This window comes from Metopolophium dirhodum, chromosome 4 (assembly GCF_019925205.1).
Source record: "Metopolophium dirhodum isolate CAU chromosome 4, ASM1992520v1, whole genome shotgun sequence".
Classification (NCBI taxonomy): domain Eukaryota; kingdom Metazoa; phylum Arthropoda; class Insecta; order Hemiptera; family Aphididae; genus Metopolophium; species Metopolophium dirhodum.
The window spans coordinates 25,977,251-26,049,339 of record NC_083563.1 but is presented as its reverse complement, the minus strand read 5'-3'; the positions used below and the strand labels follow the sequence as shown (position 1 = coordinate 26,049,339).

General features: G+C 29.5%; 5 protein-coding genes across 12 annotated transcripts in view; 3 read left to right on the top strand and 2 right to left on the bottom strand.

Moving 5' to 3' along the window:
• Window positions 1–17,714: 17,714 nt before the first annotated feature.
• On the top strand, window positions 17,715–22,188 carry LOC132943797 (mitochondrial chaperone BCS1-like). 2 transcript variants are annotated; one of them, XM_061012901.1, is made up of 9 exons: window positions 17,715–17,907; window positions 18,113–18,212; window positions 18,570–18,782; window positions 19,257–19,586; window positions 20,744–20,883; window positions 21,013–21,207; window positions 21,273–21,509; window positions 21,591–21,693; window positions 21,748–22,188. In XM_061012901.1, exons 4-9 carry the CDS (start codon window positions 19,270–19,272, stop codon window positions 22,028–22,030), a joined length of 1,275 nt encoding a protein of 424 aa, XP_060868884.1. In that variant the 5' UTR covers window positions 17,715–17,907; window positions 18,113–18,212; window positions 18,570–18,782; window positions 19,257–19,269; the 3' UTR covers window positions 22,031–22,188. The 2 variants fall into 2 exon arrangements, with proteins under 2 accessions (XP_060868884.1, XP_060868883.1); XM_061012900.1 differs by lacking the exon at window positions 18,570–18,782.
• LOC132943795 (regulatory-associated protein of mTOR) lies at window positions 21,967–32,303 on the bottom strand. 2 transcript variants are annotated; one of them, XM_061012897.1, is made up of 25 exons: window positions 31,852–32,303; window positions 31,671–31,773; window positions 31,322–31,563; window positions 31,096–31,242; window positions 30,036–30,205; window positions 28,691–28,750; window positions 28,512–28,612; window positions 28,285–28,433; window positions 27,983–28,165; window positions 27,712–27,906; window positions 27,556–27,630; window positions 27,133–27,390; window positions 25,561–25,704; window positions 25,379–25,484; window positions 25,100–25,300; window positions 24,903–25,036; window positions 24,758–24,828; window positions 24,559–24,670; window positions 24,283–24,488; window positions 24,010–24,186; window positions 23,642–23,904; window positions 23,407–23,559; window positions 22,685–22,838; window positions 22,511–22,624; window positions 21,967–22,442 (listed from the first exon to the last, which is right to left on the bottom strand). In XM_061012897.1, exons 1-25 carry the CDS (start codon window positions 32,002–32,004, stop codon window positions 22,250–22,252), a joined length of 3,864 nt encoding a protein of 1,287 aa, XP_060868880.1. In that variant the 5' UTR covers window positions 32,005–32,303; the 3' UTR covers window positions 21,967–22,249. The 2 variants fall into 2 exon arrangements, with proteins under 2 accessions (XP_060868880.1, XP_060868879.1); XM_061012896.1 differs by having other exon boundaries at window positions 21,967–22,445; window positions 31,852–32,302.
• Window positions 32,304–32,453: 150 nt separating this feature from the next.
• LOC132943796 (E3 ubiquitin-protein ligase ZNF598) lies at window positions 32,454–42,245 on the top strand. Of its 2 annotated transcripts, none has more exons than XM_061012898.1 (8): window positions 32,454–32,957; window positions 33,017–33,219; window positions 35,057–35,305; window positions 36,186–36,397; window positions 37,315–37,427; window positions 37,523–37,691; window positions 37,945–39,553; window positions 41,217–42,245. In XM_061012898.1, exons 1-8 carry the CDS (start codon window positions 32,933–32,935, stop codon window positions 41,349–41,351), a joined length of 2,715 nt encoding a protein of 904 aa, XP_060868881.1. In that variant the 5' UTR covers window positions 32,454–32,932; the 3' UTR covers window positions 41,352–42,245. The 2 variants fall into 2 exon arrangements, with proteins under 2 accessions (XP_060868881.1, XP_060868882.1); XM_061012899.1 differs by having other exon boundaries at window positions 32,457–32,909; window positions 41,217–42,244.
• A 1,913-nt stretch (window positions 42,246–44,158) lies between these two features.
• On the bottom strand, window positions 44,159–49,698 carry LOC132943513 (transmembrane protein 104 homolog). Its single transcript, XM_061012540.1, has 13 exons — window positions 49,298–49,698; window positions 49,107–49,233; window positions 48,822–48,951; window positions 48,627–48,748; window positions 48,450–48,555; window positions 48,196–48,319; window positions 47,325–47,389; window positions 47,127–47,257; window positions 46,966–47,059; window positions 46,798–46,891; window positions 46,290–46,705; window positions 45,544–45,657; window positions 44,159–44,830 (listed from the first exon to the last, which is right to left on the bottom strand). Exons 3-13 carry the CDS (start codon window positions 48,843–48,845, stop codon window positions 44,609–44,611), a joined length of 1,512 nt encoding a protein of 503 aa, XP_060868523.1. The 5' UTR covers window positions 48,846–48,951; window positions 49,107–49,233; window positions 49,298–49,698; the 3' UTR covers window positions 44,159–44,608.
• A 10,471-nt stretch (window positions 49,699–60,169) lies between these two features.
• The window catches only part of LOC132943691 (synaptic vesicle glycoprotein 2B-like), a 12,562-nt gene continuing 642 nt past the window's right edge, over window positions 60,170–72,089 (top strand). The window contains exons 1-12 of one of the 5 annotated variants that reach the window (XM_061012737.1): window positions 60,170–60,450; window positions 60,580–60,777; window positions 61,135–61,220; window positions 64,206–64,274; window positions 68,113–68,274; window positions 68,464–68,626; window positions 69,198–69,319; window positions 69,402–69,646; window positions 69,747–69,919; window positions 70,279–70,402; window positions 70,474–70,594; window positions 71,326–71,482. In XM_061012737.1, the coding sequence (XP_060868720.1) occupies window positions 60,761–60,777; window positions 61,135–61,220; window positions 64,206–64,274; window positions 68,113–68,274; window positions 68,464–68,626; window positions 69,198–69,319; window positions 69,402–69,646; window positions 69,747–69,919; window positions 70,279–70,402; window positions 70,474–70,594; window positions 71,326–71,482 (1,439 nt within the window). In that variant the 5' untranslated portion in view covers window positions 60,170–60,450; window positions 60,580–60,760. Of the gene's footprint in view, window positions 60,782–61,130; window positions 61,221–64,205; window positions 64,275–68,112; window positions 68,275–68,463; window positions 68,627–69,197; window positions 69,320–69,401; window positions 69,647–69,746; window positions 69,920–70,278; window positions 70,403–70,473; window positions 70,595–71,325; window positions 71,483–72,089 lie in introns of all 5 variants that reach the window. The other 4 variants (XM_061012736.1, XM_061012738.1, XM_061012740.1 and 1 more) reach the window with 4 other exon arrangements.

Here is a 72,089-nt window from a genome sequence, read left to right as displayed (position 1 = left end):
GGGCTCGGAAGTTGATGACCTTAAAAACATCAAAAAATGACCTAAAAAAAATGCAAATATGACATAAAAATGACGAAAAATGTCTTTAAAAAATGACCTAAAAAAATATTACAAATATTTATTTTAAATTTATAGATACATTTTTTTTAATATTTTACTCTATTTTACTATAAAATTCTATATACATTTATCAAAGCTTACAAATTGCTTAAAATATGACATAAAGATGACAAATAATGTCTTTAAAAATGAAATAAAAAATATTTGTTCTATAAATTTATCAAACCGTAATCGACAAAATGTAATCGGCGAGATAAAATCGGATAGGTACTAATCTTAGTCCGTGGTAATTTCCAAATTTTAAGTTATCGGCATAGACAAGAAACAATAAGAAGTGAACTAGTGTGAAATTAATAAAAATGACTTAAAATGTCAAAAAAATGACCTAAAAATGTCAAAAAATGACTTAAAAGGAAAAAAAAGCCAAAAAATGCATAAAATTGCAAAATAAAATTTAGTTTTTTAGACTCACATGCTAATGAAACACATTTGTGGCCAGGAGAGCATCGTCTAAAAAGTTCCAAAAAAAAATGCAAAATGCCTCAACTTCCGAGCCCTAGTTATAACTATAATTTGTTGAGCTGGTAAAATATTTCTTTTTTATAAAAGTTTTATTAGCTACATAATAACTTAAAAAAGTACCCAAACAATTTCTTTAGAAAAATTAGACACATTTTAACACCCCCCAGAAAAAAACCATCAAAATACGCTGCTGAATATACAATATTATATGTGAATTGTTGTTCACATCACGGTTATAGTTATCTAGATAATAACCGTGATTTGTATCGAACGATATCATACCTCTATGGCTATATGGCTCTAGGTATATTAGTAAATATTACCTATATGCCTGTAATATACTAATTAATACGTACTTATACCTATACATATATATTTATTAATATAAGTATGAGAGAACGGGACTGTTTGAAAATCGATAACTTTTGAATATTGACATCACAATATAATAATAATAATAATAATAATAATAAGTTATCAATTGGAGATTGAATAACTGTTAAAATAAAATAATATCACACAACGTCGATGTCTTTTTGCCATCTATGGCAAAATCTTTAGCGCGTGGCATTATATTGCATTATATTCGAAGGACTACCGACGATGCTAATTTGTATAATATCGTCTCGGTGGATAGAAAAAAAACGTTGGTACATAATATCTTTCACACGCCGTATACATTATATTATTATATTATAATATGAATTTTATATTCGTCGAGGATTGAGGAATGTATAAGGGGTATAAATGTATAAAAATAATGAGGTAATTGAAGACATCGGAGACGTCCGATGGATGCGTTTGCATTTGAACGGCGCCTCGTCCTCATGGTGTCGGTCATACTGATGAGTTAACATTATTATTATACACTGGTGTACATACGACATACGTGATATTTCTGTGCGTGTAAACTGTTATGGCGATATAGTAATAATATATTATTACTATATACGTACACAGAAATAAGATAATATGATAGACAGCTGTTCCATAGTATAGTTTCGTATATATTCCGAATTATAAATATATATATAAAATAGCCAGTATGTATATTGGATAAGTCAACGTCACGTGTATATTCACACAGACTCGTGAGAAATCGTAATACGAATACGAAAACGAAAAAAAAATCGACAGATAAAGTTATTATGAATCGAATATTCGTTGTGTATAGGTTAGGTTTATCATCACTATACATATATATATATATTATTATAAACTTTATTAGACAGTAATAAAATATATAATATCTATACGTATAAATAAATTTGAGTAAATCAATAAACACGCATTCGGTTGTATACTATTCACTATTCTGTATTCAGTACAATAATATCGTATAGTAAATTGTAACTTATTATCGAATGTGATATGAAAAATATTATACAGAAATGTACAAGTAAATGTACCTAATATTTATACGCGATTTTTGACAAATGTTTGAGTAATTTGTTGTGCATGAATGCATTTGAAATGCATGCAGATGGGTAAATTGTTGTCTAATTTAAAAATTATTCAGAACATATTTTAACATAATTGTTTTTAAAAATAATTTGAACAGTAATTTAAAAAAAATAATGAGAATACTTTTTTATTTGAATAATTACAAAAAATGTATTCGAATAAAATTTTGTTTAGATAGTTATTTAAAAAAAAATATATTCATTACCCTTCATAAATGCATGCATATTATTTTAGTGCATGAACCTTGGCCAATCGTTATAATATATATATTAATATTCCAAATATTAAATATGCTTCAGTAAGAGAAATGTCACAGGAGGTTAAATAACCGAATTGATATGTAATAATACGAGTCGGTTCATAACTATATAATATACCGTTTAGACATTATAGGAGTAACTAATAAGATAGCTATAATAGATAAAAAAAATTGCAGAATTACGTAGTTATTACACAGAATAATATTCTGTGTTTATTATTAGTGACGGGGGGGCACCTAATATAATTTTGTTATTTATTATACAAATATAATTTCGTGTATAACACAATATTATGTACTTATAATATTGCACCACGCCTCTGAGGCGTAGCCAGGGGTTAGGTAAGGGGGCTAAAGCCCACCCTTCCACCCATTGACTGTGTTTATCTTAACCTATGCAGTGAAACCTCGATAACTCGAATGTCTATAAGTCGAATTTTCGATAACTCGAAGGAATATCTTCACCCCTGCATTTCAATAAGTACACACAATTTTTTCTATAACTCGAATTTTTTTTTCGCCCCCAACCGATTCGAGTTATCGAGGTTTTACTGTATTTAGTATATTTAAAAAAAATGATTTTACAAAAACCCTATAGCCCCACCCCCCTACCTTACGAAATTCCTGGCTATGGCACTGTTGTACCATATGTCCATAATATGACCCACGTGACCTTTATAACATGTACCAGGTACCTATTATTATTTACGTAATTACCTATAAAGGTATTCAGATGCAATAATTATGTTCGAATAATACGATGGAATTATTATTTTATTTTAAATAGTTAGGATAAAATCTTCGGGAAGTCTACCAATATTATAATTTACGATTTTATATTAGGCGATATTATATCATATTAAAATAAGGAGTAGCTGAGGCCAGCGATTGTTCACATAATACATAATTATTGATAATACATGCGTATATATTGTATAGGTAGGTACAACAAAATATGCGAAACAATAATATTATTATAATTATATATTGTTTGAAAGTTTAAATCTTGAGAAATATATACACACACGCGCACACAAAACGAGCGATCAAAACGTATTTATACAAACGGTTAATTATATGGAAATAGCGCGCATTCGTATATATTATAATAATATCACTTAAGGTACTATATACATATGTATATTATATTAGTAAAGGTAAATTTAAAATTATATATATTTACTCGACTTCCCACTCGATGTGTGCAGCAGTTCACCGTCCAAATCCGCCACCGGTCGATAAAATTTAAGTAGTTTAAGTAGGAGGATAGGTCGCAATATTAATAATATAGTAATAAAAATAATACAAGAGGTGCAGAATCAACGTGGTTGTAATAATATCGGCGAGACGAAACAATGAAATTGCCACGTGGCGTAGAGGTGCAGAGGTGTTTAATGAATCATTTGTTATATGCGTGCGCGCCGCGTTATGCAAACATTATAATAATATAAAACCATAAAATAATATTAAATAAACCGTAATTTGACGTCCGGCGTGAGAACGGGAAAACAAAAGTTTTTATAAAAAAACATATTATTTTATTATTAATAGCAAAGATGTTCGCAATTGTATCTAAATAATGATTATTCGAATAAAAAATTATTTAAAAACCATGTTTTTTATATTATTATTCTTAAAATATAATCGAATAATGCCGTACTACCCTTCCACTATACTCTGATCGATAGTACTGAGTGACAGAGATATAATTTTAGTTTTTACATTATTGACCATAGGCGGATATTGGGGGGGGGACTTGGGGGGCTTAAGCCCCCCCTGAATGTAACAAACCACACTAGATGTCAAAACAAATTGTGTATTTTAATATACTTGGTGCCTCTATTAGAATAAAGTAGGAGTACTGAGTAGCCACTAGTTAGTAGGTTGAAGCGTTTAAAAATATATGTTTACGCTAATGGATAAGACAAAAATGCTAAGCCCCCCATGGATCAAATATCCACCAATAATTTATTGTAGTTTTGCCTTACATAGATTCAACATCGCTTAAAGCTCTAACTAGTGCGTATATTGTATATTAAATATAATAAAGTATTATTATTACTTACATTATTGTTGTATTATATTAAACAGTGAATGATCGCCTGAAAGTCCGACACACGTGTTGCACTGTTGCAACCATGTTGTCGATCTGTCACCTTCTTAGGCGGTGACCACCCTCACCAAAAAAGATATGATTTTGAAATAGTTATTTTGTAACAATAATAAAAATACTTATTTTAACGAATTCATTCACTTTTTATTTAAAAGTCAAAATAAACATTTAACTATTTAAGTACAAACTGTAATATTTTAGATTCTGAGCGGAGTAGTGATGAATGTATGATTTTACAATAATGTGTGTTATTTTTTTTCTGTCTGTAAAAATTTTTTCTAGTAGAAATAATGCTTCAATTTTCAATTTCGGCATCTCTTCTGATGGGAAAGTGAATAATAAAAAAAAGGTGGATAAGTGGATGTCGCTCTGCTGTACAGTAGATTACAAGTGGGTCACTGTAATGGATGGTGTTAAATTTGAATTCAATGATATAATATCATTGTATAAGAAAAACGATTCTGAGCAAAAACGGTCAGTCAGCCTATGATGTTACCAAGTACACCTATTTGATGATATTATTGTGAATAAAGTAATTTATATATAACCTATTTACGTGGAGCCTTGTTTTAAATTTTCAATCCTTAGCCATAAAAGTTAAACATTTTATACATTTTTAACTACAAAGTAATTAATAAATTATAAATTTGATAAATGTTGTCAAAATTTGAACTTTAAATGCTTATAAAAAAAAATTGTGCCTATGTATTTTTAATATTTTTCAACTGCTATTAGAACGATATATCAGGAGCCTTATATTAAATTTTCACGCTTTTTTACCCAACAAATAAAATTTTATTGATAATTATAGAAAAAAAAAACTAAAAAAATTGAAAACTGACAAAGTCCGTAAACAGCTCAAAAAGAGTCAAAATATTTTCAAAATTATTAGATTTAAAAAGAAAAATCTTTATGAATTCTCAACTCAAAATAATTTGCTAATTTTAATGATTTTTCCGTATTTTGTCAAAATTTGAACTTTAAATGCTTATAAATAAAAACCGTGACTAAGGATTTTTAATTTTTTTCATCTGCCTTTGAAACAATAACCTAGGAGCCTTCTATTAAATTTTCAAGCTTTTTTACTCAACAGATAAAATTGTATTGATATTTATAGAAAAAAAAACTAAAAAAAATGGAAATTGACAATGTCCGTAAACAGCTCAAAATAAGTCAAAATATTTGGAAAATGTTATGGTGTATAGGAAATACAATTATAAACATTCAGTCAAAATTTCATGTCCCTACAGTCATTTGTTTTAGAGTTACACCAAAAACCAAAATCGATTTTCTCAAAAACAGATTTTGCGTAAAAATTCCCGTTTTTCCTTAATTTTTCTTTTGTTTTTCACGTCGCATTTGAAAACTACTGGGAAATTTTTACTTTTGACCCCCCCAAAGTACCAACTAGATTCACTTTCCTATCAGAAAAGTTACTGTTGAAGAAAATCCAAGCACTTTTACTGTCCTAAAAGGTGATGACAGACACAAAAATAAAAAAAATAAAAAAAACCACACATCATTGTAAAATCAATACATTCATCGCTTCGCTCAGAATCTAAAATTAAGGAAAACGATTTCGACGTATTTTTACCATAGAAATGTACGATATATTTTTCGGATGTTTGAGCTATTTATAGGCATACAAAATATTCAACTTTTATTCATTTTTTAACATAGATAAGTCTTAGAGCTGTAACTATATCAATTGTTCTGATTGTCCCTCCGCCCAAAACATATTTATGGTTCATAGATTTTCACTGGTTATTATTTATTCTCAGAAACCATAATAATAAATTAAATAGACATTTAATATAAATACTTTTAAAATTTTATTAGAACCAATAATATTCAAATATTCTTGAAAAATAGTACTCTGTACTTCGCATTTCGGGTCAGAACTAGACAAATTTGTTAATATTTTAGGACGTGTTTTAAAATACCTATTATTACATGACAAACGTTCAGAACAAGATGAAAAATTAAAATAATGTTTTGAGTTTTTTTTCCATTATTATTTTCTGTGGTTGAAATTATATCTACAATTTGTATTAGGTATATTATAATTGTATTTTAACACAAATTTAATGAATATAATATTATAATTAACATGCCGTTAATGGATTTATATCCACAAATTATTAAAAATTGATTATTGGTTAACAATATTCAATACACAGCATGTCAAATATAATATTTACATTTATTTATAGATATATACATTTAACCACTGAAAATTATAATAATAAAAAATGAAAACATTATTATAATCATTTTTTAACTTGTTCTGAATGCTTGTCAAGTAATAATATTTTATAAACACTGCTGTCCTAAAATATAAACAAATTTGTCTAATTCTGACCTGAGTAGTTGATGAGTATATCTACTATTCTTCAGGAGTATTCGGAAATGCCGACACAATCTTACTATTTTAAATTTTTTTTGTCAATATTGGCACTTTCATAATAATCCTACAACAATTTCGGTCGCAGCGACGATTATTCCCGGCCAAAATAAAAACTTCACTCCTATGATCTGGCAGTATTGATGTAACTGATCTGTGTACCATGGACCAAACTCAACTTTCGACTTATAAATTGTTTTTGGTGACGTTTTAACTTTTCTGGGAGCTGGAAACTTGGCTTTATTTTCAGCGATACGTCGATACATTTCATGATTGATATACGGGTTCTTGTTTTTGATCACACAGCTGTACAATTATATTGTAAAAATTAGAAAAAATATAATATATACCTTAGTGTTTATAATTTCAAATAACTTTTTTTACATTTTTACTTTTAATACGGTTTAACAATACATGGTTATTTTAGGTTGGACTCTGCACTGATTCGATCTGTCCGAGTGGATTTCAAACAGAACCTACATGGGGGGGGGGGGGGAAGTTTAGATAATAAACTATCACAAATGTTCATTAGGTATCGTCCAAAAGTTACAGAAGGCGACAAGAAGAGATTTTCGAAAGCCGAAAGGTATAAGAATATAAAACAAACCAGTCGTCCCAGCTCATTTACAAGAATTTTTTTGGGTAGATCAAAATAAAAAACTAAATTATATGTTTGAACATATAAACGATTTAAGGCAGAATGTGCAAGACATTCAATCAACAGAGAATAATAACAATAATATTTAAAGTATTCTTTTCAAAATAGGTTAGGTTATATTATATTATATTATTATATTTTATGTACATATAAATACTAAGTATCTACATAAAAATCCTATTTTCAGTTGATTAGCAATTTTTGAGCACAGTAAAATCAAGTGTTCTGAGTAATATTTAATGTGTATGAAAAAGAAAAAAAAATCACACGGAAATAAAATAAAACAATTACACTGTCATCATTTTTAGAATCAAATGAATCAATTAAAAAATAGGGATCGACTTTTATATGGACTTTTCAACTTTTGGGATCAAATATAAATCGTTTTTGGTAATTTGGTGACGTCTTAACTGCTCTAGGCGCTGGGAACTTGGCTTTATATTTAACGATACCTACGTCGATACATTTCTTGATTGATATACCCTATACCATATACATTATACGTGTTCTTGTTTTTGTTTCACAGCTATATAACTACAACTACAACTTAGAAGAAAAAATATAAAGAGAACATACACTATTTATAATAATTTCAAGTAACTTTTTTGGAAATTATGAGACGGATACACGGACAATTCTAAAAAAGTGTATACGTCTTTATTTTATTTAACATCACCAATTGTGATAGTTGATGAACCCAAATCCTAACTTTTTTAAATAATAATAATATCAATCACGACTAAACCTCACGACCTACGGACTATAAAACATTATATCTAATGGTATTTTAAATATAAAAAGCCTAATCAAAATAACTGACAGTTACCTATATACTTGTATATTTTAGTTAGTACAGTAATAACATAAATATGAAAATTAATTTTAAAATATCTGTGTACACAAATATCACATACTTACACAATATTAGGGTACTAAATGAGTTTATTATGTACTTTAAATGGCTGTATGTAAACTGCATCAAAATTAACCTTTTTCTAAAAGTTGATATGTAAACTGCGGCAAAAAAAATTTTACATTATACAATCTGCAACAAAACCAATAAGATACATTATACAAACTGCGACAACTTATTTTATATACCTTCTATATACCTATACTATATTATAGTACCTAAATCATATATACCTACCCATGTGTACCTATGTACGTTTATCATTTAATTAATTATGTGATATTGCGTCTTGATTTTACGATCACTTTATGATCTTTTAAAATAATTTTTAGTAATAATAAAATTTTTCAATTTTAAAATTGGTTTTTTTTATTTTTACGCCTAATACTCTATGAGTTTCTAGAAACTTCTATGGAGTATACTATTATAGGTAATGTTCATGTTACAAGATAGCGTACAAACTACAGACGTTATCGATCATGAAGTTAGGTCACCGATAAAATATGTATTTCACCTAATTAAACGATAAACGTATAATATATAGGTTATCGTATCGATATGTATTATATATAAAAGGTATATAAAATAAGTTGCCGCAATTTGTATAATGTATCTTATCGGTTTTGTCGCAGATTGTATAATGTAAAATTTTTTTTTGCCGCAGTTTACATATCAACTTTTAGAAAAAGGTTAATTTTGCCGCAGTTTACCATCTCCCCTTTCAATTTATATAAATTAACCATTTAAAACCACCAGGTGCTGAGGTGCGTAGATAGTTACTTCAGTTCTTCCAATTGTATAAAAGAAACACTATGTATGGTGAAAAAAGAAGAGACATTTTTAACCTATCCTTTCTACATTCCTCTAGCCTTCGCGATATCTGGCTGGTCTATGAGGGCAAACTATATTTACAAATTTACAAGTTCATAACACCAACTACAAAAACCTACCCATCACTATAATATTTAATACTACCTCATGGAACGAACGGCTTGATGCAAAACAGCCCCATTGATAACTTTCAAAATCTTTGAACACATCTAATATACATCAATACAGCAAATTAAATTTTTTTTAATATTTTTAAACTTTTTTCATAAAACAAAAATATTTTTAAATGGTTTTCAATTGTTCATTATGTTGTCATACCGTTTTTAGATGTGTTAAAAACATTTTTTGGCCAGCAAAGTAAGTTAACAATATTTAAAAAACATTTGTAGATAATATTTTAAATATATATATTTATTCTTAGAATACATTTTATAATACATAATGCCTATAATTATTTTGGATACCCAAGGTACCATCTATACAGTTAACAGTGCCGGATCTAATAAGTCTCAGGAGGAAAAAATTACATTTATTCACAAGTCAGTTATCAACTAGAACTCGACTACGAGTAAGACAGCGTTTGGATTGTTCGGGACTGGCGTATAATTTATTATTATTATACATTGCGCCTTTGGTAGGTAGTAGTAAACGTATATGCTTCTACGTTACTTAGTTAACAGATTTTCCGCGACAATAAATATTTAATTCAAGTCTAAAAAGTAAATGTAAGCCCCAAAATAATATGAAAACAAACTTACGCATAAACATCGACTCTTCCAGTGAAACCTAGCTGTACTGCAGCACACGCTGTCGTCGAAGAAACAGCTATCTTCATCCGTCTACATCTCGCTCCATCTCCATCTCGCTAATAAAAACTTATCTAGTATACAATACTAGTATCTTTATGATCTGTAATATATTCTAGTTTTCTATTTCAGGGGGGGGGGGGGGGTGTGTTCGATGAAAAAGATTGAAATAAGATAAAAATACATATTTTTTTGGTTTTGAATATGAAAGCTGTGAGATGATTGATATGAATTTTGTGAGAAATCTAGAGGTACTAGAAAACTGAGACGAGTGTGTTGAATGAAATAAATTAAAAAATTGATTAACACAACAATCGCTTAAAAATTAATTTTAATTCAAATAATGAGATGAACCTTATTAGATCATTTAAATTTTCCAGAACAAGCCCCCAGTTGTTGGTCGCATGCCAATTTTAACCATATTTTAACCACAAGTTTATAGACATTCTATAATGCATTCTCCTGCCGGTGGCCCTAGACACTGTTGGGGAAATTATATTTCTTTAGTAATTGAATTACGATACGAATTATAAGTTACGTAGGTAGTTGTCCAATACTCGACTACCAGAATTTAAATTAAAGAATGTGATATACCTAGGTAACCTATCGATCGATTCTAAAACAGAAACTTAACAGGTACAAATAATATCACAATATTAAATAGAGAAATTAAAAAATTGTGCAAATGTATTTTTAATATTTTTCAACTGCTATTAGAACGATTTATCAGGAGCCTTATATTAAAATTTCACGCTTTTTTACCCAACAAATAAAATTTTATTGATATTTATAGAAAAAAAAACTAAAAAAATTTAAAACTGACAATGTCCGTAAACAGCTCAAAAAGAGTCAAAATATTTTCAAAATTGTATGGTGTATAGAAAATGCTAATATAAACATTCAGTGAAATTTTCAAGTATCTACAGTCATTCGTTTTTTAATTACAATAAAATAAGAAAATTGTTACATGAGAAATCGAGTGAATATCAAATGTTGTAAAAGTATAAACTTCAGACGCTCATAAAAATTTAATTTAAGTTTCTTGTAGACATTTTTTTTTTTTTTTGACAATGTCCGTAAACAGCTCAAAATAAGTCAAAATATTTGGAAAATATTATGGTGAATAGGAAATGCAATTATAAACATTCAGTCAAAATTTCATCTTCCTACAGTCATTTGTTTTAGAGTTACACCAAAAACCAAAATCGATTTTCTAGAAAACAGATTTTGCGTAAAAATTCCCGTTTCTTTTGTTTTTCACGTCGCTTTTGAAAACTACTGGGAAATTTCATTATAACACATCTGACAGATACTTACTATTTAATATTTAAAAAAAAAAAAACTTCGATATAGTAATTCCATATTGGCAAGTGTTGTTTTCTATAACTGAAGACTGAAGTTATAGTATCGAACATAATAGGTAGATAAGTAATAAAATAGAAATATAAGTAAAAAAATTTACCTTTATTTAATTGTATTTAATTTTTTTTTTTTTAAGGAATTTTTGCTAAGTTTTTATAAAATTGACTTCAACCCATATAAATGTTCTAATTTCATTTTTAAATTCGTTGATAATAATGAAACGAATTCTTTGCTTGGAAAGAAATGTTTTAGAAAATTCAGAAAATGCAGTTTACATTTAAATCCGCGGTCTAAATATAAATAATAATTTCTGATGCATTGATGCTGAAGAGTGAGGGGGTGGACAATCAGCTGAACCGAAATCTAACATCTTAAACACTTAATATAAACAGTTTTTCACACACGCGTAATGGTATGAAAATAAAAAATATTTATAATTCATATATTCATACCGATTTTCTACCGATTTATACCGATCTTCTATATTAATAATAATTATAAATATATAGCAATAACAAATCATTTTTGAGTAGCGGCCCACCGGGAAAGTTCCCAGTATTCCGCCGGCACAGTCCGCCCCTGGTTCATATTGTAACCAAAAAATCCAAAAAATCTATTTTAAACACAGTTACTTTTTACAGATATTATAAGTTAAAATTTGGACGAAATTACATATTAAAACCAAGAATAACGATTTTAGTTATTTTGTTGTGATTTAAAAATAGTAGGTATTCGTGGATTTATGAAACTTTTAGAGTATATTATTATAATTTATATACACGATGACACTTTCAAATGTAATTTTTTGGGCAAAAATGACTTTAACCTACTATTGTAGGTACCAATGCCTAAAAGTAAAATAAATTACTTTAATCTCAATATTATTTATACGTTAACAATGTCTTTACTCAGAATCATTTTTCGTTTGTTCGTTTTGTATTTTAATAATTTATACATGGATATATTATTATTACTAATAATTATAGTAGGTGTGTTTGTATTATTTCATTAATTTATTTAATACTATACCAATGAATTATATATTAATTAATAATTTTTGAAACATTGTGTTCGAAAAAATAAAAATAAATGTGATTTTAATTAGAGTCTAGTAATGTACCTACCTATACGTAAAAAATAAATAAATATAATAATAACTGTTGAACTTTTAGGGACATAATAGGTAACACATTCGTGGTGTAGTATTACACTATTTATATAGGTATATTTATATACCTATACGAGTATATGAGTAGGTATATTATATTAGGCGCACACGTCAGGATAGGCAGTTGACCATTCCGTGAATATACTTTTATGAGTATACATGGTTATACATCCCTAATCCCTATGATATAGAATATAGATATTAGGTGAAAAGTAGAAGTTAAGCATGTGACACTAAATTAATAGTTACCTATAACTTATAACGTTGTATTTGGAAAAAAAATTACCAGTTATTAATTAAAATTGTATCTTATGACTATTATCAGTTATAAGTCATAACATATATTTCTATAAATTAAACCAAAATATTTATATATTTATATTAAGTACCCTGTATAGGTATGCACCTATTAACTATAATTATTCTACATACAGGGACTGGAAAAACGACGACGACGTTTATATCTCGCGTATTTTATACATTTCTAGTTCGGAACTAAAATTCTTGGATAGCACATTTTTCGTGACATCAAATATTTATTTTAAGTCTTAAAAGTAAATTTAAGCCCCAAAAGAATATAAAAACAAACTTACTTTAATTATCAACTCTTTCGGCGGAATCCGTGACGTGAACTGCGACGCCCATGAGGAAACGCTTCAGAATACAGAACTTAGAATATTGTGATTTATGAAAAATAAAATTATACGAAACGCGGTAAGTTTTTTGCTCGTATCTTCTTTGTTTATTGAAATTTTAGAATTTTTAATCGACTGTGTCTTCTGCAACGGCTTTGAGATTTGCCATAGATAAATAAATAAATGATAGATATTATACTAGGTACGTCAATATGATGAATCCACGGATATAATATAATGCAACTTTTTATATCAAAGAGTTCCGTGTTAAGGAACAATTTGTTCACTTAAATTTGATATGACAATAAACCAAAATAGTTTATAATTTTGAGTTGGAATTATAATAATATGATATAGGTATTATTTAAATTATTATTTTCGTTTATCAATTTAATTATTGATTAAGGTGGTGAATAGATATCTGCAGAAGCACAAGAATATTTTTATAAGAGCATATTGCATTTTATCAATCATTAAATAAAAATGTGATTACCGGATTTTAGAGTTAACATAAATCCATAAACGTATACAGTTAATTAGTAAATTCATCAAATACTATAATACCAACTAGATTTCTAAAACTCGAAAAGAGTTTGTTTTAAGACTGTCTGTCTTGATAACAACTAATTTAATTTAAAGTGTATTGTTATATTATATTATAATGAAATTAATAATTATAGTAAAATATATAATTGCATGACATTTAATACCTATATATGTATATAGCCATCTAGGGTATAAACTACACTAAAAAAGGTGTAAGTATATGCTAATAAAATATATGAGGTGTATAATATATTTATGTGTATAAAAATATAAAATATAAAGAATAATAACATTATATTGCTTTAAATTACTTCGCGCAAACCTAAGGTGATACCCGGCGTATAGTATAACATGCAAAAAGGTGCGTATTAAACTTGGCGTGGTGAAACGAAGACGGTCTCGCGTATTTTATAAATTGGGCTTTTAGGATTAAACTTATAAATGCTTTTACGTCACCTAGTTAACAGATTATCCGTGGCAATAATAATTTAATTTAAGTCCAAAAAGTAAATGTAAAATAGTAGGTAATAATATGAAAACAAACTTACTCGTAAACATCTACTCTTCCGGTGAAACGTAGCTAGAGTGCCGCCATCGCCGAAGAAACAGCCATGTTCATCCATCTTCATTTAATCATCTCACCCCGATGCGCTGAAACTTGGAAGTATCGAAATATTTTATGAAAATAACCTGATCATAACGAAATTGGCTAGTTTGTGTAAAAACTCACATTATAATATAATATACGGTTTAACGAACTTTCTGTTTATATTGGTGGCTTATTATTTTTTTGTTCACTGAAATCAAACATACAATAATTTTATTTATAATACAATAGTATTTGCTGAAATTATTAGGATTGTTAACCGACGCCGACGAATTTCGACAATTGACGATTGCCATAGATATTATAAAATATATTATTTACTATGATATCCATAGAACTTATATAATATTATAGTATTATACTCAGTACCTATACAGTATATTGATAAATCCTTTCTTCTTTTACAGAAATCTTTGTCATCTGCAATGAACCTATTCTGGTTTTCTATTTCAATTATAGTTCGCATGCCAAATTTAAGTAGGTACTTGTCCAAAACTCGACTACCGGGAAATCATTGGTTTTTATGGTATAGCCTTACGAAGTTCACGATTTTCGGTGTTTTACGCACCCGTAAAGTTTACCGAGCGTAAGTATAACAAATTAATTTTTATTTTTAATCTAGGTAAATCAACGTTTTAAAATTGATGATGCAAAAATAATTCTGACACCCACCCATGGTGGTTTTACATAACAAGTCGAGGGATGTTTTTGATTTCAATTGTTCGAGCAAGCGCAGTGTGCGAGTGACTACACCGGGTATATATAAAATACCAACAATTTCAATTAGCTATAATATAACCAAATACTAAAGATTAGAATACGAGAAGCTCTGTTAAAACCTGCTGGCGTCATAGCGCTAGAAAATGTATGTGATTGCCTATTCAGCCCCTTTCTCCTTATCACTTTTATGTACTCGTTAACTAATACAAATAATTTGGCGCCATATTTTACCTATATTGTATTATATTATACACCTAATTATTAATTTAACATATTATATCATAAATATAAAAATATTGTTCATACATATTTTATAATGTTCTCATACCTAAGTTCTATTTCTTTTATTATTTTGTATTTGTACATTGTACATAATATTATGACTTGTAATTATGGTGTACACTGTTGCAAATATTTAGTAGGTACCTACATTTTTTATATTGTTTTAATAATATTTTGTATTAATCTTTATGTCACACATTTCTCACTGTACATATTTTTTAGTTAGTATAATCAATATTTTGTGATAATTATATAATTATTTTTTCACAACTATTGATATCATTAAAATGTTTAAAACTTAAGACCCCTATAACCGTGTAGTACTGTATCAAATTATTGTAAAAACAATAATCTAACCATCAATTATTACTCTATGAAATAAACCTTGATTTATTAATCCAGTGTCCATAATCCATACAGCCATACACTTGATACAGGTCAATGGTAATGATGTATTGCACGTTTTATTATAAACTATGTATATATTTTTATATTTTAACACTAATAACACTATAATATTAAGTACCTAAAGGGTAATGGACTATTGGACTTAATTTAAAAATTAGAAAAAAGCTAAGTAGTTGTTCTTTTGTACTAATGACTTATCAGTTAATAGTTATCAGTGTCTAAAAAAGAAAAATTAAGGGGATTATATAGGCAACCTACTATAATATGTAGCGCTACAGTGTCCCCTAGCAAATCTAAGAGCTTCCCGTTTTCTAATCTATAGTATTTGGTAGGACAAGGTCGTATCGATAACAAAGGGATAATAGCCATCTATTCAATGGATAAATACGATTATTTGAACGTTTTCAAAAAAACCTACACCGTAGTAAAAATGTTGCTACGCAGTAGATATTTCTGATTTATATCAATATACGTTTATTTAGTGAATTTGAACGTTTTCAAAAAAACCTACACCGTAAGGTGTGGAGGGTGTGGAGGGTGTGCGGTCTGAACTGTTAAAATTATACTACTATTAATGTATTCTTCTATGCTAGTATGGTATAAATTAAGAATAAATATAATTAATATGATAATGGCTGTATATTCTCTATATTGTCCTAAAATGAAAGGACACAAATATGAATCAGGTACAATTACCTGAATTGAATACAAAATTATTCATCAATCCTTTATATATTTTTAGTTCATTGTTTTGAACATTTTCTCCGTGTTTTAGATGCACCACTTTCAAATTGTCTGTTAGACATGTTTTTTTTTTTCAAAAGTCAATAAAAGATAGTGTAGGTACCTAATTTATATTTTTTATAAGCAAATGAAAAATTAATATAATAGAGTAGGTACGCAAAAAATAAAACTGACAAAAGTACAAAATAACATATCCGAAACCAATTACACTGCATCAAGGCATGTCCGTAAATCATAATCCGTCTTATTAGTTTGTCCAGAACATTTGTTACTGTGTAACGTTGTTTTTATTTTTTCGATATCAGAACTAAAAAAAAAGTTATTCAAGTTTGAAAACTAAAAAATAATGCACTTTTAAACAATAAAAACTTTTTTGTATTTGTGATATCGAACAATTGCACAGTCAGCAAGGCAGGTTTTCCAAGGCAGGGCCTTTGCTTGTGCTAAATGTAATTTTATAAGGTTTATTATTTCTTGTTCAGGAACATTTTGATGCGTGAATATTTTTCTTACAGCATCTATAAAGAATACAAATTATGTAGGCCAATTGGTTAGACAAACAATAAAATATTTATAGTTTATACATTTTAATTATGAGTATTATACGTATAGATATTTAATATTATCTATCTACTATATTAGATAGGTAGGACGTAGATACCTAGGTTAAACAGTATTATAACTTATATTGTATAGGTACTGTGGTTCATTGGTTGAACTAAATATTTAAATATAAAGGAGTTTTTAAATTATAATAAAATAATATATACAGTAAAATATTTACCAAATATAACACTGTTAGATTTGAATGCTAAAAATGTTTTTTTTTTTTGCCCAGTGTATGAGAAATGAGAATAACATCGATAGGTTTTCTGGTTGACACACTTCGTAGCCTCGCCATTTATAAGTATTTTTCAGTTTATGTATAATAATATTTTTGTTTTTAGTAAAAAATCTTGAAAATTAGAAACTGTTATTATTCAAGGTTTTTTATAAAGTTATAAGTAATAATAAAAACTATCAAAAATGTGTGCCTGACTACGAGGAACAGGCCACACAAACTGCATTGTGGTTAATGCTTATCGTGGCGCGTATAATACGTGGTAACCATGGACGATGTTGTCTATGTACAACAAGTACGAATGGTAGTTGTATACTTGTATATTCTGTTCATGGGCGTTATCACTGCTGAACCAGATCGGACCGGTCTGTATTGATAACATTTTGTTTTTTGTTTTTAAATAATCCACAGTTTTTTGTACTTTTGCCGTAATTAATAGATTTATAGATGTAATAATATTACCGTGCTTTAAGCCTTAAAATATACATAATATTATACGAAATTTCGAACGACGACCATTGGTTAAGGAAAACAAACAATAATAATTACTATGCATAATTATAGGTAATTATATGTGTGGTGAAGCCTGGCTAAGCCATCCGGCATACCGACGCAATTACTCATCTCTCAGACCATATAGTTACTATGTCTCAGACCGACAATTTTCACAAAATATTGCAATATTTTTTGTTTTATTGTTATTCTGAATGACTGAATATCTGTACACGATGATCTTAGGACTATTCACTATTTGAGGTTTATTTTCTAGCCACGTCCAATGATGATAATTTGGTTTTGTTGATTTGGAGTGCCTATTGGACGACCGTTCTGCATCACAAGACACGAAGCTTGCCGCAAGCAGCGATGTCGTAAGTATTAGTGTATTACCCTCTAATTTTATCATAATTTATTTATTAAACATATGGGCATATTAGGGCTTTGAGCCTGTGAATTTGTGGCAAATTAGTTTTTATTTTTTGCTAAAAATATTGATTGTTAGTTATAAAGAATAAACTACCTACTTACCTACCTAATTTCTATTAGTTCATTTTTAACATATTTTATGCAACATAATATTGCTTGGATGTGGAATAATATGAATTGTAGCATTGTACCTATCCATCAGTGGTTTTCAACCTTTTTTTAAACACAGCACACTGTGCTTTTCACAATATTTTGTCTTAGTCATGAATAACGTTTTCTTCATCAAAGACCTTTTTTTTTAGGTCGTTATTTTAATAATGATAATAAATACAGATACGAGTTGTTATCTCATTTCGGCCTCAGAACCAGATGTACTTGAACATGTGTTCGCTTGCGCTCGGCTCGTAGTCGAACTTCGAAGTCGCATGAGCGAACTCAGTGTTTGGACAAACGGTAGTCACGCTGAAGTGCAGTAGCAGTTGGTTGTGCTTGGAAATCCACTGCAGCAGCCAATGGTACAGACATATTTATTATAATCCATTAATTTTTTACACATAATTAGATGAACAAAATCGCACTTAATTATATTATAATATATATTAATATTTTATTATATTATATTATTTGAAGTATAATTATTATAAAAAAAACTTTTAAAAGCTCGCGGCACACCTAGAGGAATGCTCGAGGCACACTAATGTGTCGCGGCACATTGGTTGAAAATCACTGCTATAATGTTATATAGGTATCTACGTAGGTGGTAGGTTTATATTATTTTTATTTTTAATGCTTTTTTTGGGCTTTCGAGGATTTAACATTTAAATCCATTGTATAGGGTCTTGTAGTAATATATATAGTTTACCTATTATAATAACATAATAACACATAGTATGATAGGTATTTAGTATATAGGCGGTAGGTAACTATTATATTTTTATCAAGTTTGACTTAGTATGCTTAATAACTAATGCTTTGTGTTAAATGCGTAGTAAAAGTGCGCAGATGTTGAAGCACTTTACGGTGGCCACTGTTTCCAATAAAACCGTATCCAAGGTTGTGGGACTGGTTGGCCTGAGCTTGGCGTCGATGGTCATCGACGAGGCGATAGGACTGATTAAACGGTACGTTTGGCGCAACTACGTCACTGAGCTTGAAGTTTCCAACACAGACAAGTCTTACAATTGGCTGCTGCAGTGGATTTCCAAGCACAACCAACAACTACTGCACTTCAGCGTGACTACCGTTTGTCGAAACACCGAGTCCGCCCATGCGACTTCGAAGTTCGACTACGAGCCAAACGCCGGCGAACACATATTCAAGTAAATCCGGTTCTGAAACCGAAATGACATAACGCCTCGTATCTGTATTATTTCACAGTGGTATACTGGTATGTAAGTCAGGTTGGCACAGGCACCTTGTGCTATGATTATAAGACCTTAAGTGGTATCAAAAAATAACTACCTGGTAATTTGCTGGTAATCTGATATTTTCAGAATTTTCTTAAATCAGAATACAAATATGCCAATGCTAACTCGACACATCACCGGTACCTACGGTAGCTCGACTCTCAAAAATGCACTACGGAAAGATCCATTGTGTTGTTGATTTAATAATATTATAAAATCAATGATAGTATCAAACAATTTAATGCTAGGTTGTTTTAATATTAACTAGTTGCTACATACGGGTTTTTCCAGAATCACAGAAAATAGAAAACGGCTTAGCAGTTAGCACATCGAATATTATGTTGTCTAATTTTCTCCAAATATTAACCAATGTTTTACATTGCATATAAATTAAAAAATCTCTACTATTGACATAAAAGACAAAAAAACAAGTTAGGAAAGCCTAACCTACAACGCAATAAACTATACAATTCCGTACAGAATTTAACAACCATGTTTGTGTATCTACTTTTATGTAAAGTTCAATATTTCATGTTGTATTATTGTGAGATTATTACAATTTTGTATATTATGTATCAATTGCTGAGTCACTAGGGCCGTGTGGGGCGCAATATATATTATTTTTGTAATATCCTCTAAAACCTATTGGGTTCAAGCTCTGTACAATTTCTGACTTTAATCACTTTTCAACTTAATATTTTCTTTTATATAGATACGTTGCCACTTATACCCTGAAAAAAAATTGCTAATTACTCGGTGACTTTCCCCGAGGTGGTTTCGCATAGCGAATGAAGGGATGATCGCGATTTAAACTGTTCGAGCATGTGACCCCGCCGGTTCTCTATACGTTTTTAAAACACTATTGTAACCAGGGTACCTAATGGGTATGCTACCCTCGATCGGACAATCATGATCGAAATCACACCACAAACGTAGCTTACACATTTATACCTCCGCTCGCGATTAAGTTCAATTTGTCTTGCTACTCTATTACCAATAGCTATTCATTCAGCCTATACTTCAATAGTTTAATGCTTTGCAACGATTAACTAAATATTATAACTCTGCAGGTACAAAGGTCATACGATACGTGTAAAACGTGATCGCAGCACGATACTGTCCAGCGAGTACGGTTCTAGACCGTTCGAGACGCTTAACTTATCTACTTGGGGTCGAAACAGACAAGTGATGAATGAAATTCTGGAAGAGGGTGAGTAACCGCTACACCTGAGGTAGTTTTCAATAACATTATCTGCATTATGTAACTTAAATACTCTTGTGCGCGAGTACTATGTATAAAGTGTATTTTGTAAAATATGTCCCATTGTCATTCCTCCAGCCAGATTGTACGCCATGTCCATCATGGAGACAGGCACCACTCTGATGGTGCCCTCGTATGACACGTGGCACAACTTCGGCGAGCCCCGGGTGCCACGGTCATTGTCGTCCGTTATACTAGACGAGGGCGTGATCGAAAACATACTTAAGGACATACACAACTTTGTGGACGACAAGTCTTGGTACCTAGATAGGGGTATGTAAACTTAACTAGTTCAACTACTATATGGTACGAAATAAAATTTTGTTTCGGCGTTCTAGGAATACCGTACCGTAGGGGTTACCTGCTCTACGGGCCACCGGGTTGTGGCAAAACATCTTTGATCATGGCGCTGGCAGGCGATATCAAGTATAATTTGTGCGTATTAAGCCTGAACGACTCTAAAATGTCCGACGATCAACTCGTTCAATTGATGGGAGAAGTGCCATCCAAGTCGTTCGTGCTCCTGGAAGACATCGACGCGATGTTCGCCAATAGAGACGGAAAGACGGTCGTAGGTATATTATACGCATACTTGCAAAACAGTGTTTTTAGTGTCCGTATGCAATTTTTTAATCACCATTATTAATTTGTGACAGAGGGCAGTACTAAAGTGACGTTGAGCGGGTTGCTAAACGCTCTCGATGGTGTCGTATCATCCGAAGGCAGAATACTATTTATGACTACTAACTACGTCGATAGGTGATTAATAATAATACATTGCTCAACATAAATAATGGTCAAATGGTATTTTAGGTTGGATTCTGCACTGATTCGATCTGGCCGAGTGGATTTTAAACAATACATTGGGACATGTTCAGATCATCAATTATCACAAATGTTCATTAGGTTTCGTCCAGAAGGTACAGAAGGCGACAAGAAGAGATTTGTGGAAGATATAAAAAAATATAACAAACCAGTCATCCCTGCTCATTTGCAAGAATTTTTTTTGGTACACCGTCATAAAGAACTAAATTATGTGTTTGAACATATAAACGATTTATGGCAGAATGTGCAAGACATTCAATTAACAGAGTAACAACAATAATATTCATAGTATTAATTTAAAAATAATAATAATAATAATAAGTTAATTTTTTATGTACAGAAAAATACCAAGTACATAAAAAACCAATGTTCAGTCGAATAGCAATTTTTGAGCACAATAAAAGAAAGTGTCATGAATATTTAAAGTGTTAGAAAAAGAATAACAAAAATTAATTAACATGAAAAAAAAACAAAAAAGTTTATACGTTCATCATCTTTTGGGATCAATTGAGTATAATGCTATAGTTCCGTCCATAGCCCCGGTGGAAAGTAGCACTTTTTGTGGGTGAAACTTGGTGGTCATTAATGGTGAATAACGAGTACTCATGAACCAGTCTGTTAATTTCAAAGAGTTTAACAACTGACCCTCTGTGTTGTAGAATAACAACATCTGATTTATACTACTGCTAAACATAAAATTAAATTATTTAAAAAATATGTATAGTTATTTTTATACACGCTTTATACTTACCATGCTATTATATTGCACATCGAGTGAATGGCTGCAGATTGCATGTTGTTGACATGAAATTCATGCTGTGGTGCATTATGGCCAAACTCAAATGTTTTTATATCTCCATAAGCACTATTATATTAATTAATCGTTTAATACATATTTTTGACAAAGTGAGGAAAATGTACTTACCTAGCAGATACTACTGTAGCATCTTGTAGTCTTAAAGTGAGTATTTTACTATGATGTCCTATGAAAGAAGCTATTTTTGCTTCGTCTGGTGGGAGTCTTTTATCAAATACTTTAATTGACCCATCTTTACAACCAGCAGCAAATATATTATTTTCTGTAAAAATACCATTAGTATACAGAAAAATACAATTATATTAGTTGCATCAAAATAGTGTTATCTAAGATATTTCAATATTTATTTTGCACTATTGAATAACTTTTACTATACTATTTATTAAACAATTTGATTTGTAAGACAAAAAAGGGTAAAACTAATTAGTTATACATGAGTTTTATCCATGGATATAGATTTATCCACATGGTTTTATTTAAGCATACTTCTAAATAATATTATACATGGTCATACACATTTCTCTCGTAATTAGAAGCAGATGGCCGCCAGGGAAGCAAATAAAAAAAAATTTATAAATTGGTTTTTTCTTCTTACTTTTTTAGTCTATCAAATCAAAACAAAGATCCTGAATGTAAATTTTTAAATCTTAAGAGTCTGCTATAAAATATATAAGGATACTTTTGACTTATAAGTTATGACCATATATCACTCCATTCCTAATAATCATATGGATTCGGATTAAATAAATTGATTGTAAATTTATAAAATACACTGTGTTTAGTTGTTGATTGATCATTATTTGGTAAATGATACTTAAGCTCTTAATTACCTTTAGATTGCATGGACATAGTCGTCACAGAAGCATTAACTCCCGTGGATAAAGCAGTCAGTTTAGTTTCAGTCTCAATATCCCAGATTTTAATAACTCTTGAATCGCCTGCACAAATTAAATGGCACGACCTTTGATCCCATTGCATAGCCACTAAAAATTATAAAGTAAAAAATTAACACAATGTATAAAACTTAATGGTACATCAATATTTGTAAAGATTAAATTTGCTAACTCGAAGAACTCTCGAAACTTGGACTCTTGCAAATAGGTAATGCATGCCAACCGGAAACCAATTTGGGTGGACCGTCGATGCATTGAGACCATACTTGAATATTTCCGTCATTGTATCCAGCCAGCACTAAAGGAACATCGTGGCTGTTAATCAGTTCTACAGCAGATAAATGCGGAGTTAATCTATATGACAAATCAAGATTGTGACTTCTGACATCTGGTTTCCATTGGCACAACTTATAGCTACTATGATAATCCCATACTCTATAATTTAAACAATATGTTTTAAAACCAGTTATAACAGATAATAGTATTTGTAACTAGATCTTTTTCTATGGCAATAGACAATTTTAGTTATTTAGTGCTTACGTTAAATAATCTTTTGTAGCTACAATGACATGTGGGTCATATGGAAAAAAGACCAGTGAATTTGGGGATTGTTTACATTTTGATGAGAATATTTGATGTTCTATCTTACAATTTAAATTATTTACTTTGTTTTGTTCTTCTTGTGCTTCTTTACGAAGCATCATGTTTCGTGTATACCTATTAAATAAATTGTAACCATTAAAATATTTAATACTATTATTTATTAGTTATATCAATAGATATCAAAACAATAAATAATCTAATTTTGGTCACCTCCAGTCACGTTCATAGTATATTGCACTCTCAAAGTCACCACCATCGTTCATACCACTCAATGGATGAGCAAAATTTTTAGATACCCATTCGAAAAATTGAGATCTCAATAAGCTTTTAGTTATATTTGTTGTGTCCTTTTCACTATCACTTTCTATGTTTGGTGGTGAAGATGATGATGAAAGCACAGTAGTTTCTTCTACAATCTAATCGCACGATGGAGGTATTAATAGTTATTCTTATAAAACAATTTGTGTACATAATAGTGTTACATACAGTGTTGGGCACAATTTTTTTTGTCCTAGAATTTGATCTTGATGGTGTAATTGATGGTGCTCTTTGTCGAGCACGAATTTCATGTACAGACAATGGAGGAGAATCTCCTTGACTAAAATACATCATAAAGACCATTTACAAATACTGTATGCAAATAAATAATTAATAACACACATTTTGAAATTAATCAATTCAATACCTGAGATAACTTCTAGAAGATGGAGATGCAGGTAATGAATGTGATGCACGACTATCAGGCTTGTTTTTAAGCTAATCAAAATAAATATACATTGTTAATAATTATTATTAAATGAAAATATTGCAAGCACACATTGAGTACTTGCCTTCTGTCTAATGTATTTAGTTAATTTTTGTGCAGTGGCTGAAACATCTGGGAATATATCGTGCTCCAAAGCTGTCAAACCTTTCCATAATGTAGAGTGATTATTGTTATAGGCTGATATTGTTTGATAGGCATCTAAATGACAAAAATAAAGTTAAAGTGGTGTCCGGTTAATGCGAAAATTAAAAATACACATACCCAAGGTAACTATTGACGAGGAAGAATTTGTTCGCCTCAAATTTTCAGATTTTGTTTCTTCTTGCATTTCATCTGAAATGCTAGGTCCAGGCGATATTTGAGGTGATACTACGGTGACTATTAGACAAGTAGGCTGCATCAAGAGCTTCTCTTTGGATCCCTTTCTCGACAGACTAGCTGTTTTTGAACTCCCATTTGGACCTGTAACAGGATTTATAATAATAATTGATTTTTGTTTAGATATCTACCAATAAATGTACAATTTTTTAATGAACATACTTTTATAAATAGATCCATATGACTTTTCAGTTTGTTCCTGCATTGCTATTTCTAAAAAATATCTTTCAAATGTGATAACAGTCCATTGGAGAGCAATTATAACTTCCTAAACGTAACATATAATATTAGAATGACATTAATAAACAGCTATTTAACAAAATGCAATTGCTTTTAACTATTACCTCCCTGACCATAGGACTCATATCTTTAGCGACAGTATTTAATAAGGTCAAAGCAATATTTAGATCAACTTTTATAGCATAGTTAGTACGGTCCTTATCACAGCTCACATAAGTACCAAGAGCAAACACTGCTGCAGCCCGAACCTAAAAATAACAATTTAATTATTACTTTGAGATATTTGTCGATATTAAACATAGTAAGGAACATACATACATGAGTTGTTTCAGTACATTTTTAAATATTACTATTTTACACTCATAGCTTGCTTAAAATTAAAAAAATCCTAAAACAAAACCAACACATCTTACCTTTATGTTTAAAAATAGTTTAATTCACTCTAATATAAACACAAAATTAGAACTACTGAACGTTAATGTTGGTACAGTGAAACTTTCATTTAACAAAATTTTCTGTTTAATGAAATATTTTTAAGAACTATGACCTTCATTGTTAATTACATGTAAATTTATCTCCAAATAACGAATCTGATGTTTCTATATAACGAAATAATTATTCGATAAAAACCAGTTTTTGTAAATGTTGTCACTATCAAATTGATAGTTTATGTCATAGTTCTAAAATTGTACATGAACAATGTACCCGATAAAGATAAGACACCGAAGGTAGGCAAACTGATTAGTTTTACTGTAGTACACTTCAGTTCCAATATTGGTGCAAACGAGTATACATTCTTTCGTTTTCTCTTCGTCCGTACAAAAAAAATGTCAAAACGTAAAAGTTTATCCATCGCCGATAAATTTGAAATTTTGATGTAAAACTTGACGATATAGAAACTTTTTACGAAAGAAGGAATATTTTCAAAAATAATAAGCAAACAAAACTTACTGATTATTTCTTTTAAATTATATTTAAGGTTAAAAATTAAATTAAACTGTAATATGATGTTTGATGTTGTTTTTACATACATACAATATACATAATAAAAAAATAATAAAAAAAAAGTTGAAAAAAATATGTAATTCTATTTAACGAATTCCTCTATATAACGAATTTTTTTTGCTGCTTATTCGACTTCGTTATATGGAAGTTTCACTGTATATTGTGCGTTAGTAAGACAGATAACACACATGTGGGTACAACGAGGTGTATTCTTAATATAAATATTAAATTTTTTTTTTTTTTAATTGGTCATTATGCCCGGCAACTATGGCCATTAGCTGTTTGTTTGTTTATTTGTAGGGGAGGACACTGTTGGTTGGTAAACACGTGTGTGTAGTTTTTGGCAGATTTTCAAGTGGGCACCCGTAGGTATCTGCCATGCCCGGGTGGGGGATGGCGGCACTTGTTCACCGTGACTTGTCCGAAGAAAAATGCCGCCCATGGCCGAGGAATCGAACTTGAGTCGACTGCGTCGCAGCCGACGCCTTAGTCCGCTCGGCCACTCCGTCCCCCTATTAAATTGTTTTCTCATCTGTTATTTAAAAATTGATTTAAATTTTTCAATAAAATATAATACGGTATATTTTACAATCTATACATAGTTAATATACAAAAAGCATAGTGTCCAACAATACATAATTATGGACACAAATAATATTATTTTAACTTACTTCTGGTATTTTATCTTCTAGTAAAATGTAAAGTTTTTCATGAGCTATATCCCGTACACCAACCCAACGAGCTTTATCATAATCAGACCATAGCTGTGCAAGACACAAGGTTAACCACTGTTTATATGGAGCGCTAGCATTGGCTAATTGTTCAAGACATATGCACACTAAATTGTTCTTAAGCCCAAGTTGTTGGCCATTCTTGTAGTTTTGCATTAGTCGAGAGAGCACAACAGTTCCCAACATCCTTTGTTCTTCCTAAGAACCATAGATATAGATGACAATTTTAAATAAACACACCAAAGTATAAATATATTTAGACGATGAAATAATAACAGCTCTTCGATAATATTTGGTTAGTAACTAACTGCTAAGAAAAAAATATAAACTAAATAAATTTGAATTTCACAATTTTATACTCACGGGCAAACGTATGTCTTCAACTAGTTGAAAAAAATACTTAAAACCATTTTCCCTCACAATGTCAGTTTGACAAGTCTAAAAATGGATGCAATTTAGAATTAAATCATTTTTTTTTATTTATTTACTTGTTTAAGATAATTTGTTTTGAACACTTACATGATCAACAGCCATTATTTTAGCCCAAATAAAAGCTAACATTGGTCGAAGTTCAACAGCAAAACTCTGTAGTAGTTTTAATATATAAGGAAATATGCCTACAGATAAAGTTAAATTTACAGCCCAGGGCCCCAAATCTAAAAATCTACCCAACAAATCTAATGCTCGAAGTCTATGTGCTTGACTTAATAGAACCTATACAACACCACATAGTAAAATATTAACAATTTTATAGACCATCAGATAATTAGTGAACTTTTGTTATTATTACTTGGAGTACAATGGGAAGCTGTTCAGGTGCACTACGTTGTTGCGTTGGTAAACAAGCTGTATGGTCAAGCCAAATTTCAAATGCAGTCAATTGTTCTTCAAAAAATGTTGTGCGTACAAAGAAACCATCACCTTGAACACGTTGTAACTGAGATAAACACAAGTCTAAAATATGATCCCATGACTGTAAATAAAATATTTATAAATAAACAATTTGTACAAATAGATTAAAACAAACATGTCAAGTACTCAAGTAACAAATTAATCATTAATAAATCTGTTTTATTTATATCTTCTACAAACCTGCCACATGGGATGATTGTGCATTGCCGGTAATTTAGGTGAAGATACAGGTTCACAGTCATATGTTCTCATAATGCGTTCAGCAAGTAAAAAGTTTCTTAGTAGACTTGCAACTAACAAGTCTTGCCGAAATAACGTTTGAAAAGTATCTTTAATAATAAAAATAATAATAAATCTGTATTTTTCATATTAGATATTGAGTTAATAATATTGTATTCCAATCATACCTCTAGGTAATATGTTCCAAGCTATTGTATCGGTAATAGCAGTAAATACCCAGTTTAATTCTCCTAACATTGTTCGTCGATCATTTAATGTACCAGGAATTCTAATGGAAACAAAATATTATAGATTAATTAATACCTATACAATATTAAATAATAATAATTTTGAATACAATACTCACTTATCAACAAGTTCTAGAAATAATTTTGAACCATGTTTTGACATATTTTGCATTACAAACCTGGAAAAATATTTACTATTAAATCTTACAAACTGTATTTAAATTTTTACTAGGGCCAGTTTTCTGTAAATAATATGTAATATTTCTACAAATTATAATGAGTAACAAATTTTAATTTTATATACAAAAATCTGTTTAGATGAATATATTTTTAAAGAATATAGATAGGCATCTAGTTAAGACTTATATAAGATTTTGAACGCAACATAAATTTATCAAAGATAGATAACATTAAAAAAACATTTTTTTTATCAAAAACAATAACCAAATAATAATTTTATTTGTTGATTGAAATAGTATCTTGTCTCTACAATTAATCATTAAAATATGTTATCGCTTCAAATATATTTTCATATGAAACAGGAAATGTAACTAGTAAATACTATGTGTTCTGTAAATTGTCTTATCTAAGATATGCAATACATGCAAAATATGTGAGATACTAAGACAGAATGTTTAAAATTTAACCTCTGTAAAATTAAAGACATTAAAAGAATTAATACTTCAATTGAATTTAGATAAAAATATAATTATGTGTATGTCCTTATATTTTATATCATAATCCACAACATACTATTTTTTAGCAGTACTTATAGTAGTATTAGTTGTATTCTTTAAAGTTTACAAATCATTACTTCCAAGTACAAGTTTTTTTTTTATCACAAAATTAAAAAATATCAATCCTAATTTAGAGGATAAACAAATGATTCATTTATAAGTGAATATAGAAACATTCAAATTATTTACTAATGACATATTATTTTAGTAGGTATGTATAAAAATAAATGTCTGAATTACTGAGGATATATTTCAAACTGCTATAACACAAAAGTACAATGCATTTTAGTCGATTGAATTATTATTATAGAAATAAATTGAATTTCTATCATGTCTGTTTATCTGATATTTTTATGGGATACTTGAACTTTAAACTCAGACAATGTATAAAATTGCTCCTTTAATTTAGAATACTAACACGATAATTTCCTAATGAATATTGAGACATAGAGCAGTAATATTAAGTCACAATATTTAAACCACTATTTAAAACTACAGGTCATGTGTTGATATAATTATAATTTGAATGTAAAATGATAAATGATAAAAATTATGAACTGCCGTTGTTAAATATATGTACATAATTACATTAATCACAATTGATTATAAATTATAAAAATAAATTGATTTTCATACACTAAAGGCTTATGAATAGTTATGTTTTATTTTAAAATCAATGATAAACATAACATTAAATAATTATTAATACTTTATAGATACAACTTACCACCGAGCAGCCATTTTAATTGGTGTAGTCAAGCAGGAAGTAAACAAATCTGCAGGCAAGTCTGGATGCATTGGAAGTGTTTGATCTATTTGACATGCACCTAGTTGAATGCAATTTTTGAAAGAAGATCCTTCAGCACTAACAAACAATGGGCTTTGGGTAGCATTATGCTGAAAATTTAAGTAACAAATATTAAATAGACACAGATGTGTATTGAGTATTCATTACCATATTATAATGTGAATGAAAAAACATGTTTATGAAATATGATTGTATGATATTATATAACTTGAAGTTGAAAAAAAAAGATATTTTATTTTAAAGTTAGAAATTAACAGTTATTTTATAAGCAAAGTTGAAAATAAAATAACACTATCATAAATATGACAATAGTTCTAAGGTACTATATTATGTACATGTATATTTAGGTACATTACAATACATAAATATTTAAATTATATTATTGAACATTTTAAATGTACCAAGTAGATAGATTATCTTTCGGATTATCTTAATTACCTAATAGAACAATAAATAATAAACATAAGATACTTTTTGTAACATTTTATGGAATTTAATCTATATATTGTTGATGCATTCTAATAATTGAATGAAACCTTTGTACCTATAATTAGAGTTATAATTATTAAGAATTTAATGGAATCAGCATAAATAGTCTTTTATCTCAGTAATAAATATAATATATAATGTTACATACATTCTAAAAGGTGCCATGTTAAATTTGTAATTTTATACTAGTCTAAATTTGTTACAACAGTAATAGTTATAATCATAATTGTTATAATAGTACATAACTATTTAAAAAAAGGAAATGCATTAGTTATATGCCTATCTATTTAGTCAGTTTTCCTTGCCACACTATCAATAATTCAATACGTCATACAAATTTAATTGCCAATTTATTTTTTTCCTATACAAATCAATATTATATAACTATATAGTATATAAATATTTATCATATTATCTTAATTTCAAAGTTTAATTCAAAACTAATGATCAGCTTAAAAAAAAATTATAAACAAAATAAAATAATACATACCAAATCTTCTTTTTCGTGCTGTTCAGCAAATTGGCTAAATAATTTTATAATCATTCCTGCATTTGAACAATCATAGACATAAATTGATGGTGATCCCATCCAAGATTGAAGATCGTATATGGACAATGGAATGTATTGGGTATATGTCTAACAAAATTGTTATAAATAATAAACATTAAAAAAATGGTTCATAAATAATAATAATTGAAAATTAAAATGAACTAACCCTGTTAAACACCCAAATTTCACCATTTACTGTAGGTTTTGGAACTCCATGTCCATTATAGTGGAAAAGTACTCTTTCTTCTTTTGCATTTCGTCTCAAGGAAACGCACAATTTTTTTACTTCCTCTATAGTCGGGTCTAATGATTGTTTGTACCGCGCTCTTGGCTGCCACCTTTCGTACTGTTTTTGCAAATTGACTCCAATTATTTCCAGTGCTTTCTGAGGGACCATCATCAACGGATCTAATTCAGTACAAACACGTTCACAAGACCAAAACATTATATTAATTGATAACATTTCATCATCACTGTTGTTATTGTTGTTATTATGATTGTAATGAAATCTATACCTATCCAACATTCTAGACGGGCGCAAGGCTGCACTTTTAAAACGTCCGGTGGGTCTACACCAACGTTCAGGCACATGACAAGAGCAACACTCACAGTCTTCATCTGAATCCACGAAATAAAAAACACAAAATTGATAAAAATTCAAAACGATATTCTTCTGCTACGGATTACACAACTCACCCGTTCTTTGAGTCGCCATGAGTTTACCACTGCGTCCACGGGCTTGATCTCCTCCGTGTGGCGTTTCTTCGTGAAGCACAGCGGCAACCGCCAGTCGGCGGACTCGGCGGCGTCGGCGCTGCCGGACGATAATTTGGACGACGTTTCTTCCATTCATGCAGACGTCCACAAATGACATTCAGCGGCGGCAAACACGCGTGCTCGCGTCCTCGACGACACAGGGTAGTAGTAGTACGACAGGTGATTGATGCGCAGTGGCGTTTCGTTGTCCGTGTCTAACTGCGATTCTGTTTTGAGTTTTTACCGTATCGTGGGCGTTGGTCGACGCGAAGAATTCGAATACCGTCGAAACCACGCAACGAACAACAACAGACTCGCGGGTAGTCGTAATACGTCTTGCACTACGCCCGACCTCGTGTTTGTTATCAGACACGATTGTCGTCACGTTATCTGCGGAACATCCCCTCCCTCCTCATCGTCAGGTTAGATCCGGTCGTTATTATCTATGGTGAACTGGTGAAAAGCACGGTTGCGGATCGTGGTGAAAATTAGTGATACCGTCGCCGTCGTTGTCACACAGATATTATATAAACAGAATACGTTTATATATATCGATGATTGTTGTTGTTGTTGATGTTTTCTTTTTCTTTTTATCGCGTTACCATTTTTGTGGTTTTAGTGGTAACAACAGTCGTTGAGCGAATCACAACCGACCGACGGGGCACCGTCCTCCACCGCCACATGTGATCCTGTGATTATTATTATAATTTTTTTTTTTTTGCATAATATATATTTTTTTTTCTAATTTTCAAAATATCAATTTGGTTTTTTTAACCATCAATTTTTTTTTAAATCTTCATTCTACTCACTTCGGAATCGTTGAAAATTTGCCATCACACGATAACATTATTTCTCGACAGTTTACTTTCACTCCTTACACATAAACATGTATACATAATTATTAGGTACACGTTTTTGTATTCGTAGGTAGTAGGTACATGCGCAACATATATTTCGTTGAAATATAAATTTTTTTTCTTTGATCAGTGCCAAACACGGTAAGTTGACAGTTCTCATCGTAATGTACCCGGCTCACACATTTAAAGGTTGAGGTCACCTCGTTGTAATAATAATATTATATTCGATTATTGTTTTTGATTTGTAGAAATGGACCGAAGACCATCATCTTACAAATCGCGTCCAGCGTCGTCCAAACCATCAGGTTCTAGTTGCGTTATATGTTTTAAAATTCAATCAATTTATTCAATTGGTACGTGTGATCATCCTGTATGCTATGAGTGTTCAACTACTATGAGAGTGCTTTGCGATCAAAAGGAGTGTCCGATATGCAGACGAATACTGACCAAGGTTTTTAATACAATAATATTTTATCCTTAAATTCTAATATACTGATGATATCTATGGTATCATTCAACTACCTATTCTAACAATTATTACAATATATTAATATGTACTACTTACCATTATGAGTTTAGAGTTAGAAAATCCTTATCAGTTGTAGTAATATGTATACATTTTTTTTTAACACTTAAAATAATTAGTAGATACCTGGTGACATTTCTGACATTGGTGGGAAAATATATATCCAAGACAAATAAGTATATTGAGTCTCGGCGCTATCTACCTAACAGTAATAAGTAATTTACTGGATAAATAATATAAAATAACAGTACTTTTAATATTGGAATATTTTAGAGAAATAATTTGTATACCTACATAAGTTAAGATTAACAATGTTTGGTCGTTTATTTTCAGTATATAACTATTACTACGAGTCAAAAAGGCAATTCTTGAATTATTCAATTTTAATTAAGTATATTTTGACTTATGACCTCTCTGTACAAATTTCAACTGTTATGGTTATTTAAGTTAACTCTACTACAGCATCAATAAACAATCTATAACTTACGTTTCATTGTTTGCCCTATTATAATTGTTTTTCACTTTTTCAGTATATTTCTATTTTTATATTTAAAATTCACTGAATCTATAAAACAATACAGGTTTTCAAATAAAATTAACTTAAATTTTGACAACCAATTGCGTATTATTTCTGTCATCTCCGTTGACTGCGATACCAACGTTTAATGTGTACTAAAACTACTTATACTACCTATACTAACTACCTTTATCATGGTCATACTCTTATACATGTTCAGAAAACATTATTTTAAATCTTGAAAAAAATTTGTTTGTTTGAATCTAGCTTAAAATAGTAATCTGAAATCCATTCTAAAAAAATATGTTGGTGAGTTCATAGAACAATTTTTCTATATGTATGTATATTAAATAAAATTTAATGCAAGTACATAGTAATGTATCGTCCGTAATTTTAAATACTTAGGGGTTGATATAAACTCACCAGCAAATAATCATGAGGAGATACATAGAAGAATCACAGCTAGAAACAAATGCTATTTTTCACTAGTCCAACTATTTAAGTCAAAAAAGTAATCGAGAAGATAAAAGTAAGACTATAAGACTCGTTAGACCGATTGTACTCTATGCCTGTGAAGCATGGGCGTCTACTAAGTTGGATGAAAACAAATTATTGGTTTTCGAAAGGAAAATCTTGTGAAGAATATTGAGGCCAAAGAGAAATGAGGAAGATGGTAACAAAATATGGTCAAATAGAGAATTAATGCTCTATTCAATGATACCAATATAATACTTAGAGGCTAGAGATTAAAGTGGGCCGGAAATATATGGAGGGAAGTAGGCCAACCTATATGGACAGTCACAAAATGGGCCTAAATAGCCATAAATAAACCAAAAAAAAAAATACATAGTACAAAATACAATCTATTCTAATCAGTAATCACTGACTATAAAATTAGGTTTTGTAAAGTTAAACTTATAAGTAGTTGAAATGTGCCATGTAGTGTATGGCAGAGTCATCAAATTCAAATTAGGGAACAGTGGCGTATACAGAATATAGTCATATTTAATAATTTTTTACATTTCCAATCCGGCTTGAAATCTTCATTAATTTTTAAATCTTATTTACAAATAATTGATAAAATATGTCTTATACATTAATTAGTAGTTGGTTTACATTGAAATATAAAAAAACTTTGAACACATTACTTTTTAATAATATACAAAGTTGATTTAAATTGTATCCAAGTATAATACACTTAACTCGACTTATAATTAATTAATTAATTTTTGATTATTCTTTCAGGTTATTTTTACCAAAGATGAGTTGGATTTGTTTAAAAATTTGGAAGAACGTTCATATCCCCGTTATAACAAAAAGTACGGAATTGCATTTGGTGATCTTTCTGTGGAAAATTCATTTGATCAATTACTGCGTTGCTACTGTAAAAAATGTTATGAACGTCCAGAGTTTACAGCATTTGAACAATTAGCTACACATATGGAACGAAACCATCGTCTTTATGCTTGTCGTCTTTGTGTGAATAATTTAAAGGTAATTTAAATTGAATATTAATCATTTTAACAACTACTTATTGCTTTATATTTTTGGAACTTAAATCTATCAATATAAAACAATGATGTGTGTTTTTTATCTGTTTGTTGTCGCCTTTTTGAATAGTAAAAATGCTTTGACTTTCAATTTCGCTGGTAGCTTTTGGTGACAAATTAGATAGATTTAGTTGGTACCTTGGGGTGAGAGGGAGGAACCAAAAGTAAAAAATTACTAATACTTTATCAATGATTTTAGTTATTTTGTTGTAATTCAAAAATATTATTCATGGGGACTTAAAAATTGTACACTATTATTATTTATATACCTACACGATACCGTTTTCAAAATATTTAGATTAAATTTAAGCTATTGTCTGTTTATATCACTAACCTATTAACACTGCTGTGTAGTCAGCCGGTATTGACTGTAAAGTTGGTAATAATAATGTATGATATTAAGATGACGTCACACTCACATGTGTTGTCTCCGTCGTACATTTGTACGTGTGTAAAATGGAGACAATACATGTGGGTATGACGTCCTCTTAATATAATACTATTTTAATAATTAAATATTAATAATAGGTGTAAAAAATGCATTGTTTTTGGAAAAAGTTGATTCAACCTACTGTAAATTACTATAATAGCAGTATAAATATATGATAAAATAAACTTAGCAACATAGGCCACAGACCGTCTTCTTTCAAAATTGTATTTTTGTTTTGTTTTAACATATCCATTACTTACCTAGTGACTCAATGACAAGGTACACTCGAGTCTCGACTCCATCTGTATACAGTGGAACGGTTTCCTACTCTCCCCTTTTTTTTAATGTTTAAATACTAAAAAGTTAACTTGTGTATTTACTTTAATAATTATAGATATTTCCAAGTCAAAGACGTTGGTATAACTATGATGAGTTAACTAGACATGAAGAATGTGGAGACACCGATAATACATCTCACCGGGGCCATCCTGAATGTCAATTTTGTAAAGTTCGTTACTTAGACAAAGACGAGCTCTATAAACATCTAAGGAAAGAGCATTTCTTTTGTCATTTTTGCGATGCTGATGGTATACAAGACTACTACATGTGTGTATTCAATTTTTATGATCTATATAGTATATATTATTATGTTACCGTCAATAATGTAAATTAGTATATAACGTAAATGCCTAACCATTATCATATATTCCTAACATTAGTCGACGATATTGTCAATGCCTAAGCATTAACTGACAACATAGGCAAGGTTGTAAAATTCAAATATATTGTTAACACAATTTACAACTATGACAAGGAAATTACTTAAATTTCTTATACTGATAGACAATGTTGATAATTTTGTTTAGAGAAATATTTAAATTGGGTCAGGAATTAAAAAATGCATATAAGATTTAAACTTAATATTACATAAATAAATTGAATCATTATTTTTACAATTTGAAATACCCTGAAACTTTGAAAGTAGGCACTATAGGTAGATACATATTATTCAATGTGCTAGTAGGAATGCGTGTGTACAAATATTATAATTTAATTAATTTATAATTATTAATCAATTATTATAACAAATAAATAATCGCGATTTATATTGTAAACCTACTATATAGATGATATAATATGTATCCGAATCGGATAGACGGCTATTTTTCACTTAAAATGTACAAAATGTACAGCCATCGACATACTAGAGTCGGAAAATATGTTATTGTTACTTGTTAGTACCAATTATTGATAAATCGACTTTACAACGCAAGGCCTTTTCTAATTATTAAAATTGACAAATATATTATTTCTAAATGCATCATTGCCTGAAAATAATGGACATAAGCGTTATATCGTATACTGTCTATAATTTGATCGGAAATATCGTTTTGACTAATTATTAACGTTAATTCCTTAATTTACGTCTTTGCCGGTACATACTGCATATACATACTGCAAATAGATCGACATAATATATACATATTTGTATTTCCTGAACAAAATGTTTCTATATTTTTCAGGACATATGACTGGTTGAGAAAGCATTATTTTGATAAACACTACCTTTGCGAAGAGGGAAATTGTATCAATGAACAATATACATCAGTTTTTCGTACGTCAATCGATTTACAAGGTATATATTTGCAATATAATTTTTCTTATTAACAATTATTGTTTTCATGGAATATTATTATCACACTCATGTATTCGTTTGTTTTTGTATATTAGCTCATAAAGCGCAAACACACAGCAGAGATTTGGGAAAACAAGGATACAAAGAAGCTCGTACCTTAAAACTTGAATTTACCTTACGACCGCGACACAATCCGACCGTTGAAGCAGGCAGACCAAACCAATACCAACCACCCCGACCCCGCCAACCACCATCTGATTATTCGTGAGTATAATATGTATACAGTAATTAATTGAACTACGTAAGCAATTTTTAAGTGTATACACTTCTACACTTAAGTTTTTAAAAATGTAATTTAACGGAATTTAACCTAACCAGAACTTGTTTCAAAAACCATAAAAACAGCTAGGACATTTTAGCGTAGTCAATGAAATATATCGAATTTATTAAATAAATAAGATAATTACTTATGTTGCGACACTTACATTTAACAAAAATTTTCATAATTTATCTACAGTTACAACAATAGCTACAATAACAACAACAACTATTCCGGCGGGCAAGAGTCATCCGCAGCGACCTCATCGGATCGTGCAATCAACGTGCGCAACACCGCTGACTTTCCGTCGTTGAATGGTCAGCACACGACCGTGTTGCCATGTGCCCGCACCAGGAAACAAAACCAATCGGTCAACACACGAGATTTACATTCGTTCCCGGCCTTGGGACAGGACCCGCAGCCGTCGGTGGCGCCCAAGGCTCAGAAACCACCAGTGAACAGCATCCGAATGGCCGCAGTGCTTAAGAAACCAGCGGAACCCCCTAAACCGGACCGAAACAAAGACGCCAAGGTGCCTTCAGGCCCACGGTTGCCCAACCAGGCCAGGGACTTTCCGTCGCTAGACGGCAACCAAAACCACCAGCCACAGCAGCAGCAACAAAACCTGCAACACCCCAGGCTGGCCGCCAACAAGGAGATGGCGGCGGCCAGTGGTTCGGGCGGTGGCAGTTGGGTGTCTAAAGCCAAGACGGGAAATGAGAGTGAGAAAAAAAAGGTTAAAAAAGAACCAGCGGCCATCAAGAAGAAAATAGCAGAGGCGCCCAAGGTCCCAGGCCCGTCGGACTTTCCAAATTTGAACAAAAAATATGAACCGTCCAAGAGCAACCTGGCAAAGTTGGGCGGCAACAAGAAGAAATCGGAAAACTCGAAGAAAATCGCGTCGGCAGAAATTAACGTCAACGGCAGTGGCAGTGGTACTGTTCAAAACGGGAAAAAAAACCTTCCAACCGTGGACAGCAACAGCAGCAATAAGGAAAACTGCAACAAGCCCAATACGAAAACCGTCAACGCGGTACAGATGTGCAACGGCGAAATCAAGACGGCTACTTCAACGAATAATAAGGCGGTCGCCGGCAAGACTGAAGTGACAAAGCCCGCCGCCGCAGCCCCGGTAGAAGTGCCGAAGAGAGAGCAGTCCAAGAAGAAAGAGTCTGCTGCGGTCGGTCGAACGGCGGCTCAACCCGACGAAGAATCCGTGTCGGACGCCAACAACCCAAAGGACAAGAAAAAGAGGAAGAAGAACGAAAATCGAGGAGAACAACAACAGCAACAACCTACCTCAACCGGGCACCAGCAGCAGGAAAATCATCACCAGCAACAACTGCAGAACAATTATATCAAAACGGCGACGCCGAAAATACCGCCGGGCTTCGAGAACGCGTACCAGCAGCCGCCACAACAACAGGTCAGAGCCCCTCCCGGGCTGTCGGGTAATCGTGGACCGTCGCCCGCAGCGCAGAACCATCACCGGGTCAAAGCGCCGCCCGGTCTGTCGTTGTCGGACAGCGGAGGCGACGGCGGTAAACCGTCCGAGTACTTGCATCCGGTCGGCTCGTCCGTCCGGAACAAAGTGCTCATCAACAACCTAATGGCCGCGCTCATACCTGCCCGTGACGAACGTTTTGACACTTTCGAGAAGTTCAAAGAGATGTCAACGCTGTTCCGCAAACATGTCATCACCGCGTTCGATTTCTACTCGTACTGTGTCGAAGCACTGGCCCCGCACAGCTTTGAGTCCGTATTCCAGGAACTCGTGTTGTTGTTGCCCGACATCCAAAAGCAGCGGGTACGTACCTACATGAATAAATTATAATATGAATTACGATAAAACGACTTACTTTTTTTTTCTTGTGGCATCGACGACGCTGCCGGAACTGCTTAAGCGTTACGTCGACAGCGCCGCCATCGTTTGGTTATTTTTTTTTTAGCAATTAATATTTAATACATACAACAATTTGTTACGATTCGGTTTCCATACAATCCGGAACTCTGAAGCCAGCATCTGCTTTCCATTTCCGTAGCGATTGCTAGTATATGTTCCTGGCAGCCTGAGAGTGTACAATGTTTAGCACTGGTCATGCCACATATGGATAGGCAAGACGTACCCCGCCTTATCCCCTCACAATATTTTTATCATACAGTATTTCGGAAGTCGCGTACTGAGTTTCCTCTTCGTGAGCTGGCATGTGACCGCCACTCATGTAGTCTCGCGTGTTATAGCGGCGGATGGCTGCAGTCAAGACAGATCCCCGTCACCTTCCCTCGGCCGTCTGCCACGTTCTCTCTTCTTCCTCCTTCGTTGTCATTATGTTTTCCATCATCAGATAAAAATCCGAAACGTTTCTTCGGCGCCCTACAGGACATTTGCCTTCTTTGCTGGCATAAAACTACTCGTAACATGCATTTTTTTGTGTACGTTACCATTACTGTTTTAGAACAGTAAAAATGCTTCAATATCTTTTCTGGTTGGAAAGTGATATAGTTAGTATGTTGAGAAGAATGAAAAATTCCAAGCACTTCTTTATCTTTGGAAAAAATAAATAAACAGTTATGGGAGAACGGGAATTTTTGCGCAAAAGCGATTTTCCGACAAATTATAATGTCATAATTGCAGACCGCGCAGTAATATATTACATTTCTCATAATCAAAAATAAATTTTCTGTAAGTATTATATGGTAGGGTATTATATTTTGACTCTTTTTGAGCTAGATATTTGAAGTTTTCTAATATTTTTAGTTTTTTTTTTTTTAAACCGATGTTATGAAATCTGATATGATGTTTTAAGATATAATGATGCCGATAAAAATTTTCAGACTCGGAAATTTATAAAATGTCCAACATTTTTAGCCAAGGCTTGAAAATTGAATACAAAGTTCCTCATAAGTAGTTCTTACTGAACCCCAAAAATATAAAATATATATTCATATATATTTTTTTTTCTAGACATTTGAAGTTCAGATTTTGACTAAATTAGTCATTTAATCAAAGAATAATGATTTTAGTTATTTTGTTGTAATTCAACAATACTATTCGCGGTGACTTAAAAATTGTACGTATATTATTATATTGTATATACATTCACAATGGCATATCATATATTTAGATTAATTTAAAGGTTACTATATTTTATGCCATATTTCTTATATTATAAGATAATAACTACAATAGCAATATTTGATAAAATAAACTTATTAATTAGGCCGACAGACCGTCTCAGTTCAGAATCGTTTTTCATATGCCATGATTTATCATTGAATTCAAATTTAACACATCCATTACAGTGAATTACTCTATGACGAGGTACACTCAACTCCAACTACAGCGGAGCGGGCCACTTTTTTTCTTCGATTTTAATTTTCAATTATAAGTTATAACAATAGGGCTACAAATGGATGATTATTTATATGGTAATCGTAATTTAATCAGTTTCATTTTATAACTCAATTAGGAATTGCTGTTCATCTACAACCGGAACAGCAGACACGAAATGAACGTAGAAGTGTGCAAACACTGTCGCCAAGTGTTGAAGGCTAGTGAATTGGAATCACACCAGTCCGTTCACAGTTCGACTGCGCGCAGTTGAAATGCAACGGATTCGCCTGTGTTTGTATAGCGCAAATCGCTTCGTGGCCGCCGATCATGCCTCCCAAATGTAATTATCAAATCATTAATATTTTATGCAAACGTTTTTAAGATGCGCTCGCGCGCGGGTGTGAAAAATATCAAAAATATTACTACCTATACATAATTATCTTTTTTTTCTTCTTTTTTTGTAATTATTTATTATTATTATTTAATTACATACATGTATAAAGAATATTAATTTCTTAAGAGAGCTACTTTTAATGTTAAACACATTTGAAAACAATTATTAACAATAATATGTTCTCCAAAGCTCAATGTGCTTGTTAAGTTTATAATTCGTATATATTATTTACCTACTATTATTATTATTATTATTATACTTTTTGCCGGCTCTGTTCAGATATATTTACAATGAGAAAATAATATTTAAAAAAATTAACATCGTCCGCCATTTAAAAATTGACGATTAAAGTAAACTATATATTATATCATGCAATGTATACCTATATCAAATATTTTATATATAATACAACTACTCAATTGTGTAATAACTGCAGTAATAATAATAATACTAATAAGTAATAACAATATTGTGTACAGGCAGATCGTGGTGTTTTGCTCGATAGCTCCGGTCGTATACTTGTATGTGTATATTATATATCTGTAGAAGTCAATCGTTTTTAATACGTACTACATATTATTATTATATAGTATATATATTATTATATTATTATATACAACCGATTACTTATCTGTGTGTACAGATATTATCATATTATTTTTAATAATAGTGTAAGAAACACATTGCATATTAATATATTATGTATATTTTCGGTCGATCAGACAATAACGTTATACTAGACTGTAATTAATAAAAATAAATGTGTATTTGTAAAAGAAACGAGCTTATTATTAAATTTTATAAATTGCGTCCAATGCACCAATATTACTCTATTCTGCTAAAACTATACCGTGTCGCGGTATATTATGATCATGAAAGAAACGATTTGGTTTTGTTTATTTTAAGCGTCATGCGTGGAGGTTGTAATAACTAATAAGAATATATAAGATGAACCAAAAGTTTGTGTTTTGTAAGGACCACCGTATAGTATAAAATAAGAATAAAAAAAAACTGCAATCACTGCAAAGGTAATATGTACGACTATGCAGAGGTCTACGCAACAATCAGATTATTCTACGATGAAATAAAAATGTTTACGCGCCATGCGAGGGTATACAATATGAATATAAGATGTAATCAAGTTTATGTTTCGTAAGGACCGTGGAATAGATTTCAGTGCCTGGTTGTGCAGGGGATACGCGTGTTATGCACTTTTGGGGATTTCCATTTTACCGCTCGCTGGACGGAAAAAGGTCGCTCTCCAACGCTTCAACCGCTATCGGAAAAACCAAACTTTCAGTGCAGACATGACAAAATGGTATATTATTGTGCGGCACGAGCCGCGATCGAGGGCCGTATTTCGTCCAAGACTGAAATTGCCTTCCCTCACGAGTCACACATACTATTTTTAGTCATGCCTCTGCATTCATCGATCACGGCAAAGGACAAAGGTAATGCAGTGATATATGCAACAACTAAACCATAATTATTCTACGACATCAATATTTCATGAAAGAAACGGGTTTTAATTATTTTCAGCGTCACGCATGGAGGTTATAATATGAATATCATGGTGTAACCAAAAGTGTATGTTTTGTAAGGACCGTGGTATAGATTTTAGCGTCTGGTTGTGCGTGTGATATGTGCGCCCAGCACTTTTGAGTACTACCATTTTACCGCCCGGCACTGTTGGGGATTCCCACTTTACCGCCCGCTGCACGGAAAAAGGTCGATTTCCAACGGTTCAACAGCTATTGAAATCCAAACTTTCAGTGCAGGCGTGACAAAAAATATAGAATATACAAATAACCATATATATAGATAATAAATCTATTATCTGTTTATTATCTATATCTGTGCAAATAACATAAATTCAACTTACCAGTTACCGAATTATACTAATAACCACGATAATAATAACCGTGATAATAACAAAATAAAATAATATCCTTGGGCCTATTGTAGGCCGACAAACCGTCTCCGCCACGGACTAAGATATATTTTAGACCGTAGTCTCCGCTCAGAATCATTTTTCGTATGCAAATATGCAATGATATTATTTATCATTAAATTTAAATTTAACACCATCTATTATACTGAGTCACTTGTAACCTACTTTATAGCCGAGTACTTACTTGCATTTTTAAGAGTAAATAGCTTAAAAAGAGCTTAATCGAGGGACCGAAAATTGGGAATATGCGAATTAAAATTGACGACGAGGGAAGATATGTTAGTGTTAACATTTTGGAAAAATAAATATTATACACTTGCTGAGAGAGGTGATACAGTGGCGTAATTTTAATTTTGAAAAGTGAGGTAAGTTTTGACCAGCCATTTAACTGAAAAACTCATATTTTGTATTTTATTTCATTTAAAATTACAAAAATTAGTTTTCTTAATTCCTCTAGAAATTAGAAAATTACACATCACATTGTAATTTTACCCATTGATTAAGGGGCGGGCAATCGCCATGATACAACCTCTTAAGTATGCCCCTGTGTCCAAGCATCTAAATTCTACTACACGGCAGGCTTTGATGGTGGGGATGACAGAAGGGTGTTAGGTTACTAGCTAACTGCTGCCCAACGAAAACAGGTCACCGCCAAGGTTTGTGAATGGAGCATAGAATAAATACAAATAATAGTGAGTAAAAAGTAAAAACAATAATTATTAAATTCAACAAAATTTATTTTTGTTTGTACAATAGTTGTATATATATGTTTGATGAAAATAAATCATCAGAATATTATTCTTGGAGACAAAACAAACTATGTAATCATTATGAATAAAAAATAACAAGAATTTATTTAATAAATATTAAACCTTGCAAAACATATTATTTTATATATCAATTATGAGTTATATTAATCAATTCTTTTTTTTTTTTTACTTAATCATCTTTTTTTTATAAAATTTAATTGAAAAAAAAATATATATTTTTAATAACAACACATAATATACTATGTTAAATATTATGTGTACACTTAACGTGACGTAAATAATCATAGTCTTAATATCTCTTAAAATAAAACTTTTTAGTAAAAGTATTCACGTAACACGTAATTAATAAAAGTTAAGATTGGTAGACAAACAAAATATGGAGCGACAAGTTAAAATAAGTATGAGTCCACCTTTCATTGGAATTCTTTACTTATCAAGGAAATTGTCAATACTATCACACATATCACCGTCCATATCAAAATGCACAGTGGCCAATATTTAGACTTGAAAGGTGAGCAATAATCATTTTTAATTGCAGCCACCTGTTGTGGAATTTCAGCACGTGCAGCCATGACTAATAATGCAGGGGTTGCATATTGAATACCAGTACCAGCATAGACAGCGACAATCGAAACCTGCAAAATTTAAAATTATCATTAAAAAAACCTACACCCACAGTCTCACTGATTTTATATTAAACAATTCTAAAATTTTGTATATAAAACGAATCATTTTAAACTAAAGTAATAAATAATAACATAACAGCTGTTATTTTTTTATAACGATATGTATCTGAGAAGTAATTTTATGTGCTATACACTTAATACTTATACATGAAATAATTAGTATTTATAATAAATTTTTAAACTTTGATGACTATTAGAGTTACTAAATAGTGTATTACACAGGTCAAGGGGGCAGAGGTATCCATAATCCATCTGATATAAGTTGATAAATAAAATTAACATTTTAGAATTCTCCTCTTGACTTACCAAAAAAATTCACAATTCACATATTATAATTATAATAATTTAAATTTAATTTAAACAATATATATATATTTATAACAAATCTTCAAAAAAAAAAAAAAAGAATGGGAAAAAAATAACTAAGATATTTTATTACTAAATATTTTAATAATTGAATCTATCTTATAAAATATTTAGATGTGTATTATTTATCAAGCATAAAAGCTATACTTTTTTGTTTGTTAATATAGGTTAAAAATTATAATTTCTTCTATACAATAACCACTTTCTAAATACTGTATTAACTCTGAAGATAATTCAATTTTTATATTTAAGACATAATTAATGAATGTATTGCACAAAAATAATTAGGTGCTTACTAAAACTTCAAGACGTGACACAAAAGCCGCTAGTAGCACAGGTGTAATTAAGGAGAATAGTGGTATAACTATTCGCTTCCAGATCCAATGAGCATCGCTTGGAAGAAACATCACCTATAACAAAAACATATTATACATTACTTAGGTGAGTATACATGATTAATTAACAAGATATATTATTGAATAGGTTAATTTTAGAACATGTAACTAAATTATATATGCAGTAGTTTATGGTATTACATTTTTATATATCATAATCAATTGATAATTAATGTGTATAATTGATGTTATACAACATAACTGTTGACATTATGTCCCTATGGCTAAAAAGTAATAAAGTTGATACGATGTATAATATCAACAAAAATAACTTCAAAGGAAAAACTCTCACGCCTTGTTGAAATGTCAGATTTTTTTTTCTGTCTGTAAGATGAGGATAATTTTTGCAGGATCAAAGCCCTCATTTTACTTTAAATAGTGCTGGAAAAATAACAAGTATTGTGCATTATTCAAATACATTTTTAGCTTCTATTATTATAATTTAAAATCAGGTTTTGATCTGACCTGAAAAATGTTCTTTCTTTAAATAAAATAAAATTAAAATAACAAAATCCAACTAATCGACAGGTCGCGAGAATTTTTCCTTTAAGACATGTTTTGTTCTAAAAACACTGACTTTAACACTCTTTATACAATTAACTTTAAACCAATTTATAGAAATGAAAACCAATAAATGTTGTGCTTACTTGGATATTATTTCTTAATGTAATTGCAATAACTGGAAAACTAATACTGATTGTAAGTACAGGAAAAAGAACCAATATTGAATCGATCAGTTTATAAAATAATCCAGTATCTTGTGATGGTGTGAAATTGATGGTATATAATTCATTAACTTTTGGGAATGCAAAAACACCTGTCATACACAAGCACATGTACAACGTGTATACTAACAAGAAGTTAGCTGCCACTTTTAGCAGTATTTTGTTTTTGTTTTTGATTGGTGAAATCACAGACGGAATAGAATGATGACACATAAACGCATAAATCGAAGCGCCTATTAATTGTGGCATAGCCATAAAGTTTGATGCTGGTGTATATCCATGCTTTTGGGTTGGAGAAATCAGTCGTATTGTTGCTAGAACAACCATTGCAATAATAGCTGAAAAAAATAAAATAGGTTGGTACAAATTAAATTTATTATATTAAAAACCAAATGGGTAAAATATATACTGCTTGTAAAACAAAACTTACCAATGATGCGCATGAAAAAACCTACAACTTGTAAGTATTTAGTCTTTTGGGCACTAAAAAATGTGAATGGTCCTATTATTAAGATATACAGCATCTATGTTTAACAATTAATTTAATATTAATACCAACTATTTTGAAAAGATTATTACTAAACAATTGCATACATACCAAATAGCTTAAATAAATTTCATGTTTAGTATAAGATGAATTTTCCCAACACAAATCTGACTTATTAGCAGAATTATTATTTGATTTGTGATCACTAAATAGTTTTAATAAATTCATAATGATATTGAACAATTATTTTAATTAATAAATGGACAATTTACCATGTGAAGTCTACAAGTGATTGTCCAATTGCTTTATAGTAAATAGATAAATCACCAAATAAATAGCCACTGATGGAAAAAAAAAACATCACTTTAGCAAACGGAGGCAGTAGTACTGCTACCATTTCACCCTGAAAGAATTAATTATTTAACATTTTAATAATGTACAAAACAGTATTTAAATTAAAAATATTTTACCATTTCTATTCTATTATCAAGTGAAAGCAATTCAACAGATTCAGGAGGAAAGTCCAATAAAGAACCTAAAAAAGAAATAGTATATTATTTATTTAAAAGAAAAATCCTGACAAAAGATAGATATATTTTTAAATCTACATTTATCATAATACAATAAAAATAAACTAAGAGGACGCTATACCCACATGTGTTAGTTTTACAAACGCATAACATAGTAAATTGTGGGTTCTGAATAATCTATTTAACATTATAATAATTAATATTAAAGCGAATTGACCTATTATCAAATTTAGAAATAAGAATATTATGTAATGAATATCAAGTTATGAGTATTTTAAAAATTGTAAGTTAATTCTGCATTTTAGAATACTCATAACTTGCTTAAAACTTTAAATTTAAAGAAAAACCTACGAGGTTTACTAGATAATATTCTTACATCTAAATTTGATATCAAGTCAATTCGCTCCAATATAAATCATAACAGAGTTAAATAGATTATTCAGAACGTACAATTTGCTATGTAATGGGTTTGTAAGACAGAGACAACACATGTGGGTGAAGCGTCCTCTTAATACTGTTTCTATGTAATAGAAATTGAATTATTATAACACAAAATACTTATTACTTTTTATAACTTTTATTAAATTAATGCTGATTTTGTATTTGTTGAATTCCTGATTAATGATTAATAATAATTTATAATAGTTTGATATTATCATAACATTTGTACTATGGTTAATTATGCTTATTATAATAGTGTCCAATTCTATTAATGAAATATCATGAATCAAATGAACATTTTAAGATATACCTACTGTGTAGTGTATGATTAGAAATTAGTAAATATAATTTAATTAAGTATGTTGCATACTAGATGTAGGTAACACTGGATTGTCAAAAATAGGCGCTTCATTGTCACTGTTATAACTATCCGTACTAGCATTCGAAAGTCTGTCATAGTTAACTGATGAAACTTGTGGCATCATGTCCTTACACTGAAAAAAAAAAATGTAAAGTATGCAATTTTTACAGCAACATAGCACAGGATTTTTACAAGAATCTTAAATTGTATATAACCTTGATCTTAGTAAAAATGTAAATTATAGCTCAGAATATTTTGCTTACCGATTTCAATACCCTGGTAACACTTTTCATCATTTGTAATTTGCGAAGTTGTGTTATAGAATTTGTAATCGTGATTGCTTCTATAACGAATGTGAATGTAATGTAACTGAAAAATAAATATATCTTATTTAATCAGTTTTAAACATTATAATAATAAACTATAATTGTATTAGGTACCTTAAAAAAGCCATAGTAGCAATAAATATACCACTCAAAAGCCATCCAGTTTCTTGAACAACAGCTGGCAACGTCAGTGAACCCGGCCCAATAATCAGGTTAAAAACAAAGATCAAACCGATCTGGGGAGATCAGACATTGGTTAATATTTTATACGTATAATAATCAATAAGAGTGATAAGTAATATTGCTTACGGGCGTCGAGTATAGGGAACTCATGGTTTTGTTTTGAACGCAGCAGCTACACTATAATATTATGTCTGTAATATTTACAGTTACGGTCTTAACGTAACAACGATGAACGGCGACATTGCATACAGCCCGTCTGCAACAGATGTAAAAATCAAAACGTTAAATCACTTGCAAAAATATTTTCAAAGCGAACACCCAAGGGGTTTGCTATTTGACAAAATAAAAAGACCATAATACAGCACCGAATCGCAATAATGTAAAATAATAATAAAAGTATTTGACACATACCTTACATTTTCATACGACGGACAAGTGTGACCGTGACGAGGAAACGTCAATGAATATTATGTTTCAGAAGTCGACTACCACCAAAAATACGTCCTCGAATAACAACGGTTTAACCGAATAATCTAATCTGTTCCGATTGGATTTTATTATTGTTTATTATAATATTATTTTTACAACGACAAGTTACTTACTACTATATCAAACTGTTATTATAGTATCAAGAGCTGATGGCTAGACTATACTAATAGAGAGAAAACAAAAACGTGCGATACTGCTATTGTTCGTTATGGTCTGTGTCCCCTATAAAACCATTCATATCGTATATCATGTGTTTGTCCATTCGGACAAGACGAAAGTGTGTTTATTTTTGTATTATAATAATTGCTATTGAGTTATAATAAAATCGTATTTTATAATTATGTTGATATTAATATGACATTATTATAATATTAACAATAATAATTGTGTAAAAACTAAAATCCTTTTTCAAGTGGCATCGGATAATATCAGATATCAGTCATAAATCCAATCTGAAATCCAAGTCGTAGATAACACTATTTACGTCGTGCTGTGCTTATGCCTTATTGGGTGATTGTTTCCGCAACGCACTACGAACTACAGTGGTCGTGCACAATGACTCACGCCACTCACGGTTTTGTTGTCATTGTGTGATCGTTGAATTTATACGTATTGTCACCAATTTAGTCAGTACCACCACATTGGTTTTACTCGTTGACCGTCCAAATAAAATGAATAATGCACAAAATTCATTTTTCTTTCGATACGACGACGTTTCAATCGTAAAACTACGATTACGCGGCGCTATGGATAGGCCACTAAACGTTTCCTACTGTAATGATTATCGTCATCGACATCGTACATTACTCCCTACGTTGAGCACGGCTAATATGCTGAGTGTTAGTAATGACAAATGTGTATATATGTATGAAATATATATTATGCTGACGCGATGTTTAGCTCACATCGTGTAAATAACCGACCGGGACGCCTGGAGATAGAGTCTACAGTGAGGCTAGTCGATAGAGTCTAGCGTCGGCGGTTGATAGTTGGAGGATGGTCAAGAATGAAGTGTCATAGTCGGTGGTCGATAGAGGAACTCGAGGGATTTTAATCAGAGCTTACGTTTTAATCAAAATACTGCTATATTTTTTTTAAATATATTGAGTCATTATAGTTAATGAGTTATAATAGACTATTGATATGTAAGTCTTAAATTACAAGAAATTAAAAATAAACAAAAAAAAGCATAACGTTTCTTATTAGGTATTGGATTTCCATAGGTAGGTACATGAATAATAATGTTATATATAATACAATATTACAATAAATCATTCTCATTAATATTAAAATTGTATCTTTCTAAAGCCTTATAATATCAGAAAAATCTAAATTATTGTAAACACGATGTATTCAAGATATCGAAAATACCTACATTTATATGAAAAACTACAATTTACAAAAATAATAACCAAACGATACTAAAGGATTATTTCAATTAAAATTGAGATTTTAACTAGGTATACAAATAAATGTAATTAAAATGTCCCTAATTTACCTATGTATATATATGAAAATAATTAAATTAAAAACTTTAAGTATGTAATTTATTTTATTTAACGAATTTCTCTATAATATGAACTTCTTTTGTTACCCATGACCCCATATGATTTCGTTATTTATAAGTTAGAACCAGGGCTAGGGACTAAAAGCATTTGCTTATTTTTATGAATTGACTTAAAATGTAGCAGAGTGCTATGGAAGTGTGTGTCGTGTTCCGACACGTTCAATTATGAACTTTGAAAGTGCTCTCTTTTGCTTTTTTCGTCGATTTTTCAAAAAAAAATGCTTATTTCCAGTATTTCTGGTTAGTTTTGCTTTTTTGACCAGTTTTTCTACTTGTTTATGATTTTCTACTGCAAAGTTGTTTTTGATAGAATTAAAGTTAAATCATTTAATGCAATAATGACGGTAAGATTTAATTTATTTATTTGTTGGGTAAAAAAGCGTGAGAATTTAATATAAGGCTCCTGATAAATCAGTTCTAATAGCACTTGAAAAATATTAAAAATACATAGGCACAATTTTTTTTATAAGCATTTAAAGTTCAAATTTTGACAACATTTATCAAATTAATTTTATATTAATTATTTTATACTTAAAAATGTATAAAATGTTTAACTTTTATGGCTAAGGATTGAAAATTTAAAACAAGGCTCCACGTAAATAGGTTATATATTACCTATATATAAATTACTTTATTCACAATAATATCTTTAAATATACTTGGTAATATCATAGGCTAACTGACCGTCTTCGCTCAGAATCGTTTTTTTATACAATGATATTATATCATTGAATTCAAATTTAACACCATCCATTACAGTGACCCCCTTTAACCAACTGTACAGCAGAGCGATATCCACTTACCCACCTTTTTTTAATTTTCAAAATAGTTAAAATATTCAAATGAAAAATGAAACCTGATAAATAATAAAAAATTATTGTTTATTATTTAATAATAATTAATAATCACAGAATGACGGAATCGATAAACATAGACACTCCGTATTTCAGAGCCGTAGCTCATGTATGATGTATCTGCTTATAGTGCAGAACTATATTTCCTTGTAAGTTGCAACTATTCACTAAGAAATGACTAATGACAATCGAAAGACACACTATTAAACTTGAGAATTAGGATTACACTAATATAAACTACGAAAACCGAGAAACGTAGGTATACTAATATAAAGATAAACTTTCATCTCTATTCTTTATTTCTGTACAGATATTATATTAAATACAGTTGGGTGTCTGTCGTCAATCGTCATATTAGATAAATAGTCGGGAAACTGATAGTTCGTGGTAACCATTTATATAGCCGTTCGTGCCTGAACGGCTGTCGTGCTATACGTTTCATATACGTATAATATAAAATATTAAAAAAATAAAATATATTATATTGATATATACCTAATATAATTGTAAAAGTAGTACCTAAACACTAACAAATACACATCAAGTCGCAATCCAGTAAGTATTTTTTATATTACACATTTACACTTGATTTTGATAAAACTTAAAATAATTTGTGATAAAAATAAATTTTATACAAAAAAACCAATTTTAATTTATCTCTTTTGCACCCCCTTACTTTGCTGCGCCCTTGGCAACAACCCATTTCACCAACCTCTAGTTACGGCACTGCATGTAATAATGTGATAAAAATATGATGAACGTTGAGATTAATTTTTATTCAATTAGATTGTAATCAAAATTGTTTAAATTTAATTTAATTTAAGAAATACAATTTAGAATTCTTACCCAAAATTTAGAGGATGCGGTTCAAATAATGTTCCATTTTTTTTATCATCGTCAAAGTGTTTATTATAATAATATAGTCTAGTAGTCTACTCACTATTGCAGTATTGCTTATAAAAATATGTATAATAATCAATGACAACCGTGAGTAAATAGTTAAATGGAGTTTAAAATTTTGATTTGTGTATTCATTATTATGATGAATTGCATCAATGGCATTGATGACAAATTTCTCAAATTATTAGGCTCGTTAGTAATTTAGATGTAGTACCTATACCTGGCTACCTCTAAGCTCTACTTTTTAATTTAATGAAGGTATAGGTGAAACTTCGTGTTTATCAAGTCCCCTGTTATCAACCGGTGTCATCCAAATAATCAGCACTGAACTAAATACATGGAACGCGTGCATTGTTCAAAATATGAACTTCACAGGAAGTTGGCATATGCATTCCAAGTCAAAGAAAACATGGTAAAATGTTATGTTATCTATGAAAATTGTTATCATTATCATAATATTAATGTTAAAAATCAAATCGGAATGCATATGGCGGCTCCCGTATGGTCTCATTTTACATATATGAGAATTACACATAATACGCATTCCATGTATTTAGTTCAGTGATAATCAGACAGTCAAATGTATTAAGCTATACTTAAATTAGTTGTTATCGTCAATCGGAAATCGGTGGAGCTTAATGGTATAAATCAATTGTATATTGCTATTAGCTATAGTAATTTATTTTTCTATTAGTTATACGGCTAACTAATTTATTAAAAATCCCATATACATTTAACTCCTGTTATGTCGAAACTCAAGGAGAACAGACAAAAGTTTGAAATATCGAGGTTTATTATAATGGTATAATTATTTCAAGGAGATTTCAATTGAGTTCGAGATTACGAAAATTCAAGATATCGATGTTTGACATACACGTCATAATAAGAATCTACTGTAGATGTATATATATATATATTATATAAACAACTTTATTTTGAAAAAAAAAATAAGTGGACTGCCCACTTTGTGAGTTGCCCTATGAGTATTATGGCACAGTTTACTGTTTAATTGTTCAATTCGGAATGCATTATTATTTAAAACGCGACAGTACCTACCTAATAATAAAATCTATACAGGGATTAATTTTTACAAATAAAAATAATACCTAAAGAAAATTTTACATGAAACTGCTTGTTAATACTGAGCTCCATATAATAGACCATATAGACATACGTATAGCACAATTCATGCGAACTAATAAATTATAATCATAATTAATATAAGAGAAAGTTAACTATGTGTGAACTGAACCCTTTCATAGAAGACCCTGATATTTAAATAAGTCCAAACGAAAGTTGGATGTGGTTCCGCGTGCGCCAAACCATAGTCCAACAGCTTCCAATCTTCTAGTTATTATCACGTGACTGCAGGTGGTGTAAGCGTAACATTAGTTATTATTATTTTTATATTACTAGCTGTTAACGTATAATTCAATCAGTAGATCAGTGTGAATAGGTTCGTGGAATAAATAGCAGAAACAATTTATTAGTTTACTTATTTTAAAAATGACATTGTGTAAAGTAAATATAATAATATACGAAATAGTAAAACGTTTTAAGTCCCTACTTATTATATTTTTTAATAATTAAGACTTAAATAACTTTATATTAAGAAATAAGAATATAAATACTGATTATATTTATATAATATTATAAAACAATATTTTTATTGAAGTAAAATAAGAATTTGCAGTAGAATAGTTTGGCCATTTTTTTGGCTTGTTTTATATTATACTATATGTTTAATAAAAATTAAAAGTTAAGGCTGTCGAAAGCGAACCATTTTGAAGAGGTCGGATTTAGGAAATATTGTAAATCCATCGTTAGTGCTATGTGACTGTGTGTGTAGTGACTGATAATTAGCGTGTGTGAGTTCCCCGAACGCTTTATGTAATTAAAGATAAACGACAGCTAAGATTCTTGGACCTCACTACCTCAGTAACGTACATACGCGCAGTCAGGTTACTATATTTTGTGATAAAAAAATGTTCAACTCCCATGTGCCACAAAACTCCCAAAAAGCGGAAGAAAAATTCACTTAGTACCAAAAGCCCTATTTTAATTTTGAAAACATATTTGAATTCTTTATAATCTCTTTTCTAGGTTATGTAGGAAATAGATTTTTTATTTGTAGTATTGTTTAATTAATATAGACGTAAAGTACCATAAATTACTATTTTATTTTTCAAAATTCACTTTTACTTTAGTATTACTAAAAAAAAAAAATTGCTCCCTACAAAACACAGATAAAAAGCGGAGAAATTCTTATATTTTTCAAAATTAAATTGGAATTTTGGAAGTATATTTTTTCCGCTTATTGGTTTAAATGACTAAAATGCACAAAAAACGACCAGCTTTCAAAAGCCCTAATATAGTCTTGTATTTTTGTTAGTAAATTTTAATAATATTCGAACAAAAAAATGGAATGTTTTGTTTACAACACATTTTGATATAATGATAATATATTAATATGCTTATATTAATGAATACATTGACCTATGGTATATACAATTTACAATAATATTAATACATTGTTATATTAAATGTAGGTAGCATAGTTGTAAACATAAATATATAGTCATAAAAATAGTAGATATACTTTATGAACAAAGGGGTCATAATATTAGATATTCTAGCATTTCAAAGGCTATAGAAAAAAATTAAGTGCCCCCTCAAAAAAGTTTTTCTGGCTACGGCACTGATAGGTAGGTACATTTTGTATTTTTGTAAAACTATTTTTAAATAATATTAACCTTAGTACACAAAGTTTAATGCCTTTAATTAAGTAACTATTCGTTCTAAAAATCAGAATTTGATTAAATTAATTATTAAGGTTGGAAAACCGATGATGTTCTATCTTAGTCATGCTTGACATAGGATTTTAGACGTGTTTTTTGCCAAACATACAAATTGATCTAATGAAGCGATAAGAATTCTAAAAACCGATTTGAATTTGTCGTCAAGTCTACTTGAAATCAATTTTTCCACATTTTTTGATTTTTTGAGTTTACCTTTTCCAAAAATTGAAATATGACTAATAGATTCTGAGTGAAACGATGAATGTATTGATTTTACAATGATATGTGTTTTTTTATTTATTTTTTTGTGTCTGTCATCACCTTTTAGGACAGTAAAAGTACTTAGATTTTCTTCAACAGTATCTTTTCTGATAGAAAAGTGAATCTAGTTTGTACTTTGGGGGATCAAAAGTTAAAATCTCTGAAGTTTTCAAAAGCACCGTGAAAAACAAAAGTAAAATTAAGGAAAACCGGGAATTTTTACGTGAAATTAATTACACCCACTTTTTTTAAAATAAAGTTTTTAAGAATTTGGGAGATTATATCAAAAATGTGGAAAAGTCGATTTCACGTAGACATGATGAAAAATTCAAATCTGTTTTCAGAATTCTTATCGCTTTACTATATCAATCGGTACGTTTGGCAAAGAACACGCTAAGATCCTATACAAAGACAGAAAATCACTTAGTGGATTCCTCTTAAAGGAAAAAAAAATGGGGATGTGCATGCTTGGAGAATTATCCTGTACGATATTATATTAATAATTATATTACATTCAAAAACAAAAATAATTTAGTACTTTATTTAATGGAATTAAAAAGTATATTTTGTAAAAAAAAAAAAAACTTTAGCTACAAATAAGAGTATGCATTAAGCCTATGTTAATATGCCAGGAAACTGGAATTATATGGTACTAAATAATAATAATATAAATATTAAAAACACGAAACATTTAAACTTACAACACAATGAAAACTCTAAACTCATATCTTTAAAATTATTAACATTAACTGACTATTATTAATGTAATGATTATTAAGTTAATAGATATATGATTATATTAATTCAATAATTTATTCAGTGCACAGATATTTAATAAATAATTATTATTTTAATTTTTAGTTAAAGTCATTAAGAATCTTTTAATATATTAAAATATTGTATTTTTATACAAATCTACCTATAAGTACTACCTAAAATTTAGTTTTTTTTCTGAAAAAATTGGTGTGGAGACCGTATGAATTTCTTACTACTTACATTTTAAACAATTAAATTAAAATAAATCTGTACAATTTGTACAATCGTACAAACTAGTGTTTTGCAGACATTCTTTTTTTATTATTTAAAATCCAATTAAGGTTTTCTGAGTTGAACACGACTTGTAGAAATTAGTTATTAATATATATTAATTATAAAAAAAAAAACAGTACAAAATATCCAGGTGACAATGAGTTGGCAACCCTATTCATATACTGTAATTTTTTAATGGGGGTTATCATCACATTTTATTACTGTGATAAAAATTGCTTTAATTTAGCCCCTTATAATAATTAGTTGGCATTGGGCATCTTAAGGACGTTTTACTATATACAGCGTGAAATGTGAATAGTAGACCTTGGCGATAAATAGAAAAATATGAACCTAGGTACAACAAACTCATAATTACAAACCGAAATTATTTGAACCTATAATTATGTAATAATTTTAAAAGTTAATTTAGGCAATGCAAAATAGGTATTATACATTTTGACTTGGTCATTATTTCTTCACTAGAAAAATAAAATACATATGACACAATTAAATAATTTTACAAAACGTATATTGTTTATCTTTTAGATCATTTGAATTTGTTTATTTTAATATTATAATTATTTATGATATTTATGGTACAAATTATTTTTATTTAACTATAATTTAATAATAGGAAATATTATTTATAATATGATTTAATCAATTTCTTGAGAGCCATATCGAGTATAAATATAGAATATAGTAGTGTTATTATAATAATATTATGTTGAAAAAGGAATACGAATATTATGATGCGAATGATAAATAATTTTATATGAAACAATAATTTACAAAAAGGTGGGTAAGTGGATGTCGTTCTGCTATACAGTAGGTTTCAAGTGGGTCACTGTATAATGGAAGGTATTACATTTGAATTCAATGATAGATAATATCATTGTATACGAAAAACGATGCTGAGCGGTGACGGTTTGTGAGTGTGGATAATTTATATTATATTTATATTGTTATTACTTATTACTTATTATTAATACGGTACCCAGTAAATTGAATTAATACTATAAAATGTCAAAATGACAACAAACTACATAACTAAAATAGTTGTTGGTTTTTTAATATGTAATTTCGTCCAAATTTGAACTTAAAATAACTATAAAAATAAACTGTAGGTATTTATGTAATTTTTAGTTTTTTTGGTAATAGAATTAACAACTTACGTGGAACTTTGTTTTACATTTTTAATCCTTAGTTATAAAAGTTGATTATTTTATACATTTTTAAATACTAAATAATTTGTAAATTCTCAATTTGATAAATTTCGTCAAATTTTGAACTTTAAATGCTTAGAAAAAATTGTGCCTGTATATTTTTAATATTTTTCAACTGCTATTGTAACAATATATCAGGAGCCTTGTATTAAATTTTGACGATTTTTGGCCTAACAAATTAAACTTAATTGATATTTATAGTATAAAAAACTAAAAAATTTGGAAACTGAAAATGTCCGTAAACAGCTCAAAATAAGTCAAAATATTTTTAAAACTCTATCGTGTATAGAACTTATTCCATATAATATTCAATACATATTATATATTATATATAATTCTTATATGATATAAACAATCAGAGAAACTGCATGTATCTACGGACATTTGTTTTACAGTTACACCAAAAACCAAAACCTATTTCGCGTAAAAATTCCCGGTCTTCCTTAATTTTTCTTTTGTTTTTCGCGGTGCTTTTGAAAACTTCTGGGAATTTTTTAACATTTGACCCCCCCCCCCCCCCCCCCCCAAAGTACCAACTAGATTCACTATTCTATCATAAAAGATACTGTTGAAGAAAATCTAAGCACTTTTACTGTCCTAAAAGGTGATGACATACATCATTGTGTTAAAATCAATACATTCATCGCTCCGCTCAGAATCTAAAACTATTGAAAATCGTCTTATTCAAAAACATTTAAGGTTTATATTATTAACTTGTGGTCTCGTGTTACACCAATATTAAAATTTGAATAACTTTATGATCCCGCTCCCCTAAAGAAATTAGTTTTGGATGGCAAATGACAATAATGTAGTACCTGTGGGCTATTTGGCTCAGAGGTGGTCAAATGGAAGGATAATGGGATATATGGGATATACCTACCATTATACCATGGCTATGACCAGCTATGTATTTTTTTTTTAAATAATGTAAATAAAAATTATCTACATCGGGGCGGAAAAATCATTTCACCGTCACTATTGTTCCATGTGTATAATAATAATTTGAATAAATTGCAGGATTATGTATCCTTATTTTGAAAACAGTAAATGTTTGTATATGTGTCAAATTTTATTTTATTAAGGATTTCATATAAAAATAAATAATAATAATGTTCACCAAATATACTTACTATCTGAGTAATTTACTAGTTTACTTGAATAATCCATACAATCCCTGTTTCAGTTGATACATTCATTGTCATGATTTATATTTGTTGGACAATCGACCAAAATGGCTTAAGAGTCGAATATGTTATAATTTTCTGAATCCATGCGGCTGAACATGAAAAACCATCCTATTTTATCGTCCTGTTTTCCTAGCTAATAAAACTATTTTTTTCATCTTTTATATTACCTTGAAGTATCGGCCCGTTATAATAGCAATATTATTTTAACTTTTTGTTGAAAATCAATAATTTAATAAAACATCAGCTACAAAATTGGTTTGTTGAGATTTCCTCGTTTATATTTACATCTACTTTAGATTTAAAAATGATTCTTTTGTCTTCATTTTTTTTAACGAGATTGTTGCTGGATTGAATCCTAAGTCTATAGAAATACCTAATGGCGTTTAACTCACCATTTTCTGAAATAAATATTTAAATAAATAAAAAGAAAATGATTTTGCCTTTTGTCTACTTGTGCGTGGGTCAGAGAAAAAAAATAATAATGAGAGTGACATCTACTTAAGTTTTACCGATAAAAATTAATGATGGGACCTTCCGACCTTGAACCCCATTTGTACGCAGCAATATTGTATTCTAACCAATTTTGTAATGACTAATAAGAGATTAATTAAAATGAAAAATATAGTTTTTCTACCAAGTCTTAACGTTTTAATTATTATTAGCTAAATTGTGTTGAAATCCACTTTCTTATTAGGTATAAATTATAACCTATTGGCTATTTGCATTGTGTATAGAAATGAGTAAGTATTCCACAAAATTGCGAACTTAGAAAAGCAATATTGTTTTATTTCAATAGGCTATTCCACAGCTATTTTGAAATTATTGGAAATTCATTTTTTCGGATTTGGATTTATCATTTATGTACAACACACGTTTCATCAAATGTAGTTTTATTTAAATGTATAAATTATTTTATATTAACGTTAAAGTCATACCAATAATTAAGGACTACAAATTATATTTAATAATTAGAATGATAATTTTAATCGTACGATGTAGTATAATATTTTTTAAATTATACGTTATACGTCGACGGGGGATGGTGGTGCTATAATAACGCATCACTCTGAATTAGGTAGGGTACCTAAAGTACCTACCACGCGATAGTTGTAATTTAAATTGAATACACATATTAAAATACGTTTGTAGTTTTTTCAGTTTATAAGACGACGCTGATTGAAGTGCTGCGCTCATATATTATGTTTACGATGTTGTGTAAAAAATTGATCTAAATATTTGCCTATAAAATTATAAATAATAATACTAAAATATAATGTGTAATATAGGTAGTGGTTTTGAATAAAAGTGTTTCGTGTCAAAAATGTTTTGAAGCCGTTGTTGTAATATCTCATATTAATTATAATTACGTAATATTGATCCGATAACTGGAAGTTAAGTCATTGGACGCTCTGAATGATGATATTATAAATAATATATTATATAGGTATCGTCGAATGTTTGTTATTGATGCGTTGTCACATGACATGTAATGAATAATGATATACGAGTGATTGTGGTTTTATAATTATATATTATATTGTTCTGTTAAACGGTTTGCTCGTTACGTTACTAGTATCAACAGATTGTAAAGAGCAGTGCTGATGATACACTTCTGTATTATTATAATATTATAATAATATTATAGTCGTGACTACCGATGAATGGACCGACGACTTTTCGTTATAGTTTTCATGCATCTCCATGTGATTATTATGACCACTGTATACCTACAGTAATTTAGGTTGTGTAAAAATATGTCTTTCGAAAACAAGTAGGTAATTTATTTTTGTTTTATACAATAGTACCGACCGAATGGCATGCGCATTGCGCTGTATAGTTGTTAATTAAAAATTAAAATATAATATAAATATAGACATTTATATCTACCACTCCCTACACACAATAATAATATTATGTATGCTATAATATTATGTATTAATAAACTATTGTCGTGTTATTATAATATACATAAAAACCACATGGATTTTTTTGTTTATTATATCGTATACCTTTGTTAGATTGTTTAACAGTAAATACGGTCGGTATTTGAATAACATATTATTGTAATCATTCCTTGGAAATAAAATATTTGTGTATAATATGTGTATTGTGTGTATTGGGAAGCCAGGACTACCCAAATCATGATTTTGCAATTGGAAAATGATAATAAAGACAGGAATGAATTCCATGAAGACGGAGAAAAATGCGAAAAAGGTATGTACACTTTTTTCAAGTATGACAATATAACGTTTTCGAACTAAAGCATAATACCTAATTTATAATATTATAAATTATGTTTATAAATTGTTTTTATACATTTAATACCTCATAAGTAAATTAGTGTAGTAAAGCAATTTTCTATATTTTATCAGTAATCAGTTCCTTCAAGTTTAATATTGTTTCCTATATCCTTGTATTTTGTAATCAATAGTCCTAACTCCATAATTTTTCGGAATATAGCTGATTAATTTAAAACCGGGAATGCTTTGGACTGGGGAGACACTGATCGGTTTCTCATATAATTATAACCAAAATGGTAGAAATCATCCGGTTGTCGATCGAAGTACATCGTATAAATACACCTTAAGAAGGTTTCGAATATATACCTCGTCATCAAGTAGATTGTAGATTACTGTACTTGATGTGTTAAATTATTAAATTACTAATAGATTTGAATTCAGTGACTTACCTGTACGAAAAAAACCACAATGAGTGAAGCAGTGAAGGATAAGTATGGATCGGAATCTATTTCTAATGATAGCAGTTTATCATATGTATTTATATTATCATAAGTATTTTCTGTAGGTTTATCTCATTTAACATTTCATCTTTAGCAAAAAGATCGCATGTAACTTATTTATATGTATTTATAATATACTGGAGTAACGTGGAATGGCGTGAATAGATTTGTATTATATTATAGTCGAGTTATTTTAATAATTTAACCGTGCATAGAAAATTAGAAAATGATAACATAAGTAATGATGGAAGGTGGATTAAATGTATTTATATATTGTCACGGATGTACGAATACTACTTAAAAATAAATTTTTTTAAAAAGAATAACAACAGATCAGACTATGAACAAAAAGCTATAAAAATAATATGATATCGAAATTGTTCGATTATCTTCATATTGATTTTATATTTTATATATAAGTTTATTTAATATACATAGTTGCACACACAAAACAACAAACAAATTGTCAACCACACCAAGTGGTCAGCCCAAATCTGAAAAAAAGTGGTAATAAAATTTGTCAAATTTTGTTTTTAAAAATTTAACATGGTGTTACAGTTATCCATTTCCCTTATAATAGAAGTATCCACTTTTTCCTCGCCTAAATATTACTACTAAGTTCGTAAAACATTCTACATAATTTATTAGGTTATTAATTATTATATGAATTAATCTTCTTATTACATTTTATTAATATTCGATAAATTTGTTTACAATATACATTATTATCAACAAAATTAAAATTTTAGATAACCAACAATAGATTTGAATGCGGTATATTAATGTAAAAAACTACTTAAAGATTCAACCCATATTGTATTATTATAATGTTTGAGTATATACTCTGATATAGACAGGTACTAACGGTAATGACAATATGGTATTTTTCTATTCAATACTTTTTGAGTGTTATAAGTCACTTATAACCATACACAATGTATTATTTTAAGAAAGGTTAACTTTGTTAACTATAATAATTTAACCTAAACAAAATGTTATAACAAACATTTAATGTACAGTGTATAAACTAAATATATGATATAATTATGTATTTATTTACCTACCTACTAATAGATGGTCGTGGCTGGAAAAGTTAGATATTATTATACGAATTTAGATATGCAATACCTATATGGATATATATATATATATAAATTAAAAATGCTTGTAACATTTAGAACGAATTAATATGATACTTTTGAAATTATGCCATATCTATTGAGTATACTCAAAATTTTTCAGGTTCATATTTTGCATGATGTTTAATTCAATAGTGGTCGGTGGACCAGTACATGAGGTCTAAACAATAAAATTTAACTTTTCAATGATAGAAAATTAGTATTAGTTTGTTCCGGTTTACAAAACTATTTGCATAAAATTAATTTTAAAAACTTTTCATTTCGTGTAAAAGTTCATGAGATGTATTACAAAAATATTATCGCTTTGAGGAATATATAAAATTGATTTATATATAGTTCCTACTCTGTCAGCGTGCATTATAATTTATACCTAGGTAAAAATGTAAAATACAGCTATACACGATCTCGGTACATTACAAATTTACAAATGCTGATCAGAAACCCCTGATTTTTAAATATATATAATATTTATTTTATATAGGATAATCGTTTCATGAATAAATACATATTTGGAAAATGGATGTACCTAAGCTAATTATAATTCATTATCATGTTTATTCATGAGCCATGATAGTATGTATATTATTTAAATATATTTACACAAAATAAAGCGTTTCAAATTTTCATATTACATGTAGGTACCAGGTACCTATATGAATAATTGTTAATCATGCGTACTTAAATAAATATACCGTTAATTTCTAATTTTGAACCATCTACTAAAAATAATAGCTAAAGAGTTGCTAAAAATGTAATGCTATAGAAATAATTCATTACGAATATAATATGATTTAGATATTCGATACATTATGAATTAACTATTAGTAGGTATTTAGTTATTTAGGTAATAGGTACATGGATTAATTTATAATTTAATTTAATTGTTTTAATATACAATTTAATGAGGCAAAAACAAATAATATATATACTTAACTGGATTTCAATTGAATATATACTTACATATTATATAACAAGACATATAGCAATGACAGGTTACTAAAACCATTGCCGAACAATGTTTCATGATTATGTACGTGACCCTGCAATTACCTAATTACATGTACAACAAAAAACTAAGATTCTTACAAGATAATTGATTTACTATGACGTGTGCCTAATGTTAACTAGATATTATGTTTGCAAATTAGTTTTAATTTTGCATATAATATATAGCACATCGTGTAGAGTCTTCCAGAAGTCAGAACAATATTCGTCTTAGTATAGCCAAGTAAAAACCATTTCGGGTTCATAATAAATAAACAATATAAGTGTATAATAATATTATTTAAAACGATATTTAAGCTGTTTTAATGGTTGTAGGAACCAATGATGATATCAATAAAATTGAGCCTACTCCGGCGGATTTCGAAACAGCCATTAGCCATACAGGTAAGATATTATATATTATATTATTATTGTAGCTTAAGTGCAACGATTTACATGATGTAAACAGCAATGAAGATTACTACAAATATTAAGGTTTTTCATTTTTAATAACATTTTAATTTTAATTTATTCAACCATTTCTCTCAGTCGTTTGTAGAAAATAATATGATTTAATTTTTAATTTTTTTACGGTTCCATAGTTAGTATTATTACTTATTAATAATCTAATATAATTAATTTCTTGGAATTTCGTATGTTAGTTCATACATTTAAAAACGAACAAACGGTTAATTAATTATAATTGTTCAACATTCAAACAAGAGTATTAGTAAAGGGCAAAGTGGTAATATGAACCAAGATAAGGAAACTTATGAGTTATTATACTTCATACATTACGTAGTAAGGAGAATATACAAATTACATTTTTGAATATATTAACTTAACAATTCGTAGCAAAAATGTTGCTGCTAAATAAGAAAAATCATTTAAAAAACCATAAACTATTAATTTTTGTTGCCACAATAGGTTAGGTAGGTAGGTATAAAAAATTTAATATAAAAATTAAAAGGTCAAATTTAAAAATATTTCTTTTCAATATTATATTTAAAAATTTCAAAAACCAGAATTTGAAAAAACACTTAAGCAAAAATGGTTAAAAAAAATCAGTCTGCCCTTAATCCTTATTAGCTAAACCGATATTTTTTAATAGAGCATGGCCTTTTTCTACCAAAAACCCGGCACCACAGATAGACCATTTCGGCCCAAAACAAAAAAATATGATTCCCGTTTCCACAAAAATGTATTTTGGTGAAAAGACGTTTCCACCAAATATTATTTGGGAACCATGTACAAACGTAACAAACATATCTATACACTGATTTCAGAATAATTGCGTATCATAATAATTATTATAACCATTATATTTAAATATTTTAAAATGTCATAAAAAATATAGTAGGTACATGTAATAATAATATCCAAGTTAAATAATACAATTCAATTATAGTTTTTAAAAAATCACATAAATTATCATAGATTCGTCAGTTGAAAATTAATGACATTGACTAAGTACTACTTAAGTTTAATAGTTGAATAATCATCTAATATTATTTTTCTATTTATTTGACATCTTGATGGCTGCGATGAAGTCTATATTTCCGTTATCGACAATAGTATCGCTGTATAGTGTATACAACTGTACAATCTTCAATATTGTACAAATTGCAAAACAGTATGCCACTATTCCATGTTATATTACTATAGGTGACATGCGCAAATAAAACTCAAATATTAGGGGTGCTTTAGTTATGTAATGTTCACAGAATTTCTGCTATTAGATAATCAAAATTTATGTTTGTACTACTCTAAAAGAAAATATAAAAAAAAGAAAAAATTATGGATAAGCACATAACAATGTAAATAAAAAAAAAAAATGACCAAAACACATTTTATGTTTGTATACCTATTGCCCTATTGGCTATTTAATATATTATTTAATTAGTGATATAATATATTGTGACGGTTAATGAAGGGTTGATTATTATTATAGTTCATAAAATGTGCAATAGTTCCAGCCCTCTCAAGATTTTATTTAAAATCTTAAACTTTAAATAAATAAAAATTGTGTCAATAATATGATACTATAATACGTCTTCAATAAGATTCTTTTTTATTGAATTTGACACGTTTTAGATTCTGAGCGAAGCGATGAATGTATTGATTTTACAATGATGTGTGTTTTTTTTAAAAATTTTTTTTGTGTCTGTCATCACCTTTTAGGACAGTAAAAGTGCTTGGATTTTCTTTAACAGTAACTTTTCCGGTAGTTTTCAAAAGCGACGTGAAAAACAAAAGAAAAATTAAGGAAAAACGGGAATTTTTACGCAAAATCTGTTTTGGAGAAAATCGATTTTGGTTTTTGGTGTAACTCTAAAACAAATGACCGTAGGGATATGAAATTTTGACTGAATATTTATAATTGCATTTCCTATACACCATAACATTTTCCAAATATTTTGATTTATTTTGAGCTGTTTACGGACATTGTCAATTTCCATTTTATTTAGTTTTTTTTTCTATAAATATCAATAAAATTTTATCTATTGATTAAAAAAGCTTGAAAATTTAATAGAAGGCTCTTAGGTTATTGTTTCAAAGGCAGATGAAAAAAATTAAAAATCCTTAGTCACAGTTTTTATTTATAAGCATTTAAAGTTCAAATTTTTGACAAAATACGGAAAAATCACGAAAATAGCAAATTATTTTGAGTTGAAAATTCATAAAAATGTTTCTTTTTAAATCTAAGATTTGAAAATGTAATACAAGATTATTCTAAGTTTGTCTATCTTTATAAAAAAAAATATTTTCACAAGCAAATCAAATTAAATTTTTATGAGCGTTTGAAGTTTATATTTTTACAATATTGGATATTCACTAAATTTCTCATGTAGCGATTTTCTTATTTTGTTGTAATTAAAAAACGAATGAATGTAGATACTTGAAAATTTCACTGAATGTTTATATTAGCATTTTCTATACACCATACAATTTTGAAAATATTTTGACTCTTTTTGAGCTGTTTACGGACATTGTCAGTTTTAAATTTTTTTAGTTTTTTTTTCTATAAATATCAATAAAATTTTATTTGTTGGGTAAAAAAGCGTGAAATTTTAATATAAGGCTCCTGATAAATTGTTCTAATAGCAGTTGAAAAATATTAAAAATACATTTGCACAATTTTTTTTTATAAGCATTTAAAGTTCAAATTTTGACAACATTTATGAAATTTATAATTTATTAATTATTTTGTAGTTAAAAATGTATAAAATGTTTAACTTTTATGGCTATGGATTGAAAATTTAAAACAAGGCTCCACGTAAATAGGTTATATATAAATTACTTTATTCACAATAATATCATCAAATATACTTGGTAATATCATAGGCTGACTAACCGTTTTCGCTCAGAATCGTGTTTCTTATACAATGATATTATATCATTGAATTCAAATTTAACACCATCCATAACAGTGACCCACTTGTAACCTACTGTACAGCAGAGCGACATCAACTTATCCACCTTTTTTTAATTAAAATTATTAACTCCGGTAGTTTTCTGATTTCTCAAAATATAACAATGTATTAATTACTTGGTTGAGTTATTTTTTCGTTGGAATGCTTAAAGATATTTCGCTGTTAAATAGTTTGCTTTAAGTGTAGTACCGATAGTCTTAACAATAAATAATATATCTATAATAATATGGGATATAATTTACCTGAGCAGCTTCTAATAAAATGTAATCTTTTCACAAAATTGTACCGTAACTACGAAAAAAAACTGTACCTCTGAGTCTGATCTCATATTTTCAAATGAGTCTATGGTATTATAATATGTAATAAGTAATAACTAATAATGTACAAAACACATGATTTTTCTTAATATGACAAGTAAACTTAAACTGATAAATTAGAAATAAAAAAAAATGTATTACTTTCTATTTATAATTTTAAATCATAAATATACAGGACTTGGGTGTGCTAAATTGAATGTTAAGTGCTATATAGTACTCCCTAGCACCCCCTTGGATAGGTTAAATTGCCATAGTTACCCCCTTAGTTAGAATTATGATCATTGATTACCAAATTTTTTTTGCGGAAATGGGAATTGTATCTTAACGTTTTTTGTGGAAATGGGCTTTGGCGGAAACTGTCATATAATTTTTGCAGAAACGGGTAACACTCTTTAATAATATGTATAACTGTATAAGTATAAGTATACGTATCTATCTACCTAACCTATTGGAAATTTATCTTAACGGTTTTTGTCGACGCGTGCATTTTAGGTTATGGCATTTACAATAAAAGAATGCTCGTGTTGTACATACCTTTAACACTGACTTCGTTGTTCTGCACCAGTTCACCGTCGTTTATATTGCCGGCGGTAAGATGTTACTTCGATTTGACGCCTTTGGAAGAGGGCTCGCTGTTCGGAGCTGTTTATGTAGGCAAGTTCTCAAACATCGCAGCACTGTAATAATATTACTTGTACAGTCTTAATGTGGTACATTATAGTGGAGATCTGTCGTTACTGATATATCATATTATATCACGTCGGACTATGTACAGTGTACCTATACTGTATAATATAATATTATGAACACGTATTGTTGACACTGTAGCGATTTTTTTCACAGGTATGGTTTCGAGTGCTTTTGTATGGGGTTTTCTCATTGATACGCTGGGAAGACAAAAATTATTATTCTATGGCATACTGTTGAGTGGAATTATGGAGTTTCTTTCGGGGCTCGTTCAAAGATTTTGGGTGTTGGTTGTTCTCAAGTTCTTTTGTGGAGTCGCGTGAGTATTATACATATTATTATTTATTTGCTCATTTTATCAAAGGAAGTGTATGAATTTACATACCACACATTATACCTGAAGGGATGGGCAACTCAAAATTTTTAAGGTGCCACTTTTTGTCACTTTAAAGTTACACGTCCTGCATTGTTCTTTGAATGACTTTTTTCGCAGATTAAGCCAGCTAAAATTGGTAGGTCGTAGGTGAGTTGCCAGTTGTCACTTGTCCATCCCCATACTAAACTATAATATTATTATATCATAATCATTGGCGTAGCCAGAGATGTTAAGGGGACTGCAACCTACCCCACAATTTCAGGAAAATTAGTACCTTTTGCAGTTTACTGTGAAATAATACACTAATATTTAACCATGTATTAAGATTGTAATTTGTATGAAAGTTTCTACAAACATCTTTGTATCTATTATATACCCATCACCCACCGGCATCAGCATCCAAAATTATGACGGATCTTAGTTAAGATCCCTTTATGTAGGTAACAAATGATCAGCCCTTCTCTAGTAAAATCTTGACTACGCTACTGATTAAATGCATCAAATAATTTTTCAGAACATGTGGTCCGTATTCTCTTGCATTTACTTTTTTGTCTGAATTCTATGATAAAGAACATCGAGATAAAATCGTATTGTACGCAGGAGGATTTTCGTCGTTCGCTTTTGTTTTACAACCGCGTACGTGTTTTTTTCTTTATTAAATTGATTTTTTTCACAACAATATTTATTCACTAATAAGCAATAATTATTGTCTGTATAGTTGTGGCGTATTTTTTGATTCCAATGGATATAAATTTTCAATTTTTGAATGGAAATCTAATTATTGATAATTGGAGAGTATTCCTGATGACTTGTTCAGTCATGGTATTCCTAGCAGCATTCTTAGTTTATTCTATGGACGAAAGTCCAAAGTTCCTAATGGCAGTCGGTCGCCATAAAGAAGCTCTACATGTGTTTCGAAAAATATATTCCCAAAATACAGGCAATCCACCGGAATCTTATCCCGTAAGTATTCTACATGCTGTATTTTACACAAATTTAAAAATATTAATTAATTAATCTGTATTTTATCAAATCATTGAAATATAAATATGATATTATTTAGATTAGCATTTTAAGATCAGACATTTTAGAAGAACAATCCTTAAAATCTATGCCATCAATAACTGTTACAAAGTTTATAAGAAAAGGATGGATCCAAATAAAACCTTTTTTTTTGCAACCATATTTAACCCCGTCATTATTGACATTCTTGTTGCTATTCATGACAATGTTAACGTGAGTTTAAAATGTTTGGATGATATATAAATTAGAATTAGTTTATTAAATATCAAAATTATTTTATCAAATAATTTATATAAGTAGTTACTTTAATAATAAAACGTAGGTGATTTTCACTTTTTTAAGTTCCCCTCTTTCCAAATTATTATTTTACTATACAATATTATAGTTTAAAAATTATAACATCATATTTATTTACGATACGCATTCAAAATTCTTGCATCTAGTACTCTATTTGAACCCACGAGCTCTCAGAATTGTAATAGGTATAATTTTAGGTTTTGGTTGTTAGATGAATTTATTTTTTATATTAACAAATATTGCTTACTAACGCCTCGATTCGATACAATACGCAGATTGAACACCTTTCGATTAAGACTGCCAAATATGTACGCAACAATTATTGCAGCCAAAGGCGACCATTCAGTATGCGAATGCAGGACTTCAACTAACGTTACTTACACTGCAGCATGTAGAGGGGTAAGTACCTACTGTAATTGTAATTTGTTTTATTTTTTATCATTAAATACAAAAAATATTGAATATTTTAGACTCTCGCTCTAGTCGATCCAGAAATCTATATCAAATCTATGATTGTTGGATCAGCAGTTTTTAGTATGTTTTGGGTCGCCATATTCATTACAAAATACATGGATAAAAATTATATATATAGTAAGTGATAAATAGTATATTATATATATACCAAATATTATTATTATACAGAATTAAATGTATTCTAAATATTGCATTGGACCATTACAAACGATTTTTTTTTTAATATTATTAGACGCATTGCTATGGGTACGTTTTTGTGATTATATGAGTAATATATTATCAGGTAGGCAATCTAACCTAACCTGTGGTAGATTGCGGACCCCACGTGATGCGTACTTATTAATGTATAATTTAACTCTAAAGTATCTAAATTATTCTAAAATGCAAAAAATTGGTCAACCGAAACCGTGGTTCGAACTCGGTACATTTTGTGTACTAAAATAGACAGGCTTTTCGCATTGATAATAATAATTATTATTATTAAAACTAAATAAAACCTATACCAATCATTTATATTGGACCTCTTATATTCACTTTTTTTCGCGACAAAATGTAGCTTATCTTCTTCCTCAAGGTCTAATCTACTCTGTAGCAAATTTCATCGCAATCGGATGAATAGTTTAGGAATGCATAAATGACACAGTCAGTTGCAAAAATTTTTTGCCTTTTATATATATAGATAGATAGATTACTAAATAATAAATGGTCAATGAGTTATTTTTAACAATAATAATTATAATTTATCACTTTACGATAAAATGTAAATGTTCCATTTTAATAATGTATGTATGAAATATAAATTATTATAATTATCATTGCTCAACTAACATTTTAAAATTGATTTTCAGTATGTTTTTCAATAGTGGGTGGACTTGGTATTTCAATATTTCCATGGACAAATGGAATCGTCACCTTAATCTTATCAGCTATTTACGTAGGCATAATGAACATCAATACGACGCTAGTAATTAGTATTATGGCTTCGGCTGTTCCTACCACACTAAGGTAAACGTCGAATTAAATAATTAAATTCATCTATTATGTATATACCTATAATATAATATATGTAAACTATACATATACATTTAAATTGGTTTTTAAATTCAGAACACTTATAAAATAATCGTTTTTGTGATGACAATTATTTTTGCAAGTACCCAATGTTATTGATTCTTTATAATATGTGCATTGCAATGTATGCAAAAACATCATACGTCCATCAATTAAATGTTATCAAATCTTATAAAGGAACTTTAATTTATCAAGAGTAGATTTAGTTGTAGTAACAGACTACTTTCTTCGTAAAAATGTTATTATAATATAATATTATATGTCATATAATTTGTCATTTTAGTGATCACATGCAAATTTGAATTTGACATTCACAAATCCTTTAAAATAATAAAAACCATACTGAAAATATACATGAATAAATAAACTATAATGGTCATAAAATAATATTTCGAAGTTTTTTCAAGCACGGATCGTCCCTAGCCTAAGTATAACTCTTAGCTATAATAAATATGATAATATATAGATTATAGGTACCTACGTCATAATATTCGTGTTTGGCAAATAGTCAACAATAAATAGGTAATACTATTATCTTCAG

Coding starts and splice junctions, on each gene's coding strand:
- LOC132943797 (XM_061012900.1), top strand. Junction 20,884..21,012: donor GAATGAAATTCTGGAAGAGG/GTGAGTAACCGC, acceptor TCATTCCTCCAG/CCAGATTGTACGCCATGTCC. Junction 21,694..21,747: donor ACTACTAACTACGTCGATAG/GTGATTAATAAT, acceptor ATGGTATTTTAG/GTTGGATTCTGCACTGATTC.
- LOC132943795 (XM_061012896.1), bottom strand. CDS start 32,004: ATGGAAGAAACGTCGTCCAAATTATCGTCCGGCAGCGCCGACGCCGCC. Junction 27,907..27,982: donor AGCTTCCCATTGTACTCCAA/GTAATAATAACA, acceptor GGTGTTGTATAG/GTTCTATTAAGTCAAGCACA. Junction 22,446..22,510: donor ATGTGCAATATAATAGCATG/GTAAGTATAAAG, acceptor TTTTATGTTTAG/CAGTAGTATAAATCAGATGT.
- LOC132943796 (XM_061012898.1), top strand. CDS start 32,933: ATGTACCCGGCTCACACATTTAAAG. Junction 37,692..37,944: donor CAACCACCATCTGATTATTC/GTGAGTATAATA, acceptor ATTTATCTACAG/TTACAACAATAGCTACAATA. Junction 39,554..41,216: donor CCGACATCCAAAAGCAGCGG/GTACGTACCTAC, acceptor TAACTCAATTAG/GAATTGCTGTTCATCTACAA.
- LOC132943513 (XM_061012540.1), bottom strand. CDS start 48,845: ATGAGTTCCCTATACTCGACGCCC. Junction 47,060..47,126: donor TCACTTGTAGACTTCACATG/GTAAATTGTCCA, acceptor AAAACTATTTAG/TGATCACAAATCAAATAATA. Junction 46,892..46,965: donor AAATTTATTTAAGCTATTTG/GTATGTATGCAA, acceptor TGTTAAACATAG/ATGCTGTATATCTTAATAAT.